Source organism: Salmo trutta, chromosome 34 (genome assembly GCF_901001165.1).
Source record: "Salmo trutta chromosome 34, fSalTru1.1, whole genome shotgun sequence".
In the NCBI taxonomy this organism is placed as follows: Eukaryota; Metazoa; Chordata; class Actinopteri; order Salmoniformes; family Salmonidae; genus Salmo; species Salmo trutta.
In genome coordinates, this window is record NC_042990.1 from 19,359,764 (window position 1) to 19,431,852 (window position 72,089).

A 72,089-nucleotide genomic window follows, 5' to 3' on the forward strand; every position below is an offset into this window, starting at 1 on the left:
CATAGCATTTATGACTATAAACTATTGATACTATGGATGCTGAGGGACTATAGATGCTCGGGGACCATGAATACTGTAGAGACTATGGCGACTGTAGAGACTACAGAGGAACCATTGAAATACATATGACGTGGAAGAGGTTTAGAGCTAGTCTTAGAATATATTTTTTTTGGGGGGGGTTGTATCATTTGATTTACACAACATGCCTACCACTTTGAAGATGCAAAATATTTTTGGGTGAAACAAACAAGAAATAAGACAAAAAGACAGAAAACTTGAGCGTACATAACTATTCATCCCCCTTAAGTCAATACTTTGTAGAGCCAACTTTTGCAGCAATTACAGCTGCAAGTCTCTTGGGGTATGTCTCTATAAGCTTGGCACATCTAGCCACTGGGATTTTTACCCATTCTTCAACGCAAAACTGCTCCAGCTCCTTCAAGTTGGATGGGTTCCGCTTGTGTACAGCAATCTTTAAGTCATACCACAGATTCTCAATTGGATTGAGGTCTGGGCTTTGACTAGGCCATTCCAAGACATTTAAATGTTTCCCCTTAAACCACTCGAGTGTTGCTTTAGCAGTATGCTTTGGGTCATTGTCCAGCTGGAAGGTGAACCTCCATCCCAGTCTCAAATCTCTGGAAGACTGAAACAGGTTTCCCTGATGAATTTCCCTGTATTTAGCGGCATTCATCATTCCTTAAATTCTGACCAGTTTACCAGTCCCTACCAACGAAAAACTCTCTTCACGGCATGGTGCTGCCACCCCCATGCTTCACTGTGGGGATGGTGAGGTGTTGGGTTTTGAGCCAGACATAGCATTTTCCTTGATGGCCAAATAGCTCAATTTTAGTCTCATCTGACCAGAGTACCTTCTTCCTTCTTTTTCTTTAAGCAATGGCTTTTTTTCTGGCAACTCTTCCGTTAAGCCCAGCTCTGTGGAGTGTACGGCTTAAATTGGTCCTATGGACAGATACTCCAATCTCCGCTGTGGAGCTTTGCAGCTCCTTCAGGGTTATCTTTGGTCTCTTTGTTGAATCTCTGATTAATGCCCTCCTTGCCTGGTCCGTGAGTTTTGATGGGCAGCCCTCTCTTGGCAGGTTTGTTATGGTGACATAATTTTTCCATTTTTTGATAATGAATTTCATGGTGCTCCGTGGGATGTTCAAAGTTTATTTTTTTTAACCCAACCCTGATCTGTACTTCTCCACAACTTTGTCCCTGACCTGTTTGGAGAGCTCCTTGGTCTTCATGGTGCCGCTTGCTTTGTGGTGCCCCTTGCTTAGTGGTGTTGCAGACTCTGGAGTCTTTCAGAACAGGTGTATATATACTGAGATAATGTGACAGATCATGTGAAACTTAGATTGCACACATTGGGACTTTATTTAACTAATTATGTGACTTCTGAAGGTAATTGTTTGCACCATATCTTGTTTAGGGGATTTTCTAGCAAAGGGGGTGTATACATATGCACCCATTTCTTGAAACAAGTAATTATGTTCATTTCACTTCACCAATTTGGACTATTTTGTGTATGTCCATTACATGAAATCCAAATAAAAATCTATTTAAATTATAGGTTGTAATGCAACAAAATAGGAAAAACGCCAAGGGGGATGAATACTTTTGCAAAGCACTGTACATATGGTGTATAGAAGGTAACGACATAGAATTGTTGAAGATGCACGTGGGTAATAAGGGAGATTGCCGAGTGTGTTTGGGAATAGTACTAAATGAATGTGTATGTAAAAGTTTTGTGTGGTTGTGTGGAAAGGATATGTTAAGCTGATTGAAATTTGGATAGTAAGCTGATTGATTGAAATTTGGGTGTTAAACTCATTGGAATTTGGATAATAAAAGGATTGATTGACATTTGGATGTTAAGAGATTGAAACGTGGATATTAAGCTGACTGTACAGAGTGAATGAGAGCTGTCAAGGGACTAGCTCCAGTGTGAAAGAGGATTACTGAGTGCGTGAAAGAATGGATACCCCAACCATTCTGAGCTGAGTTTTTAGATCTATAACGTTATCTAGGAGTTCTGTTCACCACCGCCCATCGATCTACAGGTAGTGAGTACTGACAGGAGAAGCCATTGAAAGATATGTGTACCACTCATGCTGCTGCGCTGTGATTGTTGCCGCATTGTGGAGGTGAAAACCTTAATATTTATAATGTTATAAAGGGATTCTGTATGGAGATATGCAAGGAGAAAGTACTATTTCTGAGGATACTGTTAAATAGAACACTAGAGTAAATATTCTAACCCCTGTATGAATAGAACAATTGTGTAGAGGAATTTGTGATGTAGCACAAATGTATAATGGGTCACTAGAGATAAAGTAACATAATATTTGTATAATGGATTATTATGATGATCTGAAAAATAATAATAATATACAGCCTGCACACTCACACGTAGATGTACGTAAGTGGTGAAAAAAGTATTCTGAGGAATGTTCAGAGTGGTCCCTTTATGGATCGTTTGAGAATGGTAAGGTTAAAGCATTGTACAGGACTTGACTTTCCCTTAACCAATAGAACTAATGAATGCTTAGAATATTTCCTCCACCCTGGTAATGCATTTTGAAATAAGCCCATACCCTGTTAACGTTTCTGTATTAATCTACTCAACCGTTTAAAGTGGTAGGTAAAGACTTATTATGGACAGAGCATGTCATCTACTGGGGATTGAGACAGTGCCAACCAAGTAATAAAAATAGATTGGTAATAAAAACATAGAGTAACTTTTTGAAGGTATACTAAAATGAAAACAATGCCAATATAAAGTTATCATGTTTGTTTTGTTTTAAAATTTGCAGTAGGGGGAAAGCAGAATGTTGTTTGCGAGTGATCCGTTTGTATAAGTAATAGATTGAGAAGGTCTTCCTATTGGGAAGAAGGGAGTCCTAGTGAAAGGAAACAAATTATGGAGACTAGTGAAAGTAACAAAGTGAATGGTAATTGGCTTTCAGATAGCAATCCAATAATGCAATATTTTAGTAATTTGAAAGAGTAAGACAGAGGGATTGAGCATTGAGACTGATATTAAATTAGAGGCTGCTCACTCTTCAAGGCCTGGTCCATTGCTCTCGCGTTTAAGTCATCTGTTGTTTGGGTTAGAGATAGCCTTCCTGTGGAACAATAGATAGCCGCCAATACATACTGAACTCAAACAGGCTGTGAGAGACACAGTGGGGAAATTAGGGATAGTTTGTACATAATTGTATGTCAATGCAGCAGGTCAAAGAGATTAAGATTACAAGAGAGTTGTTTACTTTAGAAGGTGCCCACTTCAGCTTTATGGGACACCGCATCATCTGATGTGTCTGAAGTATAAACAATTCTGTATACGCATTGGTTTATTGAGACTTCCTGCCCATGATGCAGTAAACTTGATTAATGATTAACAATTTTTAGGACTGATTAAAATGTAGCACAGCGAAAAACTAAGTACATGTTTATTTTCTTTCTTCCAGGACTGATGGACTTTTTTTCATGTTTATCAATGATTCTGTATCCCTCCCTTTGAAAGGCTTCCTGAGGCAGGTGTCTTAGGAGAGCAGTTAAAAGTGCCCAGATACCGCTGTTAAAACCTCTACTGGATCGGTGTCCCCCCCCGCGGGACGATTGAGCTAACATAGGCTAATGTGATTAGCATGAGGTTGTAAGTAACAATAACATTTCCCAGGACATAGACATAACTGATATGGGCAGAAAGCTTAAATTGTTGTTCATCTAACTGCACTGTCCAATTTACAGAAGCTATTACAGTGAAATAATATCATGCTATTGTTTGAGGAGAGTGCACAGTTATTAACCTCTCTAGGGTATGTGGGACGAAATCGTCCCACCTACGTAACAGCCAGTGGAATCCCGTGGCGCGATATTCAAATACCTTAGAAATGCTACTACTTCAATTTCTCAAACATATGACTATTTTACACCATTTTAAAGACAAGACTCTCCTTAATCTAACCACACTGTCCGATTTCAAAAAGGCTTTACAATGAAAGCAAAACATTAGATTATGTCAGCAGAGTACCCAGCCAGAAATAATCAGACACCCATTTTTCAAGCTAGCATATAATGTCACATAAACCCAAATCACAGCTAAATGCAGCACTAACCTTTGATGATCTTCATCAGATGACACTCCTAGGACATTATGTTATACAATACATGTATGTTTTGTTCAATCAAGTTCATATTTATATCAAAAACCAGCTTTTTACATTAGCATGTGACGATCAGAACTAGCATACCCACCGCAAACTTCCGGTGAATTTACTAAATTACTCACGATAAACGTTCACAAAAAACATAACAATTATTTTAAGAATTATAGATACAGAACTCCTTTATGCAATCGCTATGTCCGATTTTAAAATAGCTTTTTGGCAAAAGCACATTTTGCAATATTCTGAGTAGATAGCTCACCATCACAAGCTAGCTATTTTGACACCCACCAAGTTTGGCGTTCACCAAACTCAGATTTACTATAAGAAAAATTGGATTACCTTTGCTGTTCTTCGTCAGAATGCACTCCCAGGACTTCTACTTCAATAACAAATGTTGGTTTGGTTCAAAATAATCCATAGTTATGTTCAAATATCCTCTGTTTTGTTCGTGCGTTCAAGACACTATCCGAAGGGTAACGAAGGGTGACGCGCCGGCGCATATTGTGACAAAAAAATTCAAAATATTCCATTACCGTACTTCGAAGCATGTCAAACGCTGTTTAAAATCAATTTTTATGCAATTTTTCTCGTAAAAAAGCGATAATATTCCGACCGGGAAACCCTGTTTTCGTTCAAAGACTAAAAATCTAAAATGGACTCTTCTCGTGCACGCGCGCGCCAGTCTCATTGTTCTCAGATCGACCACTTACCAAATGCGCTACTGTTTTTCAGCCATGGCCTGCAAAGTCATCATTCAACGTTCTGCCGCCTTCTGAGAGCCTATGGGAGCCGTAGGAAGTGTCACGTTACAGCAGAGATCCTCAGTTTTCAATAAAGAGAGTGTAGAAGGCCAAGAAATGGTCAGAGAGGGCACTTCCTGTTTGGAATCTTCTCAGGTTTTTGCCTGCCATATGAGTTCTGTTATACTCACAGACACCATTCAAACAGTTTTAGAAACTTTAGGGTGTTTTCTATCCAAATCAAACAATTATATGCATATTCTAGTTTCTGGGCAGTAGTAATAACCAGATTAATTCGGGTACGTTTTTTATCCGGCCGTGCAAATACTGCCCCCTACCCTAGAGAGGTTAACTTGAAAATGTATCACTAAACCAGTTAGGCACATTTGGACAGACTTGATACATTTTGAACAGAAATGCAATGGTTCATTGGATCAGTCTAAAACTTTGCACGTACACTGCTACCATCTAGTGGCCAAAATCGAAATTGTGCCTAAGCTGGAATAATACATTGTGAACTTTCTCTTACATTTCAAAGATGATGAAAAAATATGTATTTTTCTTTGTGTTATCTTTTACCAGATCTAATGTGTTATATTCTCCTACATTAATTTTACATTTTCACATACTTCAAAGTGTTTCCTTTCAAATGGTATCAAGAATATGCATATCCTTGCTTCAGGTCCTGAGCTACAGGCAGTTAGATTTAGGTATGTCATTTTAGGCGAAAATGTATAAAAATGGTCCGATCCTTAAGCGGTTGGGACCTCCCAAATTAAACAAGGCCTGGTCATTTTGTTTGTGTTTACCCTACGATTTTTGCAACACACACGCCAGCACCCACGCAGAACCCACCTGTTAATGAATATTGGTTGGTGGTTAACCTGTCTGGGATAGGGGGTAGTATTTTCACGGCCGGATGAAAAACGTACCCGATTTAAACTGGTTACTACTCTTGCCCAGAAATGAGAATATGCATATTATTTCTAAAACTGTTTGAATGGTGTCTGTGAGTATAACACAACTCATATGGCAGGCAAAAACCTGAGAAGTTTCCAAGCAGGAAGTGGCCTGTCTGCGAATGTGTAGTCCTTCTGTTGCTTCTCTATCAAAACTACAGTATCTGAGCTGTTACGTGACACTTTCTGAGGCTTCCATTGGCTCTCTAAAGCTTTCAGAAACCGGATTGAGGTGTCTCCTGTCTCTGGGCAGATAACAGGAGCACAGTTTGTCAGTGGACTGCCTGGTGACAAAGAGATTGGAGATGCGCGTTCACGAGACCTCGCCATTTTTTCTCTTCCTTTTTGAATGAATACAGCATTGTCCGGTTGGAATATTAACGCTATTTTATGAGAAAAATAGCTTAAAATAGATTTTAAACAGCGTTTGACATGCTTCTAAGTACGGTAATGGAACATTTTGAATTTTGTTGTCTGGAAATGCGTTCGCACGTTACCCTTTGGATAGTGACCTGAATGCACGAACAAAACGGGGGTATTTGGACATAACTATGGATTATTTGGAACAAAAACAACATTTGTTGTGGAAGTAGCAGTCCTGGGAGAGCATTCTGACGAAGAACAGCAAAGGTAATACACTTTTTCTAATAGTAATTCTGAGTTTAGTGAGCCCCGAAGTTGGCAGGTGTCTGAATAGCTAGCCTGTGATAGCTGAGCTATGTACTCAGAATATTGTAAAATGTGCTTTTGCCGAAAAGCTATTTTAAAATCTGACACCGTGATTGCATAAAGGAGTTCTGTATTTATAATTCTTAAAATAATTGTTATGTATTTTGTCAACGTTTATGATGAGTAATTTAGTAAATTCACAGGAAGTTTTGGGTGGGAATGCCAGTTCTGAACATCACATGCTAATGTAAAAAGCTGTTTTTTGATATAAATATGAACTTGATTGAACAAAACATGCATGTATTGTATAACATAATGTCCTAGAAGTGTCATCTGATGAAGATCATCAAAGGTTAGTGCTGCATTTAGCTGTGTTTTGGGTTTTTGTGACATATATGCTTGCTTTGAAAATGGCTGTGTGATTATTTTGGGCTGTGTACTCTCCTAACATAATCTAATGTTTTGTTTTCGCTGTAAAGCCTTTTTGAAATCGGACAATGTGGTTGGATTAAACAACAGTGTTATATATTTACTGTCCCAGGGACAGTTAGTGAAAAACATAGGTCAATGAAACCCGATTGTGGTAAAATAGATATGCAAACAATGGTTAACATTGAGATATTTATTCACCTCTGAATCTACAGATCCCTTGTGTATATGTGTATTTTTGATACTCACTCCCATTAATATAAGTATAACCTTTATTATGATTATAGTTTTACCATACTAATTGGACTGTACAACCCAGAATGAATGGTTTGAAATTATGAAGTGTTTGTTTTTTTTATGTTGATTTCCCTTACTTTAACAGGAGTATCGGATATTTTGTTATAGAAGCTAAAATCTAAATTCTTACATTAAAATAGTATGGTTATTATCACACAAGTGATAAGAGGATGGAATGTAATGGGAATTTTAATGTTTGTGCTTTTCTTATAACTAATATCTGTGTTCTATGCATATGCTGTTCTATAAACCAATTTCTGTGTTCATGCAAGTCAAATCAAATCAAATCAAATCAAATTTATTTATATAGCCCTTCGTACATCAGCTGAAATCTCAAAGTGCTGTACAGAAACCCAGCCTAAAACCCCAAACAGCAAGCAATGCATGTGAAAGAAGCACGGTGGCTGGGAAAAACTCCCTAGGAAAAACTCCTGAGAAAGGCCAAAAACCTAGGAAGAAACCTAGAGAGGAACCAGGCTATGAGGGGTGGCCAGTCCTCTTCTGGCTGTGCCGGGTGGATATTATAACAGAACATGGTCAAGATGTTAAAATGTTCGTAAATGACCAGCATGGTCAAATAATAATAATCATAGTAATTGTCGAGGGTGCAACAAGCACGTCCGGTGAACAGGTCAGGGTTCCGTAGCCGCAGGCAGAAGAGTTGAAACTGGAGCAGCAGCATGGCCAGGTGGACTGGGGACAGCAAGGAGTCATCATGCCAGGTAGTCCTGAGGCATGGTCCTAGGGCTCAGGTCCTCCGAGAGAAAGAAAGAAAGAGAGAAAGAGAGAATTAGAGAGAGCATATTTACATTCACACAGGACACCGGATAAGACAAGAGAATACTCCAGATGTAACAGACTGACCCTAGCCCCCCGACACATAAACTACTGCAGCATAAATACTGGAGGCTGAGACAGGAGGGATCAGAAGACACTGTGGCCCCATCCGATGATACCCCCGGACAGGGCCAAACAGGCAGGATATAACCCCACCCACTTTGCCAAAGCACAGCCCCCACACCACTAGAGGGATATCTACAACCACCAACTTACCGTCCGAAGACAAGGCCGAGTATAGCCCAACCCAAGGGGGGGGCGCCAACCCAGACAGGAAGACCACGTCAGTGGCTCAACCTACTCAAGTGACGCACCCCTCCCATGGACGGCATGGAAGAACACCAGTAAGTCAGTGACTCAGCCCCTGTAAAAGGGTTAGAGGCAGAGAATCCCAGTGGGAAGAGGGGAACCGACAAGGCAGAGACAGCAAGGGCGGTTCGTTGCTCCAGCCTTTCCGTTCACCTTCACACTCCTGGGCCAGACTATACTTAATCATAGGACCTACTGAAGAGATAAGTCTTCAGTAAAGACTTAAAGGTTGAGACTGAGTCTGCGTCTCTCACATGGGTAGGCAGACCATTCCATAAAAATGGAGCTCTATAGGAGAAAGCCCTACCTCCAGCCGTTTGCTTAGAAATTCTAGGGACAATTAGGAGGCCTGCGTCTTGTGACCGTAGCGTACGTGTAGGTATGTACGGCAGGACCAAATCGGAAAGATAGGTAGGAGCAAGCCCATGTAATGCTTTGTAGGTTAGCAGTAAAACCTTGAAATCAGCCCTTGCCTTAACAGGAAGCCAGTGTAGGGAGGCTAGCACTGGAGTAATATGATCAAATTTTTTGGTTCTAGTCAGGATTCTAGCAGCCGTATTTAGCACTAACTGAAGTTTGTTTAGTGCTTTATCCGGGTAGCCGGAAAGTAGAGCATTGCAGTAGTCGAGCCTAGAAGTAACAAAAGCATGGATTAATTTTTCTGCGTCATTTTTGGACAGAAAGTTTCTGATTTTTGCAATGTTACGTAGATGGAAAAAAGCTGTCCTTGAAGCAGTCTTGATATGTTCTTCAAAAGAGAGATCAGGGTCCAGAGTAACGCCGAGGTCCTTCACAGTTTTATTTGAGACGACTGTACAACCATCCAGATTAATTGTCAGATTCAACAGAAGATCTCTTTGTTTCTTGGGACCTAGGACAAGCATCTCTGTTTTGTCCGAGTTTAAAAGTAGAAAATTTGCAGCCATCCACTTCCTTATGTCTGAAACACAGGCTTCTAGCGAGGGCAATTTTGGGGCTTCACCATGTTTCATTGAAATGTACAGCTGTGTGTCGTCCGCATAGCAGTGAAATTTAACATTATGTTTTCGAATGACATCCCCAAGAGGTAAAATATATAGTGAAAACAATAGTGGTCCTAGAACGGAACCTTGAGGAACACTGAAATTTACAATTGATTTGTCAGAGGACGAACCATTCACAGAGACAAACTGATATCTTTCCGACAGATAAGATCTAAACCAGGCCAGAACTTGTCCATGTAGACCAATTTGGGTTTCCAATCTCTCCAAAAGAATGTGGTGATCGATGGTATCAAAAGCGGCACTAAGATCTAGGAGCACGAGGACAGATGCAGAGCCTCGGTCTGACGTCATTAAAAGGTCATTTACCACCTTCACAAGTGCAGTCTCAGTGCTATGATGGGGTCTAAAACCAGACTGAAGCGTTTCGTATACATTGGTTGTCTTCAGGAAGGCAGTGAGTTGCTGCGCAACAACTTTTTCTAAAATTTTTGAGAGGAATGGAAGATTCGATATAGGCCGATAGTTTTTTATAATTTCTGGGTCAAGATTCGGCTTTTTCAAGAGAGGCTTTATTACTGCCACTTTTAGTGAGCTTGGTACACATCCGGTGGATAGAGAGCCGTTTATTATGTTCAACATAGGAGGGCCAAGCACAGGAAGCAGCTCTTTCAGTAGTTTAGTTGGAATAGGGTCCAGTATGCAGCTTGAGGGTTTGGAGGCCATGATTATTTTCATCATTATGTCAAGAGATATAGTACTAAAACACTTTAGTATCTCCCTTGATCCTAGGTCCTGGCAGAGTTGTGCAGACTCAGGACAATGGAGCCCTGGAGGAATACCCAGATTTAAAGAGGAGTCCGTAATTTGCTTTCTAATGATCATGATCTTTTCCTCAAAGAAGTTCATAAATTTATTACTGCTGAAGTGAAAGCCATCCTCCATTTGCGAATGCTGCTTTTTAGTTAGCTTTGCGACAGTGTCAAAAAGAAATGTTGGATTGTTCTTATTTTCCTCAATTAAGTTGGAAAAATAGGATGATCGTGCAGCAGTGAGGGCTCTTCGATACTGCACGGTACTGTCTTTCCAAGCTAGTCGGAAGATTTCCAGTTTAGTGTGGCACCATTTCCGTTCCAATTTTCTGGAAGCTTGCTTCAGAGCTCGTGTATTTTCTGTATACCAGGGAGCTAGTTTCTTATGACAGATGTTTTTAATTTTTAGGGGTGCAACTGCATCTAGGGTATTGCGCAAGGTTAAATTGAGTTCCTCGGTTAGGTGGTTAACTGATTCTTGTCCTCTGACGTCCTTGGGTAGGCAGAGGGAGTCTGGAAGGGCATCAAGGAATCTTTGGGTTGTCTGAGAATTTATAGCACGACTTTTAATCTTCCTTGGTTGGGGTCTGAGCAGATTATTTGTTGCAATTGTAAACGCAATAAAATGGTGGTCCGATAATCCAGGATTATGAGGAAAAACATTAAGATCCACAACATTTATTCCATGGGACAAAACTAGGTCCAGAGTATGACTGTGGCAGTGAGTAGGTCCAGAGACATGTTGGACAAAACCCACTGAGTCGATGATGGCTCCGAAAGCCTTTTGGAGTGGGTCTGTGGACTTTTCCATGTGAATGTTAAAGTCACCAAAAATTAGAATATTATCTGCTATGACTACAAGATCCGATAGGAATTCAAGGAACTCAGTAAGGAACACTGCATATGGCCCAGGAGGCCTGTAAACAGTAGCTATAAAAAGTGATTGAGTAGGCTGCATAGATTTCATGACTAGAAGCTCAAAAGACGAAAACGTCATTGTTTTTTTTTTTGTAAATTGAAATTTGCTATCGTAAATGTTAGCAACACCTCCGCCTTTGCCGGATGCACGGGGGGTATGGTCACTAGTGTAACCAGGGGGTGAGGCCTCATTTAACACAGTAAATTCATCAGGCTTAAGCCATGTTTCAGTCAGGCCAATCACATCAAGATTATGATCAGTGATTAGTTTATTGACTATAACTGCCTTGGAAGTGAGGGATCTAACATTAAGTAACCCAATTTTGAGATGTGAAGTATCACAATCTCTTTCAATAATGGCAGGAATGGAGGTCTTTATACTAGTAAGATTACTGAAGCGAACACCGCCATTTTTAATTTTGCCCAACCTAGATCGAGGCACAGACACGGTCTCAATGGGGAAAGCTGAGCTGACTACGCTAACTGTGCTAGTGGCAGACTCCACTAAGCTGGCAGGCTGGCTAACAGCCTGTTGCCTGGCCTGCACCCTATTTCATTGTGGAGCTAGAGGAGTTAGAGCCCTGTCTATGTTCGTAGATAAGATGAGAGCACCCCTCCAGCTAGAATGGAGTCCGTCACTCCTCAACAGGCCAGGCTTGGTCCTGTTTGTGGGTGAATCCCACAAAGAGGGCCAGTTATCTACAAATTCTATCTTTTGGGAGGGGCAGAAAACAGTTTTCATCCAGCGATTGAGTTGTGAGACTCTGCTGTAGAGCTCATCACTCCCCCTAACTGGGAGGGGGCCAGAGACAATTACTCGATGCCGACACATCTTTCTAGTGTGCAAGTGGCTGACTGAATGAATCCTCACTCTCAGTAGCTGCAATTTGGCAGTATGCCCATGACCTTATTTTGAGAACGAACTAAAGATATCTCAATTTCAAGGTCTCAGCTTAGAGAGAAGAAGCCTCGTGAGGTGTTGGTCTGTCACATGTTATGAACCAGTATTGGTCGGTCACATGAATGAAACAAAATGGTAATGATTAATTAATTATGCTAAATCATGCAAATATATCACCTATATAGTGCACTACTTTTGTGCACTACCCATAGGGTTCTGGTCAAAGTAGGGCCCTATATAGGGTATTGGTTGCCACATAAGATTCAACCTGTGTGAACTCCAAAGGTCCATGAAGCTTATATTACTAATAATGAACTGGACCTCTAAGCCCTGCGGGCAGAAGAGTGTTGTATATTTCCTGAAGGATTTAGTTGTGTGTGAACAAGAGCTTGTATAGCCACTTTACATAGCAGGAAATGAAGGGCCATTATGGAGCCTGGTAAAGTGGAGAGTAATGAGGAGAAGGACTCAGAGAAAAGTAATCAACACAGTAGGAGAGGAATCAATTAAATTATGAAATGAAGAAAGTGAGCGGGAGAGAGAGAGGGGGAGAGGGAAGAAGCGAGTGAGAGAGATAGAGAAACAACTAGCGACACAGAAACGAAAAGAAAGACAAGAAAATCTGTACCTCTGGTATAAAATATTAAGCTTTGAGTCATTTGCATCAATCTAGTGTCCAAATACTGGTACCGTAGCATATCCAGTCTTGTAGCTCCGCTAGCTCTATCAATCTCAAGCTTTGAAACACATGTAGTACATATACAGTGCCTTCGGAAAGTATTCAGAACCCTTGACCTTTTCCACATTTGTTACATTACAGCCTTATTCTAAAATGTATTAAATACATTTAAAAAATCCTCAACAATCTACAAACAATACCACATAATGACAAAGTTAAAACATGCTTGAAGAAATGTTAGAAAATATATTAAAAAACAACAGAAATACTTTATTTACATAAGTATTCATACCCTTTGCTATGAGACTCGAAATTAAGCTCAGGTCCATACTGTTTCTATTGATCATCCTTGAGATGTATCTACAACTTGATTGGAGTCCACCTGTGGTAAATTCAATTGATTGGACATGATTTGGAAAGGTACCTACAGGTCTATATAAGGTCCCACAGTTGACAGTGCATGTCAGAGCAAAAACCAAGCCATGAGGTCGAAAGAATTGTCCGTAGAGCACCGAGACAGGATTGTGTCGAGGCACAGATCTGGGGAAGGGTATCAACACATTTACGCAGCACTGAAGGTCCCCAAGAACACAGTGGCCTCCATCATTCTTAAATGGTCAGGGAGGTGGCCAAGAACCCGACGGTCACTCTGACAGAGCTCTAGAGTTCCTCTGTGGGGTTGGGAGAACCTTCCAGATAGACAACCATCTCTGCAGCACTCCACCAATTAGGCTTTTATGGTAGAGTGGCCAGACGGAAGCCACTCCTCAGTAAGAGGCACATGACGCGCACTCTAAGTTTGCCAAAAGTCACCTAAAGACTCTCAGACCATGAGAAACAACATTCTCTGGTCTGATGAAACCAAGATTGAACTCTTTGACCTGAATGCCAAGTGTCACATCTCGAGGAAACCTGGCACCATCCCTATGGTGAAGCATGGTGGTTGCAGCATCATGCTGTTGAGATGTTTTTCAATGGCATGGACTGGGAGACTAGTCAGGATCGAGGCAAAGATGAACAGAGCAAAGTACAGCAAGATCCTTGATGAAAATGTTTTCCTTTTCCGTTTAATGAAAAATACATTTGGAACAGTTTCTAAAAACCTGTTTTTGCTTTGTCATTATGCGGTATTGTTTGTAGATTGATGAGGGGAAAAAGCAATTGAATCCATTTTACAATAAGGCTGTAATGTAACAAAATGGCAGAAAATATCAAGGGGTCTGAAACTTTCCGAAATCACTGTATGAGACATGTTACAATTCCCACCAAGAGGGTTTACCCTATAGGCTCAATGGTAGGGTGTTGGGGTAGTATTCCACAGGTGATTTTCATCTGAGAAATATCAATGATTATAAAGAACATTAGCAAATGTCAGCTATCTAACGAGGAGCAGTTTTTCAACAAGCATTTTCCATTAAGATGAAAATTGCCACATCAAAACCAGCTGAGGCACCTTTCAATTCCTATTTAGATTATTTTCTCTATGTGCTCGCCAAGCACCAAGCCTAGAAGTACACATCTAGACAAAGGCTAATTCTATCACTAATAGGCCTAGGCCCAGTATTATTTCATTCAAAGTACTGCATTTGGTTATTTATTCAAATAAACTTGCATCATCATGCTATTTTATGTGAACAATATGTTTATCATATGTTCTGTCGCATAGCCTACGATAAGTGTAGATATTAATTGGCTTCTTTTGTTCAGCTGAATAGGCTAAAACAATTATCAGCCAACTATGCACAACTTTGATCTCGACTTATAACTTTGGTTATAAGAAACCACTTGCAGGGCCATGGGGTAACATTAGGCGTTTGGAGAGCGAGACAAATCACTTTGTGCACCTTTTCCACTAACGGCTACAGTCAACACTACACAGACCGATCTTCCTGAGAACCAGACTCCTCTCTTTCAGCTAGACACATGAAGGAACAGTTATTGGATCATCATTTTCTGTGAAATCTAAACAATAGTGAAATAATTTTTGCTTTTCCATTCTTATTTTTTGGGTGGTAAAGGCTGTCATCATTCTGTTAATCAGGATCGACCGTTTGGTGAGACAGACCAACCGACCAACTCGCCCTTTGGCGCGTAAGGATAAGTACACACCTTCCAACCAATAAAACGCCCAGTAGGCGAAACAAAAAGCGCAAGCCGTGCCCTCCTAGCCGACCAGTAGTGTTTGGTGAAGTTTTCAGCACCACGAACCAGAGAACAGCGACAGTCACAGGCGCGCGCGACAATACTATAACCATGGATCCATCCACTGCCCCCGGTGCTGAACTGGCTGATTTCGAGTTGTACTCGGTGATTCCATCCAATGTAACCTACCCGGACGACGAAATGGGGTTCGAGCCCAACGGGGGAAACTACACACATCAGCTCCCGGTTCAGAGCGCCTCCAATATTATAGTAGCCATCTCCATCACGGCGCTCTACTCCGTTATCTGCGTGGTGGGATTGCTCGGGAATGTCCTTGTGATGTACGGGGTGGTGAGGTAAGGGCTATCTACTGCGACTCTACTTAGCCTACTATCATTGGTGACAACTTACTTTTGATATTGTATTCCTATTATTGTCCGTAAGAAAGCTTGTGAATGCATATCCTTTTGGAGAAATGCATGATTGAAAAAGTACTTTTCTCCCAAAAACTTTTAGGCTATAAGGGAATCGTGTATTTCGTATGGAAATTCTGTTTTTTTTATATGACAATATTTGATGTGTGCCTCACCATGTTAGCTAAGCATAACGTCGATTTGTCAAATGCAAGCACTGAAAGTCAATTTTCGGTGACTTGAAGTTGCTAAACTGTATTATACATTTTTTGGCAAAAAAAAATACTAATACTTTGCTTTCGTTCAACGATGATACATTTTTGCTGGTGAAACAGTGAATCAATGTTTACTCGCGCTTGAGAACCAGATGAAAGATATGGAGTCTGGTGGAGGGTGTGCGCGCCTACTAGCTTGCGTGCATGCTTCGGACTCGCTTTCATATTTCACATGCAGTCGTCCTCAGTTCAGCCCGATTCCACATTGCACGCGCGCGCGGACACACACACACACACACACACACACACACACACACAGAGAGAGAGAGAGAGACACACACAGCATATGGCTAGAGAGCTGGGCCAGGTCAAGCAGGGAGTCTCTTTTACCTCCATCTCTAGCTGGTAAGTATGACGGCTTTCTTTCGTTTGATTTGGTTGGAAGTGAAAGGATTATACTTAAAATAATCCTCAAATTTGGCAAAATTTAAAACATATTTTATTTTAAATGCTCCAACTTTTACAGACATTAAGATCAACAGGATTCCAATTGCAATTACTGCCATTATAATTGGCTATTCCCGATCTGCACCCTCCCTTAATTGAAATAGTTTTGATGTCAGTGATGGGGTTACTGTTTACGATGACCTTACCATGCTGAGTGTATCCTTAAGGAGTATAATTATGCCCACATCACTAAAATGCTTGAACCACTGCACCACAGTCGACTCCCTCTGACATGTTTAAAGACATGGCAGGCCATGGCCAAACTTTGGGGACTGAACCCTCACAGTGTATACTAAACTGAACCGTATTAGTCTACTAAACTGTCTGGCATTATAAGACAGTGAGTGTCAAGTCTAGTAAACTGGATGTCCAGTCTAATGCATTTACTTCCTCTGATGTCTACTAATAGCTTTATTGCCCACTGCAGTCAGACATTATAAAACAGTGACCAGTCTAGTAGCTCTGAATCCACTAATAGTTTTAGGGTTGTAGTAAATTTGGATTTGTTTTATTTAATTCAATTCCAACAATGAATTTGAATTGAATTGGCTACATCCCACAGGAAGCAACATTTGAATTGAAGGAAGTAGAATTGGATTAAAACCAATTAAAACCAATTAACTGAGATGTGAAACATGAGTCTTATTCATTTAAAAAATATTTTATCAAAAGTTTATGCCACTTATTAAAGCAAAGAATAGACATACCATTTAAAATGTTAATTAGATTATAACTCAAAGATGCCAAGCAGTATTTTTCTTTGCTGTGAGATGTTAGATTGTTCCCTTCCATACTGCAGTGTTAAATCTAATGGATTCTGGGATTTTTCTTTTTTTCTAACGTTTAGAACACTAATGGAATTATGGATAATTATAGAAAACCCACAACACAATTGTAGAATATTTCCAGACCACTATAATTATTTACAATTATTTTACGAGAATGAGTTTTGCAAATGAAAATGTTCAACCTTATGTTATGCGGAGTGGAACAGGGGAACCCAAGAGCAGACTCAGATGAGGAAACTGAGATGAAGTAACCAAGGTATTTATTGAAACACAGGGGGAAGATGGAGTGCAGGCCAGGGGAAGATCAGATGGGTTGCAGGGAACCAGATGCGGAGGCTGAGGCTGGAGCGAGAGGGGTTTGTACAGGGTAAGCAGGTCCGGAGGAGAATCCAAGGGAGTAGTAAAGTGGGGAATCCAGGACAGAGTAGCAGGATGACGAGACGTGGAACTGTAGACAGGGACACAGTCAGAGCGGGCGGAACTGTAGTGAAGAGGAAAAGAGCGCAAGGCAAAGAAAACAGGCACAACAGGCTCTAACAGTAACAAACGGCTAGAAGCATAGACTGACTGAGCAGAGATTACGATCTGGCAGCGTGGAAGTGGCAGGGTATTTGTATTTGTAGAGGTCTTGATTACGGAACAGGTTGCAGCTGGTCGGGATCTGCTTTGACTCCAGCACACCTGTCTCCGCCCATACAATCATACACACACACACACACAGAGAGAGAGTGTATTTTGTCCCCCCACACCAAATGCGATCACGACACGCAGGTTAAAATATCAAAACAAACTCTGAACCACCACATTCATTTGGGGACAGGTCGAAAAGCATTAAACATTTATGGCAATTTAACTAGCTAGCTTGCACTTGCTAGCTAATTTGTCCTATTTAGCTAGCTTGTTGTTGCTAGCTAATTTGTCCTGGGATATAAAGTTGAGTTGTTTTTTTTACCTGAAATGCACAAGGTCCTCTACTCCGACAATTAATCCACACAGGAAACGGTCAACCACATTGTTTCTAGTCATCTCTCCTTCTTCTAGGCTTTTTCTTCTCTTGACTTTATATTGCGATTGGAAGCTTTCATAAATTAGGTACATTGCCACCACTGAGCTCGTTCATCTTTCAGTCACCCACGTGGGTATAACCAATAAGGAGATGGCACCTGGGTACCTGCTTCTATAAACCAATGAGGAGATGGGAGAGGCAGGACTTGCAGCGCGATCTCCGTCAAAAATAGAACTGACCTCTATTTTAGCCCTTGGCAACGCAGACGCTCGTTGGTGCGTGCGAGCAGTGTGGGTGCAATAATTTAATAATATAGATTTCTAACTTTATTTTGCAATGCTTGCACAAGCGACGCGAGCGGTGTAGTCAGCCTGTCAGTTATTTAGCAGACGCTCTTAAGTGCCTTGCTCAAGAGCACACAACCTTTCGGTTACTGGCCCAATGCTCTTAACCGCTAGGCTGCCTGGCGCCCCTATTTAGCCTCAACTTTGCAATAAAACACCCAGGGTTGACATACTCATCTAGATTAAATTTGAATAAAAATATAATTTATACTCTTGTTGTTTACAATATTTCTATTTCAAATTCCTACATCACCCAATGACTTATCCCTAACACTGCAATGTTGAACCATAATGACACCAGGTACTAGGCAGTCTACTTCCTGGTATCCCTTCCATAATGACACCAGGTACTAGGTGGTCTACTTTCTGGTTTCCTTTCCATAATGACACAAGGTACAAGGCGGTCTACTTCCTGGTATCCCTTCCATAATGGCACCAGGTACTAAGAAGTCTACTTCTTGGCATCCCTTCCATAAGACACCAGGTACTAGGCAATCTACTTCTTGGCATCCCTTCCATCCATCCCGTCCACCCCTGTCATTCTTAGCACCCCAGCTCTGGTTAGTGTGGTGGTACGGTGTGGTGGTACGGATGGGTTCACTCCATAGAGGATTTCTTGGCGAGCGTTCTCATCAATCTGGACACTGATGTTCTGTAAGACCCTCTGAAAGGCCACTGTGGTGATGAAGCCTTTACCATCTTTGTCAAACGTTTGGAACTGTTTTGTGTACTTTGCCACTTCCTGTGCACCCAGTGTGATCTCTAGGGTCCCGGTCAGCTGCACAGAGCGGAACCTGTAACCCATCTCAAGGTACAGGAACTTCTTAGCAGCTTCCAGATCCTCAGTCCTCTTTTCTTCACCACTAGTCCAACATCTTACCTCATCAGCAGCCTACACTTTGAGGAAACCCAGCCGTGTACGTACAGGCATACTCCTTAATGGCATACCTCACCTCACTCTCAATGTAATGGAATTCAGAGACCAGTCTCTTCCCTACGGTGGGCCACCTCTTCCCAGTGACCTGTGCCATCTTGGCCACTTCGAATGCTTTCCCCGTACATCGCTGCCAGGTGCTGAGCAACCTCGTTCTCCAGGCCGTAGTCCTGCACCAGTCGAATGTACGAGGTGGGGGTCCAGTCTTGGCCCCCCTCGAGCATCAGGCCCACTGTCTTACTCGGCCCACCCCCAGCCTGTGGCATGCAACCGCTGCGTCCAGGGTCTCCAACGCCATGGAACAGTATGTTGACAAAATCAAATAAATTGTATTTGTCACATACGCCAAATACAACAGGTGTAGACATTACAGTGAAATGCTTACTTACAAGCCTTTAACCAATGATGCAGTTTTAAGAAAATACCTAAAAAATACAAATTAAGTAACATAAGAAAAACAAATAATTAAAGAGCAGCAGTGAATAACAATAGCAGGGCTATATACAGGAGGTACCGGTACAGAGTCAATGTGCGGGGGCACCGGTGTCAAGGTAATTATGTACATGCAGGTAGGGTTGTTAAAGTGGCTATGCATAGATAATAACGGAGAGTAGTAGCAGTGTGGGGGGTGCAAATAGTCTGGGTAGCCATTTGATTAGCTATTCAGGAGTCTTATTTTTTTTAACCTTTATTTAACTAGGCAAGTAAGATAACAAATTCTTATTTTCATATTTTTACCTTGTCAGCTTGGGGATTTGATCTTGCTATCTTGCGGTTACTAGTCCAACACTCTAACCACTAGGCTACCTGCCGCCCCGTATGGTTTGGGGGTAGAATCTGTTTAGAAGCCCCTTGGACCTAGACTTGGTGCTCCGGTACCGCTTGCCGTGCGGTAGCAGAGAGAACAGTCTATGACTAGGGTGGCTGGAGTCTTTTACGATTTTTAGGGCCTTCCTCTGACACCGCCTGGTATAGAGGTCCTGGATGGCAGGAAGCTTGGCCCCAGTGATGTACTGGGCCGTAAGCACTACCCTCTGCCATACCAGGCAGTGATGCAACCCGTCAGGATGCTCTCGATGGTGCAGCTGTAAACTCTTTTGAGGATCTGAGGACCCATGCCAAATCTTTTCAGTCTCCTGAGGGGGAATAGGTTTTGTCGTACCCTCTTTACGACTGTCTTGGTGTGCTTGGACCATGTTAGTTTGTTGTTGATGCGGACGCTAAGGAACTTGAAGCTCTCAACCTGCTCTACTACAGCTCCGTTGATGAGAATGGGGGCATGCCCAGTCCTCTGTTTCCTGTAGTCCACAATCATCTCCTTTGTCTTGATTACATTGAGGGAGAGGTTGTTGTCCTTGCACCACATGTTCAGGTCTCTGACCTCCTCCCTATAGGCTGTCTCATCGTTGTCAGTGATCAGGCCTACCACTGTTGTGTCATCAGCAAACTTTATGATGGTGTTGGAGTTGTGCCTGGTAGTGCAGTCATGACTGAACAGGAAGCACAGGAGGGGACTGAGCACACACCCCTGAGGGGCCCCTGTGTTGAGGATCAGTGTGGCGGATGTGTTGTTACCTACCCTTACCACCTGGGGGCGGCCCGTCGGGAAGTCCAGGATCCAGTTGCAGAGGGAGCTGTTTAGTCACAGGGTCCTTAGCTTAGTGAGGAGTTTTGAGGGCACTATGGTGTTGAACGTTGAGCTGTAGTCAATGAATAGCATTCTTACATAGGTGTTTTGTCCAGGTGGGAAGGGCAGGGTGGAGTGCAATAGAGATTGCATCATCTGTGGATCTGTTGGTGCGGTATGCAAATTGTAGTGGGTCTAGGGTTTCTGAGATAATGGTGTTGTTGTGAGCCAAGACCAGCCTTTCAAAGCATTTCATGGCTACAGATGTGAAAGCTATGGGTCGGTAGTCATTTAGGCAGGTTACCTTAGCCTGTTGAGGACAGACGTTCCGCTAGCGGAACCCCGTTCCGCCTGCGGAACCCCTAGCCAACAGCCAATGGCATCGCACGGCGCGAAATACAAAACCAACTAAAATACCACAATTCAATTTTCTCAAACAATCAACTATTTTACACCATTTTAAAGATAAGACTCTCGTTAATAATCTAACCACATTGTCCAATTTTAAAAAGGCTTTACAGCGAAAGCAAAACATTAGATTATGTTAGGAGAGTACCCTGCCAAAAATAATCACACAGCCATTTTCCAAGCAAGCATATATGACACATCAACCCAAACCACAGCTAAATGCAGCACTAACCTTTGATGATCTTCATCAGATGACACTCCTAGGACATTATGTTATACAATACATGCATGTTTTGTTCAATGAGGTTCATATTTATATCAAAAACCAGCTTTTTACATTAGCATGTGTTGTTCAGAACTAGCATACCCACCGCAAACTTCCGGTGAATTTACTAAATTACTCATCATAAACGTTGACAAAATACATAACAATTATTTTAAGAATTATAGATACAGAACTCCTTTATGCAATCGCGGTGTCAGATTTTAAAATAGCTTTTCGGCGAAAGCACATTTTGCAATATTCTGAGTACATAGCTCGGCCATCACGGCTAGCTATTTTGACACCCACCAAGTATGGGACAACCTAAACTCAGAATTACTATTAGAAAAATTAGATTACCTTTGCTGTTCTTCGTCAGAATGCATTCCCAGGACTTCTACTTCAACAACAAATGTTGTTTTGCTTCCAAATAATCCATAGTTATATTTAAATAGCTCCGTTTTGTTCGTGCGTTCAGGTCACTATCCGAAGGGTGACGCGCGAGCGCATTTCGTGACAAAAAATTTCTAAATATTCCATTACCGTACTTAGAAGCATGTCAAACGCTGTTTAAAATAAATGTTTATGCTAATTTTCTCGTAAAATAGCAATAATATTCCAACCGGGCAACGTTGTATTCATTCAAATGCTGAAAGAAAAAAATGGAGTAGTCTCGTGACCGCGCATCTCCAGTGTCACTGTCCCCAGGCTGACCACTCACAAATTCTGCTGCTGTTCTTCGCCCAGAGACAGCAGACACCCCATTCCACTTTCTGGCGGCTTTAGAGAGCCAATGGAAGCCTTAGAAAATGTCATGTTACAGCACAGATGCTGTATTTTCGATAGAGATGCAACAGAAGGACAACAAATGGTCAGACAGGGCACTTCCCATATAGAATCTTCTCAGGTTTTTGCCTGCCATATGAGTTCTGTTACACTCACAGACACCATTCAAACAGTTTTAGAAACTTTAGAGTGTTTTCTATCCAAATCGACTAATTATATGCATTTTCTAGTTTCTGGGCAGGAGTAGTAACCAGATTAAATTGGGTACATTTTTTATCCGGCCGTGAAAATACTGCCCCCTATCACAGAGAAAATAGTGTTCTTGGGCACAGTTACTATGGTGGTCTGCTTGAAACACGTTGGTATTACAGACTCAGACAGGGAGCGGTTGAAAATGTCAGTGAAGACACTTGCCAGTTGGTCAGCGCATACTCGGAGTACACGTCCTGGTAATCCATCTGGCCCAGAGGCCTTGTGAATGTTGACCTGTTTAATCTCTCTAGGCTAGATGGGACGCTACCGTCCCACCTGACCAACATCCAGTGAAAGTGCAGGGCGCCAAAATCAAACTACAGAATTGTAAATATTTAACATTCTTGAAAATACACGTGCAATATGTCAAAATAAAGCTTAACTTCTTGTTAATCAGCCAAGGTGCCAGATTTCAAAAAGGCTTTAGGGCGAAAGCATACCATGCGATTACCTGAGGACAGCACCCCATCAAACAAACACATGAGAATCATATTCAACCCGCCAGGCGTGACACAAAACTCAGAAATAACGATATAATTAATGCCTTACCTTTGAAGATCTTCTTCTGTTGGCACTCCAAAATGTCCCATAAACATCACAAATGGTCCTTTTGTTCGATAATGTCATTTTTTATATCCATAAAAACTCAGTTTAGCTGGCGCACATCAGTCAATAATCCACTCAGTTTCCCTCCATCAAAATACATACAAAATGAATCCCACACGTTACTAATAAACTTTTCCAAACAAGTCAAACAACATTTGTAATCAATCCTTAGGTATCCTAATACGCAAATAAACCATCAAATATAAGACGGAGAATCGTTACTGGAGATTACTGGAGATAAACTACAAATAACACACGCTTTCCTCCACACGCTTGGAATCACTAAAGCCAAAATGGGAGCCACCTAGAAAAACTACAATTTCCGGGTCATTTTTCTAAGAACCAGCCTGAAACTCTTTCTAAAGACTGTTGACATCTAGTGGAAGTCCCAGGAACTGCAATTTGGGAGGACTTGGGCTTATAATTAAAGTTCAAGCCATTGAAAACAGTGGTAGGCTGAATTTGTTTTTTGGGATGGTTTGTCCTCGGATGTTTGCCTGCCATATCAGTTCTGTTATACTCACAGACATAATTTTAACAGTTTTAGAAACTTTAGAGTGTTTTCTATCCATTCTATATATGCAAATCCTAGCTTCTGGGCCTGAGAAACAGGAAGTTTACTTTGGGCACGCTTTTCATCCGGACGTGAAAATACTGCCCCCTATCCCAAAGAAGTTAAAGGTCTTACACACATTGGCTGTGGAGAGTGTGATCACACAATCTTCCGGAACAGTTGATGCTCTCATGTATGTTTTAGTGTTACTTTCCTTGAAGCAAGCATAGAAGTTATTTAGCTCATCTTGTAGGCTCGTGTCACTGGGCAGCTCTCAGCTGTGCTTCCCTCTGTAGTCTGTAATAGTTTGCAAGCTCTGCCACATCCTACTAGCGTCAGAGCTGATGTAGTACGATTCGATCTTAGTCCTGTATTGACACTTTGCCTGTTTGATGGTTCGTCGGAAGGCATAGCGGGATTTCTTACAGGCTTCCGGGTTAGTGTCCCGCTCCTTGAAAGCGGCAGCATTCACCTTTAGGTCAGTGTGAATGTTGCCTGTAATACATGGCTTCTGTTTGGGGTATGTACGTACAGTCACCGTGGGGACGACATCATCGATGCACTTATTGATAAAGCCAGTGACAGATGTGGTGTACTCCTCAATGCCATCGGAAGAATCCCGGAACATATTCCAGTCTGTGCTAGCAAAACAGTCCTGTAGTTTAGCATCTGCTTCATTTGACTATTTTTTTATAGACCGAGTCACTGGTGCTTCCTGCTTAAATGTTTGCTTGTAAGCACGAATCAGGAGGACATGGTCAGATTTATGGTCAGATTTGCCAAATGGAGGGCGAGGGAAAGCTTTGTATGCGTCTCTGTGTGTGGAGTATAGGTGGTCTAGAATTATTTTACCTCTGGTTGCACATTTAACATACTGATAGAAATTCGGTAAACCTCATTTCAGTTTCCCTGCATTAAAGTCACCGGCCACTAGAAACGCCGCCTCTGGATGAGTGTTTTCCTGTTTGCTTATGGCGGAATACAGCTCATTTAGTGCGGTTTTAGTTCCATCCTCGCTCTGTGGTGGTATATAGACAGCTACAAAAAAAACAGATGAAAACTCTCTGAGTAAATAGTGAGGTCTGCAGCTTATCATAAGATACTCCACCTCAGGTGAGCAAATCTTTGAGACTTCCTTAAATATCATGCACCAACTGTTGTTTACATAAATGCATAGGCCCCCGACCCGTGTCTTACCAGAGGCTGCTGTTCTGTCTTGCTGATAGAGTGTATAACCCGCCAACTCTATGTTCTTAATGTCATCGTTCATCCACGACTCGGTGAAGCATAAATATTACAGTTTTTAATGTCCCGTTGGTAGGATATACGTGCTTTCAGTTCGTCCCATTTATTTTCTAGCGATTGAATGTTAGCTAGCAGAACGGAGGGCAAGGGCAGATTAACCACCCGTCGCCTGGTCCTCACAAGGCACCCTGATCTTTTGCCTCGGAATCGCCGTTTCCTTCTCCAGCGAATCACGGGGATCGGGGCCTGGTCGGGTGTCAACAATATATCCCTCATGTCCGACTCATTGAAGAAAAACTCTGTTCAGTTTGAGGTGAGCAATCGCTGTTCTGATGTTTAGAAGCTCTTTTCAGTCATAGGAGACGGTAGCAGCAACATTATGTACAAAACAAGTTACGAACAACGCAAAAAACAAACAAGATAGCATGATTGGTTGAGGGCCGATAAGGCGGCAGCCCTACCCACCTGCAATGGTGACCAGGCCACTGTGGATCCTGCAGATGGATTGACTGTCTTTAGAGTTGGGCTCAATGACCAGATGGCGGATACCAATCCACACTGCCAGGATGTCTCCTCTCCTCTCGTCTCCTCTCTACATCAGGGCTGAGGTACAGTAGTTGCGGACTTCCTACACCATCCTCTCTGGGGATGGTGTAGGCAGTGACGTCAGTGGGCGCGTCCGTCATCCCGGTGATGGTCATCATCTCCCAGGGCAGGAAGAAGATGACACGGCCGTCACTGGTTGCCGGGTCCAGGAGACCCATCATGTCAGGACTGTAATAACCAGGGATGACTATGTGAACCCCAGCACTGGGCTGACAGATTTTAGCATTCTTCCCGTCATCCATTTTCCTCAGAGAGTCAGTAAACAGTCCAGTGGAGTTGATGACACATTTGGCTCTGAAGTCAAATACATTTCCTGTGATAACGTCCCTGCATCATGCCCCACAGATCTTCCCCTTGCCCATCTCGGCACTTGTCTTCTTCAGCAGGTGGACCACCTCTGTGTAATGTAGTTAGCGATTGCAGCAGTGTGTCTGGCTACTGTCAGGGCAATCTGCATTGTTATGCTGTCCATCATAGTAGACAATGGCTCCCACCAGCTTGTCTTTCTTCAGCATGGGGAAGAGTTCCAGGGCCTTGTTTTTACTGAGGACATAGCTACTCTTCAGACACTGGCCTCCAGCCACCTGGTCTTACATCTTTATACTAGCTCAGGAGTATGGCAGCTGCTACCATTTGAAAACATGGAACATAATGGGTAGTGGGGCGATGAGGGACGATGTCTAGCAGGTTGGAGCGCTCATGGAGAGCATCTTTCACCATCATGTACTGTTCATAATCGAATTTAATAATGGCCTTTTGGAGGTAGCATACTCCGTGGCTGAGCTTGGTGCACCAGCTGCTGGTCCCCAATGAGTAATCATTCCTCTCCACCAGGGCAGAGATCATGGAACGGGCAGTCCTTCCCCGGGAGGAAGAGCAGCTCTGTCTTGCCGAGGTTCAGCTTGAGGTGGTGATCCGTCATCCACACTGATATGTCTGCCAGACATGCAGAGATGCGATTTGCCACCTGGTTATCAGAAGGGGGAAAGGAGAAGATTAATTGTGTGTCGTCTGCGTAGAAATGATAGGAGAGACCATGTGAGGATATGACAGAGCCAAGTGACTTGGTGTATAGCGAGAATAGGAGAGGGCCTAGAACAGAGCCCTGGGGGACACCAGTGGTGAGAGCACGTGGTGCGGAGACGGATTCTCGCCACGCCACCTGGTAGGAGCGACCTGTCAGGTAGGACGCAATCCAAAGCGTGGGCCGCGCCGGAGATGCCCAGCTCGGAGAGGGTGGAGAGGAGGATCTGTTGGTTCACAGTATCAAAGGCAGCAGATAGGTCTAGAAGGATGAGAGCAGAGGAGAGAGAGTTAGCTTTAGCAGTGCGGAGAGCCTCCGTGACACAGAGAAGAGCAGTCTCAGTTGAATGCCCAGTCTTGAAACCTGACTTATTAGGATCAAGAAGGTAATTCTGAGAGAGATAGCAGGAGAGCTGGCCAAGGACGGCACGTTCAAGAGTTTTGGAGAGAAAAGAAAGAAGGGATACTGGTCTGTAGTTGTTGACATCGGAGGGATCGAGTGTAGGTTTTTTCAGAAGGGGTGCAACTCTCGCTCTCTTGAAGACGGAAGGGACGTAGCCAGCGGTCAAGGATGAGTTGATGAGCGAGGTGAGGTAGGGGAGAAGGTCTCCGGAAATGGTCTGGAGAAGAGAAGAGGGGATAGGGTCAAGTGTGCAGGTTGTTGGGTGGCCGGCCGTCACAAGACGCGAGATTTCATCTGGAGAGAGAGGGGAGAAAGAGGTCAAAGCACAGGGTAGGGCAGTGTGAGCAGGACCAGCGGTGTCGTTTGACTTAGCAAACGAGGATCGGATGTCGTCAACCTTCTTTTCAAAATGGTTGACGAAGTCATCCGCAGAGAGGGAGGAGGGGGGGAGGGGGAGGAGGATTCAGGAGTGAGGAGAAGGTAGCAAAGAGCTTCCTAGGGTTAGAGGCAGATGCTTGGAATTTAGAGTGGTAGAAAGTGGCTTTAGCAGCAGAGACAGAAGAGGAAAATGTAGAGAGGAGGGAGTGAAAGGATGCCAGGTCCGCAGGGAGGCGAGTTTTCCTCCATTTCCGCTCGGCTGCCCGGAGCCCTGTTCTGTGAGCTCGCAGTGAGTCGTCGAGCCACGGAGCAGGAGGGGAGGACCGAGCCGGCCTGGAGGATAGGGGACAGAGAAAATCAAAGGATGCAGAAAGGGAGGAGAGGAGGGTTGAGGAGGCAGAATCAGGAGATAGGTTGGAGAAGGTTTGAGCAGAGGGAAGAGATGATAGGATGGACGAGGAGAGAGTAGCGGGAGAGAGAGAGCGAAGGTTGGGACGGCGCAATACCATCCGAGTAGGGGCAGAGTGAGAAGTGTTGGATGAGAGCGAGAGGGAAAAGGATACAAGGTAGTGGTCGGAGACTTGGAGGGGAGTTGCAATGAGATTAGTGGAAGAACAGCATCTAGTAAAGATGAGGTCAAGCGTATTGCCTGCCTTGTGAGTAGGGGGGAAGGTGAGAGGGTGAGGTCAAAAGAGGAGAGGAGTGGAAAGAAGGAGGCAGAGAGGAATGAGTCAAAGGTAGACGTGGGGAGGTTAAAGTCACCCAGAACTGTGAGAGGTGAGCCATCCTCAGGAAAGGAACTTATCAAGGCGTCAAGCTCATTGATGAACTCTCCAAGGGAACCTGGAGGGCGATAAATGATAAGGATGTTAAGCTTGAAAGGGCTGGTAACTGTGACAGCATGGAATTCAAATGAGGAGATAGACAGATGGGTCAGGGGAGAAAGAGAGAATGTCCACTTGGGAGAGATGAGGATTCCAGTGCCACCACCCCGCTGGCTCGATGCTCTAGGGGTATGCGAGAACACGTGGGCAGACGAGGAGAGAGCAGTAGGAGTAGCAGTTTTATCTGTGGTAATCCATGTTTCCGTCAGCGCCAGGAAGTCTAGGGACTGGAGGGTAGCATAGGCTGAGATGAATTCAGCCTTGTTGTCCAGAGGCTGCCGGAGACCTGGAACTCCACGTGGGTCGTGCGCGCTGGGACCACCAGGTTAGAGTGGCAGCGGCCACGCGGTGTGAAGCGTTTGTATGGCCTGTGCAGAGGGGAGAGAACAGGGATAGACAGACACATAGTTGACAAGCTACAGAAGAGGCTACGCTAATGCAAAGGAGATTGGAATGACAAGTGGACTACACGTCTCGAATGTTCAGAAAGTTAAGCTTACGTTGCAAAGAATCTTATTGACTAAAATGACGAAAATGATACAGTACTGCTGGCTGGTGGAGTAGGCTAGCTAGCAGTGGCTGCGTTGTTGACTTTGTTTGAACGTGTAGCTGGCTAGGTAACCTCGATAGTTTCAGTACTACACCTTGTCATGATACAAAAGCAACTTTGTAGCTAGCTAACATAACACTAATCAAGACGTTCCTTTGTAATGTATTTAGTTTCTACAATGCTGCTCGTCGGTAATAGTTGGCTAGGTTTGGAAGAATGGCGTCGCGGGGGACGGAAATAGCTGGCTAGCTAACCTCGATAATTACTAAACTACACAATTATCAAGCTATGACAAAGACAACTATGTAGCTAGCTAGCTAACACTGCACTAGTCAAATCGTTCCGTTGTAATGTATTAGTATCTACAGCGCTGCTAGTCAGTAACGGTTGGCTAGCTATGTATAGTTCAATGGAGCTTGATGGTAAGAGCCAGTAGGCTACCATCAGTATGAACCTTTCTCTCTGGTTGTCAGGAAAAATATACATCTAATGGCCTCTTCTGCTGTCTACTGTCAGATAATGAAAGGGGTTTTCATGACAAAGGACATTAGTTGGTGTCACAGGCGTCGAAAGGGACAGACCAAAACGCAGCGGGTATAGTGGTCATCTTCTTTTATTACTTAATAAAGTGAACACTTAAACGATAAATAATAAACCGACAATCAACAGTTCTGCAAGGTAATACAGACTATGCAGAAAGCAACCACCCACAAAAACACAGGAAAAAACAGGCTGCCTAAGTATGGCTTCCAATCAGAGACAAGGAAAGACACCTGCCTCTGATTGGAAGCCATACCTGGCCACACATAGAAAAAGAAACATAGAAATAGAAAACTAGAACCAAAAAAACCCAAAACACACAAAACAAACACACCCTGCCATACCCTGACCATACTACAATTACAAATTACCCCTTTACTGGTCAGGACGTGACAGTTGGTTTCTCCCAGAGCCATATATTAAGAGAGTTCGGCCAGGTTTTAGAACGGACGCCATGTTTATAATGCATGCCCAATACATTGCGTCTTTATTCTCAAAGTGTTGGCAATGTAACAATATGAGAGCGCCTCCAACAGTTCCCTATGAAATGACCTGCTGTAAACAAGCAAAACAGAGCATGCCATCGAGCCACAACCACTTTAATGCCTTCCGTCTTCTGCATTCAGCATTCTTCTTCTTCTTCGCACATGGCCTGATGTTACTATGACAACCACCCCAGAATGTAAGGAGACAGAAAAAAAAGAGAGAGAAAGAGTGAAGGGAGAGAGAACGAGGAAAATAGCAAAAAAACAGAGACAGACAGACAGAGAGATAAAAAGTGAGAGAAAGAGAAAGAGAGAGAGAGAGAAACAGACAAATTTAGTATTTTATTAGGATCCCCATCAGCTGTTACTGAAGCAGCAGCTACTCTTCCTGGGGTCCACACAAAAACATAAAGCATGACATAATACATAACATCATTAGACAAGAACAGATCAAGGACTGAACTACACACATTTAAAATGGATAGGAAGAGTGTGGAGAAAGCGGTGACGTTGAGTTAGGTTCGATGCATTCTAATTGTCTGGAGCACAGGAAATAAAACATTGACTAGTGGAGTAAAACGAGTGTCTTAGACACCACAGTGAGTTGCTATTGTTCATTCACTGTGAATCGTGATTGGCATTGAATATCCGTTTTTAAAAGCACAGCATAGTGAGCAATTCAGCTATTTATGAGTGCACAGTATATCCCCTCCCTCCGTTCTAGAGAGCTGTTGACTGTATCCATCTGGCTTTCCAGGCAGGCTAAATCACATACTCAAAGTATTTGAAAGAAAACTAATACTATCTGAACACAGGTGTAGCCTGCTCCAGATTGAGAGCTACCTGGTGTGGATGTGAAGGTTATTTTCTAGTATCCACGCTAGCATCACTTATAATGCATGCCCAATACATTGCTTCATTCTGAGTGGTATTCTAGTGTGGATATTGGAACAGAGCTGAAGAAGAGTCCTCTGTGATTACTGACTAAGGGGACTGAGGGGAGAGCTGAAAGCTGGAGCTGACAACACCACTGCAGTGGATCATCCATCTAACACAGCCCAGGTCAGCAGCACTCCTCTTTATTTGACAGTCAGCCATCCAAGTCACTCACACACACACACACACACACACACACACACACACACACACACACACAGAAGTAGTATGAGTGTAGAGATGATTGTACCCAATGTACTATGCTATGACTTACGTCTTACAGTTTTTAACAATCACTAACATCCTTTTGTCCAATCTGTAGTAACATTTTCAAAATGCTAAACACAATTAGCCGTCTGTTGTGGACCATACCATTACAGTTTTTTCCAACTGCTTACACACAAAATCTTTTCATGTCACACGATTTTTGAAACCTCTCACTCAAAGTGCAAACTACACACCAAATATCCAAAACCATAAGCTATTTCTCAGCCTTTGACTCAGTTGTCAATTGCATAAAACACTTTTTTCAAAACACTACACACAATTCTCTACCTAAAACACAAAAATCTAACAGGAAGTGACTTGCTTTCCTTTTCCAAACACAACCAATCAAAATGCTACACTTATTCACCAGGTCACACACACAATAGGACAGAGGGCAATTACCAATGTTCCTGGACAGCGTGGGGGTAATATAACTATGTGTGCTGCCATCACTCAAAACGGGGTCCTCCATCACAATGCCACACTGGGTCCGTACAACACCAGCCATGTGCTTACTTTTCTGGATGCAATTTACACATAAAATGCTTACATTTTCTTTACATACAAGCTTACCCTATACCTAAATTATGGATCTTTATTTTCTTATTTACAAATGCTTGCACACAGCATGCTAGAAATGAAGACCTAATGTTCAAAACCTTAAATATAGTATAAAGTAGAGGTCGACCGATTAATCGAAATGGCCGATTAATTAGGGCCGATTTCAAGTTTTCATAACAATCGGTAATCGGCATTTTTGGACACCGATTATGGCCGATTACATTGCACTCCATGAGGAGACTGCGTGGCAGGCTGACTACCTGTTATGCGAGTGCAGCAAGGAGCCAAGGTAAGTTGCTAGCTAGCATTAAACTTATCTTATAAAAACAATCAATCTTAACATAATCACTAGTTAACTACACATGGTTCATGATATTACTAGTTTATCTAGCTTGTCCTGCGTTGCATATAATCGATGCGGTGCCTGTTAATTTATCATCGAATCACAGCTTACTTCGCCAAACGGGTGATGATTTAATAAGCGCATTCGCGAAAAAAGCACTGTCCTTGCACCAAAGTGTACCTAACCATAAACATCAATGCCTTTCTTAAAATCAATACACAAGTATATATTTTTAAACCTGCATATTTAGTTAATATTGCCTGCTAACATGAATTTCTTTTAACTAGGGAAATTGTGTCAGTTCTCTTGCGTTCTGTGCAAGCAGAGTCAGGGTATATGCAGCAGTTTGGGCTGCCTGGCTCGTTGCGAACTGTGTGAAGACCATTTCTTCCTAACAAAGACCGTAATTAATTTGCCAGAATTGTACATAATTATGACATAACATTGACGGTTGTGCAATGTAACAGCAATATTTAGACTTAGGGATGCCACCCATTAGATAAAATACGGAACGGTTCTGTATTTCACTGAAAGAATAAACATTTTGTTTTCGAAAAGATAGTTTCCAGATTTGACCATATTAATGACCTAAGGCTCGTATTTCTGTGTGTTATTATATTATAATTAAGTCTATGATTTGATATTTGATAGAGCAATGTGACTGAGCAGTGGTAGGCAGTAGCAGGCTCAACAAGCATTCATTCAAAACAGAACTTTCCTGCATTTGCCAGCAGCTCTTTGCTGTGCTTCAAGCATTGCGCTGTTTATGACTTCAAGCCTGTCAACTGCCAACATTAGGCTGGCAATACTATAAGTGCCTATAAGAACATCCAATAGTCAAAGGTATATGAAATACAAATGGTATAGAGAGAAATAATCATATAATAACTACAACCTAAAACGTCTTACCTGGGAATATTGAAGACTCATGTTAAAAGGAACCACCAGCTTTCATATGTTCTCATGTTCTGAGCAAGGAACTTAAACGTTAGCTTTTTTACATGACAAATATTGCACTTTTACTTTCTTCTCCAACACTTTGTTTTTGCATTATTTAAACCAAATTGAACATGTTTCATTATTTATTTGAGACTAAATTGATTTTATTGAGGTATAATATTAAGTTAAAATAAAAGTGTTCATTCAGTATTATTGTAATTGTCATTATTACAGGAGTAGTTGGACCAGGGAGAGGAGTAGTTGGACCAGGGAGAGGAGTAGCTGGACCAGGGAGTGGAGTAGTTGCACCAGGGAGAGGAGTAGCTGGACCAGGCAGAGGAGTAGCTGGACCAGGGAGAAGAGTAGCTGAACCAGGCATAGGAATAGTTGGACCAGGCAGAGGAGTAGCTGAACCAGGCAGAGAAGTATCTGAACCAGGCAGAGGAATAGTTGGACCAGGCAGAGGAATAGTTGGACCAGGCAGAGGAGTAGCTGGACCAGGCAGAGGAGTAGCTGGACCAGGCAGAGGAATAGTTGGACCAGGCAGAGGAGTAGCTGGACCAGGCAGAGGAGTAGCTGGACCAGGGAGAGGATTAGCTGGACCAGGCAGAGGAGTAGTTGGACCAGGCAGAGGAGTAGTTGGACCAGGGAGAGGATTAGCTGGACCAGACAGAGGAGTAGTTGGACCAGGACAATGGAAAGGAGAGGTAGGGGGAGAGGAGTAAGAATGTGTGGTGATGTTCAAAGGAGAGTAAGAGCTGTTGTCACTGATGAAATAAGAGCCACCACCACGGACCATGTGATAAACCATGGTCTATCGCTGAGAGATGCTAGTGAAAGAGTCCAGCCTAATCTCAGACGGTCAACCGTGGCTTTCATTATACAGAATTTTCAACAAACCAACAGGTATGTAATACATTTCACAAGGGCTTCTTCTATCATTACTGTTGCTATGTCCCACAGTAACTGTAGGCCACCAGACCCAATGCAAATACATATGTTGTTTGTTGTTCCTCTAAAGGACGCAATGTCTTCCTCCGGAGGAAAGCTCCTCAGTGAAGACCAAGAGCATGCCATTGTAGGATTGGTCATTGCTGACAATGCAGTAAAACTGAGAGAAATTCAGACCAGAATTGTGAAGGACAACCTGGTATTCAACAATGTGGAAGCATCAGCCTGACTACCATTGCTTGGACTCTGACCAAACACAGAGTTGGAATGAAACAGTTGTACACAGTTCCTTTTGAAAGGAACAGTGAGCGGGTCAAGGAACTCCGGCACCAATACGTCCAGGTATGATGTCTATCCAATATGTCTTGTTCTATAGTGAGTTTTACACTATGCTACTCTACATGTAAACATGGGTTACAGTACATACAGTAGGACATACTGAAAAGCATTTACACATACTGTGTTTGATTTCTTTCAGAGAGTCAAGGAGTTGGAGGCTAATCAAAACCCACATAAAATCATTTATGTAGACAAGGCAGTTTTAATTAAAAACGTCTTAGGGCTAGGCCCCTTTTTTCTCAATTTCCGCCTGAATGATGTGCCCAAAGTAAACTGCTTGTTGCTCAGGCCCTGAAGCCAGGATATGCATATAATTGGTCCCATTGGAAATAAAACACTTTGAAGTTGGTAGAAATGTTAAAATAATGTAGGAGAATATAACACAATAGATATGGTAGGAGAAAATCTCAACGAAAACCAACCAGAATGTTTATTTTTTACAGCCGATTATCTTACAATGGAAAGTATTTGGGCATACTGAATTCTAGCTCCCAGCATGCAATTCCTATAGCTTCCACAGGGTGTCAGCAGTCTATGCTCAAGGTTTCAGGCTTGTAACTTCAAAAACGAATAAGAAATATCAGTTTTAGTACAGGGACACAGTCTTGGAAATGTGTGTATATGCACGAGCGATGAAGACAGAACGCACCTGCTAAAATCGGTTTTCTATTGAACATACTTTCCATAAGAAGTATTATAGTTTGATTACATTATAGAGTATCTGAGGAGTAAATTGAAACGTATTTTGACTTGTTGAAACAAAGTTTAGGGATAGATTTTTGGATTCCTTTCTCTGCCTGTTGAACGAGTGGATTACTCAAATCGATGGCGCCAACTAAACAGACTTCTTGGGATATAAAGAAGGATTTTATCTAACAAAATGACACTACATGTTATAGCTGGGATCCTTTGGATGACAAATCAGAGGAAGATTTTCAAAAAGTAAGTGAATATTTAATCGCAATTTGTGAATTTATAAAAACTGTGCCGGTGGAAAAATATTTTGATGTGGGGCGCCATCCTCAAACAATCTCATGGCATGCTTTCGCTGTAATGGCTACTGTATATCGGACAGTGCAGTTAGATTAACAAGAACTTAAGCTTTCAACCAATATAAGACACTTGTATGTACCTAAATGTTTAATATCCATAATTTTTATGATTATTTATTTGAATTCCGCGCCCTCCAGTTTCACCGGAAGTTGTCCCACTAGAGGGACGTCTAGCACTAACCATGGCAAGAACACCCGTCAGGGGGAAGAAACATAATCAGGAAAAGGATCACCGTTGATATACCAGGTCAGAGAGGAGCAAATATCACAATGTGTGCTGCAATCTCGAGTGCTGGTTTGTTCCTGCAGAAATGTCAGATTGATCCCTACAACAAGCTTTTGTTTTTAGATAACCTCCACCAACAACTGGTGCCAGAAGCAGAAAGGGTAAAGGTGGGGGGGAACATGAGGACATTTGTGAATGCATGGGACAATGTAGCATTCCACCATTCACATGCAATCACAAACTGGTTTGCAGCCCATCCAAGAATGGTTTCCCTTTTCCTCCCCCCCTACGCACCTTTCCTCAACCCCATTGAGGAATGCTTTTCTGCCTGGAGACGGAAAGTGTATGATCATCGGCCACATGACCAAATGTCCCTCCTGGATGCAATGGATGCCGGCTGCTGACACATCTCAGCTGAAGACTGCCAGGGGTGGATAAGACATGCCAAGCATTTCTATCCAAGGTGCATAGCGAGAGACGACATAAGATGTGATGTGGACGAGAACGTGGCCAAATGCAGAAGATTGTATAGATTAGACCAGGACTGTGCATTTTTGTGTTTTTTCCCTTCTGTGCTTTTTTTTACTGTAATTTTGTTTTATTTTAACACATTTGGAACCAAGGCCATGTATGTTGGATTTGTTGTTGATCAAGGCAGCAATTTCATGTTGCTAATAAAGCTTTTACTGCAGAAATTCTGTCACTTACTATTTTTTTCTACTGTACATTCTATGAAGTAAAGATGACTCATTCACTTTTAGATAGTATTGTCGTGTCTTTGGCTATGCCGGATTAAGTGATATGACATGCTAATCTATAAAATGATTTCTCTGTAATTAATATTACCTGATTAAGCTAATCATGTAAATGTAATTAACTAGAAAGTCGGGGCACCACGGAAGAACATTTATAGAGCTGTTATCTTCCGAATTAACTCTTAAAATACTTAGTAATATTTTACATCGATAGCAGTCAATATTAACCCTTATCTTATTTTCAGTCTCATAATGAAAGTTGTAAATTCTTGGTTATCTTCACGAACCCTGGCTAACAAGTTGAATCAGCAATACCAAATTGGGTTTAATTATTTATTTACTAAATACCTAAACTTATCACACAGAATTACAAATACACCGAATACAAATGATGTCATACATGACGGCTGGTTACACAAAGGAAAGGGGGTTGGGCTTGAATGAAAGAGCGGGAAGATTTAGGAACCACAAACAGCAGCTATGCTATCGTAAATACATTATCTTATGCATTCTAAATTACCGCCCATTTGGAAAAGGAAAATGCAATAAATATTTACTCTGAGCTGCGCTTCGGTAGATTGGTCGTAGATGCTGGCCGGGTTGGCCAACAGATCTTCCTGTACTCGGAACAATGTCTCTGGTGGTAAATTGGATACGTGGTGGTATCTTCGTCCATCTGTTAGACTGGATCCGTTGTCCGTCCTTTCCTAGACCACGTCGACAGCGGCCGCTGCTAACTCAACGGCTAGGAAGTATCACTTCTGTAGTGAATAAGCTCAAAGTTCATACCAGTTCATACCATAGCTCACGCCAAGGTTGGCTTAGTTCTGTTCTTGACATGTGTGTCCTTCTAACGTAGAGGCTGCAGACCTCACGTACTGGAACAACCTGGTTATCTTTTCGTCAAAGGCTTATATAGTGGAGAGGGGGGAAGGATGTGTTTCATCGTTTATAACCCCTCCTCTTCACAGGGGTGGGCCACTGATCAAGCAGGGCACTTTCCTTATGAAAACCCAAATCTCTCATTTGGAAGCTAAAATTACATTTAATCTCCTAACAAACAATTTCAATATCAAACATTTCAATTGCATAACAATTCCATGTGACTCTGATAACTAGAGGGTGTATACTTTCCCAGGTACAGTTTATGTTGTCCTGTCATCAGTCATAATGTCACAGATAACAATGAACTGACATACATACTCATTACGTTATCAAGCATATTTCCAACTGGTTTTATTACCAAAATATGGTTCCTTTCCCCATTTGTTTGATGTTCCCAGACTCTCTATATTTAACAGGACAGCAGTCCTTCAGTAGGGTCAGTAAGAGAGGGGAAGGGCGAAAGGTATTTATGGGGGGGGTCATAAACCTTACCCACAGGCCAACGTCATGACAGTATGTTGCCAAAAATGCACACATTCAACACTCAACCAAAAAATGTGGAGTGGTTTACAGTAAAAAGAAACTGAATTGTGAAAAACTATGGATTGAATTTTGTCTGTTGTATGCAGGTAGAACTGAAACATGAAAAGTAATGCAGTTTTTGTAATGCATCAACTGTTAGTATTTTGAAAGCCATTGTGCTGTGATTGACTATATGTTCCTCTTGGATAGAAAACATGTGCTAGTGTTTTGACAGAAGGATTAGATATTAAGTCAGGTTTGGCGTGTTTTGATAGAATGTATGTAGAGAATGTTTTTTGCATTTTGAAATGTAGACTTGGTATTTAATGAACAAAATGTGATTTTGAGCAGAAATGAACTATTTGGCTAATTGTGTGATGTAGGTGTGTTGCTGTGTTAAGAGTTTAGAAAAAGTATCTTAAGTATAGGTACGTGCTTGTTAGCAATTGTTAATAATTGTAGTGGCTAATGTTACGAATGTGTGGGGGTGCAGTTGATAAAATGTCTTGCTTGAGTCGTGTAGCTGGGGTACTACAGTAGGTGGTGTGCTTGGTTTATCCACACGTAGGGCATTAGTAGAGCTGTCTCAGAGGGAAAGCTCTCTCCAAAACTAGGGAGAATTATCCCATAAACTTGAGTAAGATTACCTTCAAACTCCATAAACTGACATCGTATAACTCTGATTAGGTCGAAATCCTTTCTTTGGAGAAGTGTTTACTCAAACACACAAAGATGATCAATTCCAGCCTGAAATATTGTACCCAGTGGAGTGGAAGCTTTATTGGGGTGTTTTTTAGGATGGGTGTGAGTCAACACCAGCTCCCGTGTCTTACTGCATGTCTCCTCTCTTACACGGTAGTGTGCGTGTGTTCTACTTCTGTCCCGACAGCTTGAAGAACACAGCGAGAGCTCTGGGATGAGTAGTGTGTGTTTGGTCAGGGAGGCGGTGGGAAGCGATGAGGGGTAGAGGGCACTGCCGCAGAGTATGGAGAAAACAGTGGGGGAGAAATGATGACAGATCAGACTTCCTGCTGCAAATACAAATTGTTACACCTTTCCAATATTCAAGTCATTTGAAACATATTCAAGCTATAAGGCCTTATGAACATAGAAAGTTGGTTGCAGTTTATGTGCCTCAACTGTTCAATTTTGTAAATGCTGTCACGCTCTGACCTAGGAGAGCTGTGTTTTCTCTGTTTAGTTAGGTCAGGGTGTGATAGGTGGGTGGGCATTCTATGTTTTTGTTTTCTATGTTTTGGTCAGGTATGGTTTCCAATCAGAGGCAGCTGTCTATCGTTGTCTCTGATTGGAAGCCATACTTAGGCAGCCTGTTTTCCTGTGTTGGTGTGGGTAATTGTTTTCCGTTTTGTTAGTATACCTGACGGAACTGGTGGCTGTCGTTTTGTTGTTTTGTTTAAGTGTTTTCATTAAAGTAAAGTATGAGCACTCTACACGCTGCGCCTTGGTCCCCTTTATACGACCCTCGTTACAGAACTACCCACCATGATTGGATCAAGCGGCATGCCCAGGCCGAAATGGACACCTGGTCACATAAGGAGTGGACGGAAAGGAGAAAATGGACTTGGGGCCAGGTAATAGAGAGATATCGGAGCCTACCGGGGAAGAATGAGAGGCAGCCCCAAACAATTTTTTGGGGGGGCACACGGGTAGTTTGTCTGGGCCAGGGGTGAGACCTGAGCCAACTCCCCATGCTTATTGTGGTGAGCATGTGCCTGCCTCTCGCACTCTCTCTCCAGTGCGCCTCCATAGCCCAGTGCGTCCTGTGCCTGCTCCTCGCGCTCTCCCTCCAGTGCGCCTCCATAGTCCAGTAAGTCCTGTGCCTGCTCCTCGCACTCTCCCTCCAGTTCGCCTCCATAGCCCAGTACGGCCGGTGCCTGCTTTGAGCACTCGGACCTCAGTGCGTCTCCGCAGTCCGGTGAGACCTGTTCCAGCTCCACGAATAAAGCCTCCAGTGATAATCGATGGTCCGAAGCCTGTAGAGATGATCCATGGCACGAAGCCTCTAGTGATGATCCATGGCCCGGAGCCTGTAGGGATGTTCCATGGTACGAAGCCTCCAGAGGTAATCCATGGACCGGAGCCTGTAGAGATAATCCTTGGCAAAAAGCCTGTAGGGATAAACCATGGCCCAAAGCCTGTAGGAATAATCCATGGCACCTGTAGAGATAATCCAGGGTACAAAGCCTCCAGTGATGATCCATGGCATGGAACCTGTAGAGATGATCCATGGCATGGAGCCAGCAGCAACGGTCACTAGTCCGGAACCTATAATGACGCTTCCCAGTCCGGAGCCTCCAGCGACGCTCCTCAGTCCGGAGCCCCCAGCGACACTCCTCAGTCCGAAGCCCCCGGCGACGCTCCTCAGTCCGGAGCCCCCAGCGACGCTCCTCAGTCCGGAGCCCCCAGCGACGCTCCTCAATCCGGAGCATCCAGCGACGCTCCTCAGTCCGGAGCCCCCAGCGACGCTCCTCAGTCCGGAGCATCCAGCGACGCTCCTCAGTCCGGAGCCTCCAGCGACGCTCCCCAGTCCAGAGCCTCCAGCGACGTTAGTATACCTGACGGAACTGTTGGCTGTCGTTTTGTTGTTTTGTTTAAGTGTTTTCATTAAAGTAAAGTATGAGCACTCTACATGCTGCGCCTTGGTCCCCTTTATACGACCCTCGTTACAAATACGTCTTTACTGGTAACCAGAATGTGTTATATGGCTACAATTTGATTGTTTGAAGTGTGCTTTTATGATTGCTTACTAAAAAGCTATTGTTTACCTTCTATATTTCTAAATACATAATGTCTATTTGTTTGGCTACCACTCAGATCATGTTTTGGCCCTCCAATCCCCTGGTCTAAATGCAAATGTCTCCAATTCGTAGTAAACTGGCTGATTGAAACACCCTCACAACAGAGAATGTCTACAAGCAGTGTGACTAACTAGGGTTCGAGTCTGCGTCTCCAATGAACCACACGACTCTGTTAGCCTTCTGAGCTAAACCCTCGGTAATAAGTCATGAAGCAAACACAACTCTTCCTCAACTCATCTGAGGCAAGGTTAGTTATCAAGCAAGAATGGTTCACTATACCACTTCCGTTACAGTAGCAAGATATATTTTCATGTTGTGCTGCCTTTTAAACTGTCTGAAAGTTACAGACTGTGGACTGGAGCCCAGCGAACATGGTCAATATTGGGACGGGTGATTAGCTAGTGGTGACAGACTGTGATCAATGACTCTGGGTGTACGTGCCTAACATACAAACGATGCCTGTGGTCAGATGAAGCTCTGATCAATAAAACAGTAATCAATTTTCACCAGCGTCAAGAGAAGGAAGCGTTCCATCTCCATCCCGTTTCTCCTGGAACCAAGGCCACTGACTGACATTTTTAAAATCACCCTCTGTTCCCTGCAGCAGTGAATCTAACACACGCATGCACGCACACACACACACACACACACACACACACTACCACACACACACACAGCCCTCTGTAGCCTTCAGCAGTGATTCTAAGGATCTGCCTCCTCCATATGTTGGTTACTCTCTAGTTTTTTGGGGTTATTAATGATATTATAAAAAATGTCACATTACTTTTCACAATGCAAATTGTTTATAATAATAATAATAATAATAATAGGCCTTTTGTCAGGAATCCCGCTTCCTGAGTCTGTTTTCTGCCTGAGCTGACTGTTTTTTGTTTTGGAGTCTGTTTCCTGAGGTTCCTGAACGCACCCTGTCTGGTTGCCAGGCGACGAAGCTAGGCGGGAGAACTCTTGATTACCCGCACCTGCATCTCATCAGCCATCTGCACACCTGGTCCTGATCATCACCTCTTCTCTTCATAAGCCCTGACCTGACATCCATTCCCTGCCGGATCGTTAGCAATGGACAGTATGTTGTGTCAGTGTATCAGCCTCATGTTACCAGAGTTAGTTTTGTTGTTCTGTACTTTTTGCTGGTTACTCACCCCCATTTACTCTGTCTACAGTCATCCTCCCAGAACATTCAACTCCCTTGCATGGCCGTTGGTGGTTTCAGTGACATCATTGGATCTGCCTATTCACTCTCATCAACTCACCTCCGCTGCTGCTCCGTCTCCTGGATTATTCTATTTTCACCTCGAGACTGTAAATAAACACTCACCTTCATTTTACTCACCTTGTCCTGGTCTGCTTCTGGGTTCAGCTTTAGAGAATCGTGACAGAACGATCCGGCCAGAAATGAACCCAGCGGACCTGGACTCCGTTCGCCATGCCATTCCCCATCAGGAGAAGATGTTGGGACAACACAGCATGGCGCTACAGGAGATCGCGCTTTCGGTTCAGAACTTTTCTGCTAGTCTGACGAGTATCCAGGCTCAGCTCAGTTTGCCAGGAGATAATCAACCACCTACTTCACCCCTCTCACCTGTCGCTTCTGGAGATGTTCCCTTCCGTGAGCCCAAGGTTGCGACGCCAGATAAGTACGAAGGGGATTTGGGAAGATGCCCTTCGTTTCTTATGCAGTGTGGGCTAGTGTTTGATCTGCAGCCCCACTCTTACGCCACAGACAAGGCTAGGATAGCTTTTGTTATTGCACTGCTGCGTGGAAGAGCTCTGGAGTGGTCTTCAGCCATATGGGAACGACAGGACACCTGCATAGTGTCATACCAGGAATACACGGCAGAGCTGAGGAAGCTTTTTGACCCTCCTGTCCGAGGTAAGAACGCAGCTAAGCGTTTGTTCTCTCTTCGCCAAGGAGCTCGCAGTGTGGCAGAATTTGTTATTGAATTCAGGACATTGGCTGTGGAGAGTGGGTGGAATGAGGAATCACTGCAAGCGTTTTTTTACCAGGTGTTGTCGGAGCAACTCAAGGACTAGTTGATCTCCTATCCTGAGCCTAGTGACCGGGACAGTCTAGTAGCATTAGCGATTCGGGTGGATAAAAGAATCCGAGAGAGGAGGGAGAAGCAATGGGGCACGTCCCATCAATCAGCTACTCGGTTACCATTCGGTCAGGAAGTGGACCGGAACGAGTCGATCATTATTCATCTCACGGGATGAGTGGAGGGGTCCTGCTTCCAGATCCTGAACCCATGCAAGTGGGGCGGCACGGGTTAACCAAGGAGGAGCGCCAACGTAGACGTGAGACCAACAGCTGCCTCTACTGTGGTAGCTCGGGACATTACATCTCCGCTTGTTCCCAGCGCCCGTTAAACTGCTCGGCTCGCTAAGTTTGGGAGGTCTTTTAGCAAGTCAGTTTCAACCTCTCAATAGTTCTGTTAGACCCCTTTTTCCTGCTACACTCATGAACAAGACTCAGAGTTTAGCGATTAATGCATTTATCGACTCAGGTGCAGATGGCAGCTTTATAGATGCGGACTTGGTGGGACAGCTGGGGCTTTCCAAGGAGAAGTTACCGGAAGCCATTGAAGCAACCACTCTGGATGGCAGTAGTCTGGCACGTATCACTATGAGGACTGAACCGGTTAAGATGTTGTTGTCAGGGAATCATTCAAAGGTTATCTCCTTCTTCATTCTGATTTCTCCCCATGTTCCTCTGGTTCTTGGATACCCCTGGCTGAGAGAACACAATCCCACATTCAATTGGGTGACTGGCAAGGTAACTAGTTGGAGCACTGAATGTCATGCTAACTGCCTGACGACGGCCTATTCCCATTCTGTTCCCAGTCAGGTCAGATATTCTAACCCCCCAGATTTGTCCCTGGTTCCTGAAACATATCACGAACTCGGTGATGTGTTTAGTAAGCAGAAGGCTCTGTCACTTCCTCCCCACCGACCTTATGATTGTTCCATTAACCTGTTCCCTGGAGCTGCCTATCCCAAGGGACGGTTATACAGTATCTCTCGACCTGAACGGGTAGCTTTGGAGACCTACATAAAGGAGTCTCTAGCTGCTGGTCTCATTCGTCCCTCGTCATCACCCCTGGGGCAGGATTCTTTTTTGTGAGTAAGAAGGATGGCTCTCTTCGACCTTGTATTGATTATCGGGGGTTGAATGATATTACGGTCAAGAACCAGTATCCCCTACCATTGGTGAGCTCAGCTTTCGATTCCTTACAGGGTGCTACGGTGTTCACTAAGCTAGATCTACGCAATGCGTCACATCTGATCCGGATCAGAGAGGGGGACGAGTGGTTGACTGGTTTCAATACACCGATGGGTCATTTCGAGTATCTGGTGATGCCGTTTGGATTGACCAATGCTCCAGCACTGTTCCAGAGCATGGTTAATGACGTCTTGAAAGATATGATCAGTTTGTTTGTGTTCGTTTACCTGGATGACATTTTGATCTTCTCTAAGGAGCCTTCCAACCACGTCCAGCATGTCAAGCAGGTTCTGCAGCGATTGTTGGAGAACCGCCTGTTTGTGAAGGCCGAAAAGTGTGAATTTCACGCCCACACTACATCCTTCCTCGGGTACATCATCTCCCGGGGAGAGATTAAGATGAATCAAGAGAAGGTTAGGGCAGTTCTGGATTGGGACCACCCCGATACGAGATTGCAGCTCCAGAGGTTTCTGGGGTTTGCGAATTTCTATCGTAGATTTATCCGTGACTACAGTCGTGTGGCCGCTCCATTAACTGCCCTGACTTCTAGCACCAGGACCTTCAGTTGGAATCCTGAGGCAGACCGAGCATTTCTGGAATTGAAGAGTCGATTCACCAACGCCCCGATTGTCTCTCAAGCTGATGCTGCTCGGCAGTTTGTCGTGGAAGTGGACGCGTCTGATGTGGGGGTTGGCGCCATCCGGTCCCAGCGAAGCTCCACTGACGGTAAACTCCATCCCTGCGCCTTCTACTCTCGTCGTCTTTCGTCTGCGGAGAGGAATTACGATGTGGGTAACCGGGAGCTTCTCGCGGTGAAACTGGCCTTGGATGAGTGGCATCACTGGTTGGAGGGAGCTGAGCAACCGTTTTATTGTCTGGACTGACCACAAGAATCTTGCTTTCGTGCAATCGGCTAGACGTCTCAACTCGCGTCAGGCCAGGTGGGCTTTGTTTTTTGGACGCTTGAATTTTTCCCTGACGTTCCGACCTGGGTCTAAGAACATCCTTGTCCTGGATGTTCTCCAAGACGGAGGAGAGTGGGGCCAAGACTGAGACGATTCTTCCCCAGAACTTCGTTGCGGGAACAGTCACATGGAGGATTGAGGAGGAGGTTCTGGCGGCCCTTCGGACGCAGCCCGGTCCGGGTAACGGTCCACCCGGTCGGTTGTTTGTGCCTGAGTCTGTCCGTTCTGCCGTCCTCCAATGGTCCCACGCCAGAAAGATGGCTTGTCACCCGGGGGTGGCTCGGACGATGGCGTTACTACGCAGACAATTTTGCTGGCCTGACATGGGAGAAGATACCCGGAGGTTTGTTGCTGCATGCCCAGTATGTGCACAGAATAAAAGTGCCAATCGGGCCAGCGCTGGACTTCTTCACCCCCTACCTATTCCCCGGCGACCATGGTCGCATCTGGCCCTGGACTTTGTCACTGGATTGCCCTCTTCTGATGGGAACACGGTCATTCTGACTATTGTGGACAGATTCAGCAAGTTCGCCCACTTTGTACCCATCTCCAAGCTTCCCTCTGCCTCTGAGACATCCGAGATCCTCGTTAGGGAGGTTTTCAGGGTCCACGGGTTGCCCAGTGACATAGTTTCCGACCGTGGTCCTCAGTTTACCTCTGCTGTCTGGAAATCCTTCTTTTTGGCCATTGGAGCTACTGTCAGTCTCACATCTGGATTTCACCCCCAATCTAATGGTCAGGTGGAGAGAGCCAACCAGAAGATGGAATCCACGCTGCGCTGCCTTGTCTCCTCCAACCCCGCCTCTTGGGCCTCTCAGTTGCCATGGGTCGAGTATGCCCACAATACTCTCCCTACATCTGCTACTGGGATGTCTCCCTTCCAGTGCCTGTACGGTTACCAACCTCCCTTGTTTCCTTCTCAGGAGAAGGATCTCTCGGTACCCTCGGTCCAGACCCACATTCGTTGTTGCCACCAGACCTGGCATCGGGACAGAAAGGCTCTCCTTAGAGTTTCTGACCGTTATCAGCTCCAGGCGAATCGTCGCCGGATTCAAGCCCCCCGCTTATGCCATCGGAGATAAGGTATGGTTGGCTACACGGGGTCTTCCTCTGCGGACTGAGTCGAAGAAACTGTCACCGAAGTTCATTGGTCCGTTTGTGGTGGAGAGTGATCAATCCTGTTGTGGTTCGACTCAAGTTGCCTAAAACGCTCAGAGTCCACCCCACCTTTCATGTCTCCTGCCTCAAGCCTGTGCACCTCAGTCCTCTGCTACCTCCTCCTCCTCCTCGGATGATCGGAGGTGGTCCAGTCTACATGGTGCGCCGCATCATGGATTCCAGACGGCGGGGTCGGGGTTTCCAGTATCTCGTGGACTGGGAGGGGTATGGTCCTGAGGAGAGGAGTTGGATTCCTCGGCGTCAGATCCTTGATGCCCTCCTTCGTGACTTCTACCGCCTCCATCCTGGCGCTCCGGGTTGTCCGCCCGGTGGCGTTCGTCGGAGGGGGGGGTACTGTCAGGAATCCCGCTTCCTGAGTCTGTTTTCTGCCTGAGCTGACTATTTGTTTTTTGTTTTGGAGTCTGTTTCCTGAGGTTCCTGAAAGCACCCTGTCTGGTTGCCAGGCGACGAAGCTAGGCGGGAGAACTCTTGATTACCCGCACCTGCATCTCATCAGCCATCTGCACACCTGGTCCTGATCATCACCTCTTCTCTTCATAAGCCCTGACCTGACATCCATTCCCTGCTGGATCGTTAGCAGTGAACAGTATGTTGTGTCAGCGTATCAGCCTCGTGTTACCAGAGTTAGTTTTGTTGTTCTGTACTTTTTGCTGGTTACTCACCCCCGTTTACTCTGTCTACAGTCATCCTCCCGGAACATTCAACTCCCTTGCATGGCCGTTGGTGGTTTCAGTGACATCATTGGATCTGCCTATTCACTCTCATCAACTCACCTCCGCTGCTGCTCCGTCTCCTGGATTATTCTATTTTCACCTCGAGACTGTAAATAAATACTCACCTTCATTTTACTCACCTTGTCCTGGTCTGCTTCTGGGTTCAGCTTTAGAGAATCGTGACACCTTTAATCATTCAATGATAAAATGTAGTCTAAATTTGTCCGCCAAGATATTTTATGTAAAATAAATGTCATGACTCTGCAAATGGTGGTCCTCAAGATGTTTTGACGGTGATTTGGTGGTCCACAGAATGGAAATGGTTGTGAACCGCTGCTCTAGGGACACAGCAATGACAGCTACAGAGCTACAATCCCCAATTAGACAGGGGTCTATGATACTATCAGAGTTAATGTTTCTCGTTGTGAACAGCATGATTTAATACGATGTTGGAACAAATATCCCACTTTTTTTTTCAAGCTTCCAACAGGGAGGATGGACATACAAAACTACCCCTATAAACTTCTGACATTAGCTAACTACTACAGGTCCAGAACCAGTTAAAAGGATAGCATTAACAGAGTGGGCACTGTGGGCAAATTTCAAAGCTAATCTTCTCCCTCTTCTGTGGTTAATGCATGCACAGCTGTCATCAACATAGCACGTTGTGATGAATCCTGCCTTGATGCTGTAACCTGCTGAGAAAATGCTTCGGGTTGGCAGCTGCACCCCCGTAAAAATATCCAAGCCAGTTCCCTGAACTGACCGTACTGTACAGTGCTGTACAGAACACCGTATCCTTTTACCATCCTGCCAGTACTGGTGTGTTTCAGCTCCTGTGTGTGACACTGTGCATATGACATCATGGCTCTTCCCCCCACCACCCACGTCTTCTCTCCTTCTCTAGCCACTTCATCAACATCCACCCACAGAGCCCAGAGGCCACCCACTCGATGCGTCTCTCGTCGCATCTCCGTCTCTGTGTGTGCAAGAGTGTGTGTCTGTGTGTGTGCATCATGTGTAAGCCCTGGCTCCTGTAACATTGGCTCAAGGCTGATGGAAGTAGGCCATGGTTTGGACAGTTAACACCAGAAGGGACTTGGTGGTGAAGGAGATGTGTGTGTGGAGGGTGTAGTGTAGGAGTGTAGTCCCGATCACGCCAGCTTAGGGCTGGCGATGATGATTCTACATATGCAGAGAGAGAACCCATCCAAGGGGTATAACAACTGCCTCTGATTCACTATTGTTTTATAAATATGATAAATATGAGACAGTGCTGACAGTGGAGCTAGGAAGCACAGACGGATTCATAGATTAAGTTATGCTGAATCAAAGGGTTCTAACAGACAGAGAAAGAAACCTCCCATCAAGAACAGTATAAATGTCTGTATCCTGCTATATTCTGCCTCAGAACACATCTGAGCACCAGAAACTCCAGGCAATAGTTTTACTCTGGCTCTGACTTGCACTTATATCCTACTGCAATTTGCGTATTGCTGCGCTTATAATATGAAGAAATAGCCTCTCTGTTGCATTAGCCTCATTGATTAAAAAATAATTGATGTGAGTGGTTATATTAATTTGGGATCTATCGCATCCCACAACTGTCCCAGAGTACGTATGGAATATTGATTTCTCGCACAGAATGACAAGTTGACTAATAGGTTAGGTAACTTAATGTACCTTGGGGCATAGCAGATTGACATACCTGTAGGCTAGTGCTTTTGCTGTTCGTCAGGCATACTCATCTTGTTGGCTGGCGAAAACTAAATCTAGACAGTTCTAAGATCTTCAATATGCACCTCAGAATTTAGTAAGAAGAACAAGTGCAGCTGCATCCCCGGTGTGTCTGTCTTCACTTGTAGCCTACTGTGGAGCTGAGATGCCTGTGAGAAGGACCCAATCACGTGACGACGGGCATTGGCTAATAAGAATTCAGATATCTCCCATGATTGACAGGTCTTTCAGCCATACGTCATGCAATAGATCGCCCTCCACCTGATCAATAGAAATATGTTATTACAGTGAGGGAAAAAAGTATTTGATCCCCTGCTGATTTTGTACGCTTGCCCACTGACAAAGAAATGCTCAGTCTATAATTTTAATGGTAGGTTTATTTGAACAGTGAGAGACAGAATAACAACAACAAAAATCCAGAAAAACAGATGTCAAAAATGTTATAAATTGATTTGCATTTTAATGAGGGAAATAAGTATTTGACCCACTCTCAATCAGAAAGATTTCTGGCTCCCAGGTGTCTTTTATACAGGTACGGAGCTGAGATTAGGAGCACACTCTTAAAGGGAGTGCTCCTAATCTCAGTTTGTTACCTGTATAAAAGACACTTGTCCACAGAAGCAATAAATCAATCAGATTCCAAACTCTCCACCATGGCCAAGACCAAAGAGCTCTCCAAGGATGTCAGGGATAAGATTATAGACCTACTCAAGGCTGGAATGGGCTACAAGACCATCGCCAAGCAGCTTGGTGAGAAGGTGACAACAGTTGGTGCGATTATTCGCAAATGGAAGAAACACAAAATAACTTTCAATCTCCCTCGGCCTGGGGCTCCATGCAAGATCTTGCCTCATGGAGTTGCAATGATCATGAGAACGGTGAGGAATCAGCCCAAAACTACACGGGGGGATCTTGTCAATGATCTCAAGGCAGCTGGGACCATAGTCACCAAGAAAACTATTGGTAACACACTACGCCGTGAAGGACTGAAATCCTGCAGCGCCCGCAATCAAATCAAATCAAATCAAATTTATTTATATAGCCCTTCGTACATCAGCTGAAATCTCAAAGTGCTGTACAGAAACCCAGCCTAAAACCCCAAACAGCAAGCAATGCATGTGAAAGAAGCACGGTGGCTGGGAAAAACTCCCTAGGAAAAACTCCTGAGAAAGGCCAAAAACCTAGGAAGAAACCTAGAGAGGAACCAGGCTATGAGGGGTGGCCAGTCCTCTTCTGGCTGTGCCGGGTGGATATTATAACAGAACATGGTCAAGATGTTAAAATGTTCGTAAATGACCAGCATGGTCAAATAATAATAATCATTGTAATTGTCGAGGGTGCAACAAGCACGTCCGGTGAACAGGTCAGGGTTCCGTAGCCGCAGGCAGAACAGTTGAAACTGGAGCAGCAGCATGGCCAGGTGGACTGGGGACAGCAAGGAGTCATCATGCCAGGTAGTCCTAGGGCTCAGGTCCTCCGAGAGAAAGAAAGAAAGAAAGAGAGAATTAGAGAGAGCATATTTACATTCACACAGGACACCGGATAAGACAAGAGAATACTCCAGATGTAACAGACTGACCCTAGCCCCCCGACACATAAACTACTGCAGCATAAATACTGGAGGCTGAGACAGGAGGGATCAGAAGACACTGTGGCCCCATCCGATGATACCCCCGGACAGGGCCAAACAGGCAGGATATAACCCCACCCACTTTGCCAAAGCACAGCCCCCACACCACTAGAGGGATATCTACAACCACCAACTTACCGTCCGAAGACAAGGCCGAGTATAGCCCACAAAGATGTCCGCCACGGCACAACCCAAGGGGGGGGCGCCAACCCAGACAGGAAGACCACGTCAGTGGCTCAACCTACTCAAGTGACGCACCCCTCCCATGGACGGCATGGAAGAACACCAGTAAGTCAGTGACTCAGCCCCTGTAAAAGGGTTAGAGGCAGAGAATCCCAGTGGGAAGAGGGGAACCGACAAGGCAGAGACAGCAAGGGCGGTTCGTTGCTCCAGCCTTTCCGTTCACCTTCACACTCCTGGGCCAGACTATACTTAATCATAGGACCTACTGAAGAGATAAGTCTTCAGTAAAGACTTAAAGGTTGAGACTGAGTCTGCGTCTCTCACATGGGTAGGCAGACCATTCCATAAAAATGGAGCTCTATAGGAGAAAGCCCTACCTCCAGCCGTTTGCTTAGAAATTCTAGGGACAATTAGGAGGCCTGCGTCTTGTGACCGTAGCGTACGTGTAGGTATGTATGGCAGGACCAAATCGGAAAGATAGGTAGGAGCAAGCCCATGTAATGCTTTGTAGGTTAGCAGTAAAACCTTGAAATCAGCCCTTGCCTTAACAGGAAGCCAGTGTAGGGAAGCTAGCACTGGAGTAATATGATCAAATTTTTTGGTTCTAGTCAGGATTCTAGCAGCCGTATTTAGCACTAACTGAAGTTTGTTTAGTGCTTTATCCGGGTAGCCGGAAAGTAGAGCATTGCAGTAGTCGAGCCTAGAAGTAACAAAAGCATGGATTAATTTTTCTGCGTCATTTTTGGACAGAAAGTTTCTGATTTTTGCAATGTTACGTAGATGGAAAAAAGCTGTCCTTGAAGCAGTCTTGATATGTTCTTCAAAAGAGAGATCAGGGTCCAGAGTAACGCCGAGGTCCTTCACAGTTTTATTTGAGACGACTGTACAACCATCCAGATTAATTGTCAGATTCAACAGAAGATCTCTTTGTTTCTTGGGACCTAGGACAAGCATCTCTGTTTTGTCCGAGTTTAAAAGTAGAAAATTTGCAGCCATCCACTTCCTTATGTCTGAAACACAGGCTTCTAGCGAGGGCAATTTTGGGGCTTCACCATGTTTCATTGAAATGTACAGCTGTGTGTCGTCCGCATAGCAGTGAAATTTAACATTATGTTTTCGAATGACATCCCCAAGAGGTAAAATATATAGTGAAAACAATAGTGGTCCTAGAACGGAACCTTGAGGAACACCGAAATTTACAATTGATTTGTCAGAGGACGAACCATTCACAGAGACAAACTGATATCTTTCCGACAGATAAGATCTAAACCAGGCCAGAACTTGTCCATGTAGACCAATTTGGGTTTCCAATCTCTCCAAAAGAATGTGGTGATCGATGGTATCAAAAGCGGCACTAAGATCTAGGAGCATGAGGACAGATGCAGAGCCTCGGTCTGACGTCATTAAAAGGTCATTTACCACCTTCACAAGTGCAGTCTCAGTGCTATGATGGGGTCTAAAACCAGACTGAAGCGTTTCGTATACATTGTTTGTCTTCAGGAAGGCAGTGAGTTGCTGCGCAACAACTTTTTCTAAAATTTTTGAGAGGAATGGAAGATTCGATATAGGCCGATAGTTTTTTATAATTTCTGGGTCAAGATTCGGCTTTTTCAAGAGAGGCTTTATTACTGCCACTTTTAGTGAGCTTGGTACACATCCGGTGGATAGAGAGCCGTTTATTATGTTCAACATAGGAGGGCCAAGCACAGGAAGCAGCTCTTTCAGTAGTTTAGTTGGAATAGGGTCCAGTATGCAGCTTGAGGGTTTGGAGGCCATGATTATTTTCATCATTGTGTCAAGAGATATAGTACTAAAACACTTTAGTATCTCCCTTGAGCCAAGGTCCTGGCAGAGTTGTGCAGACTCTGGACAATGAAGCCCTGGAGGAATACCCAGATTTAAAGAGGAGTCCGTAGTTTGCTTTCTAATGATCATGATCTTTTCCTCCAAAAAGTTCATAAATTTATTACTGCTGAAGTGAAAGCCATCCTCCATTTGCGAATGCTGCTTTTTAGTTAGCTTTGCGACAGTGTCAAAAAGAAATTTCAGATTATTCTTATTTTCCTCAATTAAGTTGGAAAAATAGGATGATCGTGCAGCAGTGAGGGCTCTTCGATACTGCACGGTACTGTCTTTCCAAGCTAGTCGGAAGACTTCCAGTTTAGTGTGGCGCCATTTCCGTTCCAATTTTCTGGAAGCTTGCTTCAGAGCTCGTGTATTTTCTGTATACCAGGGAGCTAGTTTCTTATGACAGATGTTTTTAATTTTTAGGGGTGCAACTGCATCTAGGGTATTGCGCAAGGTTGAATTGAGTTCCTCGGTTAGGTGGTTAACTGATTCTTGTCCTCTGACGTCCTTGGGTAGGCAGAGGGAGTCTGGAAGGGCATCAAGGAATCTTTGGGTTGTCTGAGAATTTATAGCACGACTTTTAATCTTCCTTGGTTGGGGTCTGAGCAGATTATTTGTTGCAATTGTAAACGCAATAAAATGGTGGTCCGATAATCCAGGATTATGAGGAAAAACATTAAGATCCACAACATTTATTCCATGGGACAAAACTAGGTCCAGAGTATGACTGTGGCAGTGAGTAGGTCCAGAGACATGTTGGACAAAACCCACTGAGTCGATGATGGCTCCGAAAGCCTTTTGGAGTGGGTCTGTGGACTTTTCCATGTGAATGTTAAAGTCACCAAAAATTAGAATATTATCTGCTATGACTACAAGATCCGATAGGAATTCAGGGAACTCAGTAAGGAACACTGCATATGGCCCAGGAGGCCTGTAAACAGTAGCTATAAAAAGTGATTGAGTAGGCTGCATAGATTTCATGACTAGAAGCTCAAAAGACGAAAACGTCATTGTTTTTTTTTTTGTAAATTGAAATTTGCTATCGTAAATGTTAGCAACACCTCCGCCTTTGCCGGATGCACGGGGGGTTTGGTCACTAGTGTAACCAGGGGGTGAGGCCTCATTTAACACAGTAAATTCATCAGGCTTAAGCCATGTTTCAGTCAGGCCAATCACATCAAGATTATGATCAGTGATTAGTTCATTGACTATAACTGCCTTGGAAGTGAGGGATCTAACCCAATTTTGAGATGTGAAGTATCACAATCTCTTTCAATAATGGCAGGAATGGAGGAGGTCTTTATACTAGTAAGATTACTGAAGCGAACACCGCCATTTTTAATTTTGCCCAACCAAGATCGAGGCACAGACACGGTTTCAATGGGGAAAGCTGAGCTGACTACGCTAACTGTGCTAGTGGCAGACTCCACTAAGCTGGCAGGCTGGCTAACAGCCTGTTGCCTGGCCTGCACCCTATTTCATTGTGGAGCTAGAGGAGTTAGAGCCCTGTCTATGTTCGTAGATAAGATGAGAGCACCCCTCCAGCTAGGATGGAGTCCGTCACTCCTCAGCAGGCCAGGCTTGGTCCTGTTTGTGGGTGAATCCCAGAAAGAGGGCCAGTTATCTACAAATTCTATCTTTTGGGAGGGGCAGAAAACAGTTTTCATCCAGCGATTGAGTTGTGAGACTCTGCTGTAGAGCTCATCACTCCCCCTAACTGGGAGGGGGCAATGTCCCCTGCTCAAGAAAGCAAATATACATGCCCGTCTGAAGTTTGCCACTGAACATCAGAATGATTCAGAGGACAACTGGGTGAAAGTGTTGTGGTCAGATGAGACCAAATTGGAGCTCTTGTTTGGAGGAGGAGGAATGCTGCCTATGACCCCAAGAACACCATCCCCACCATCAAAGGGGACAGGACAACTTCTCTGCATCAAAGGGACGATGGACGGGGCCATGTACCGTCAAATCTTGGGTGAGAACCTCCTTCCCTCAGCCAGGGCATTGAAAATGGGTCGTGGATGGGTATTCCAGCATGACAATGACCCAAAACACACGGCCAAGGCAACAAAGGAGTGGCTCAAGAAGAAGCACATTAAGGTCCTGGAGTGGCCTAGCCAGTCTCCAGACCTTAATCCCATAGAAAATCTGTGGAGGGAGCTGAAGGTTCGAGTTGCCAAACGTCAGCCTCAAAACCTTAATGACTTGGAGAAGATCTGCAAAGGGGAGTGGACAAAATACCTCCTGAGATGTGTGCAAACCTGGTGGCCAATTACAAGAAACGTCTGACCTCTGTGATTGCCAACAAGGGTTTTTCCACCAAGTACTAAATCATGTTTTGCAGAGGGGTCAAATACTTATTTCCCTCATTAAAATGCAAATCAATTTATAATATTTTTGACATGCATTTTTCTGGATTTTTTGTTGTTATTCTGTCTCTCACTGTTCAAATAAATTATAGACTGATAATTTCTTTGTCAGTGGGCAAACGTACAAAATCAGCAGGGGATCAAATACTTTTTTCCCTCACTGTATGTCTCGGGGAACTGAGATGATATGTATGCAATAGGCCATTTTGATTGTCTCAGTTCATCGCTCCATGATATTAGGCAGAATAAGGACAGTGAAGAGACTTTTGTGTGCAAGAGGAGCACAACGAAAGATAAATCCACCCCAGCTGAGAGCTCAGAGCTCTGTCTTACCATACCACATATTGATTAGTTCATTAACTACAGGGAGAATTCATTACAGAAAGGAGGACATTTATCAAATTCCAACTCCAAAACCAATTGTGATTAAATCGCAACCCTCCCCTGATCGAGATCGAGGACTAGAGCCTCCAGTTGTCTGGTAATTAGATGCGTGTGTCTATATGTGCATTGGCATGCGTTTCTGTGTGACTTGATGAGACGTATTTTGACTGAAATGAATAGCAGGTCAAGTGCAGAGTCAGCAGGGTTTAACACTTCTGTGGGAGCCGAAGGAGCAGAAGAGAAAACAGCAAATGACCAGCAGCTCTCAGCAGCAGGCACTCGATAGCCCTGCCCCTTCTCACCCCTAACCCACCATTAATCTCATACGCAAATGGGATGCCTAAACATGGGATGGTCATCACAATTCTGGCTCTAGGTCTCTTTGCTGACTTCCATTATAGCACCAGTCCCCAGAGGGAATTGGCTGGTAGTGTTTATGCAGTATGAGCTGTAAGTGCACGGACTGTTAATACATGTTATCGACCAAGGAGAGGAAAATCAACAGGCTACAATGTATTTATTACTGGGCAACAGGGAACAGTAAGGTTTGGAGCTTACAGTCACTGTCAACAACTGACCAACGCCCAGAGCTGATTTCCATATTCCAGTAAATGTTGTTTACTTCATTCTGAGTGTTTGGTTTAATTTTGTTGTCCTTTTGGTGTTTGAAAGGCAATAGCTTTGATGGTGAACACACACATCTGGACCATTGACTAAATTGACTTAATTTATCCACAAAGCCGTGCAGCGGAGTGCAAAAATCTAATCGACAAGCACTGTGCTCTTTTAGGCAAACCAATGACAACACTAGTGTAGTCTGTACCTCTACAGCCTTTTACATACAGACCCATGGGCTATGACTAACAGAATACTGTTTTGAAGACAAAGTCAGTTAAGATAGAATATACAGTTGAAGTCGGAAGTTTACATACACCTTAGCCAAAAACATTTAAACTCAGTTTTTCACAATTCCTGACGTTTAATCCTACTAAACATTCCCTGTCTTAGGTCAGTTAGGATCACCCCTTTATTTTAAGAATGTGAAATGTCAGAATAATAGTAGAGAGGATGATTTATTTCAGCTTTTATTTCTTTCATCACATTCCTAGTGGGTCAGAAGTTTACATCAACTCAATTAGTATTTGGTAGCATTGCCTTCAAATTGTTTAACTTGGGTCAAACGTTACAGGTAGCCTTCCACAAGCTTCCCACAATAAGTTGGGTGAATTTTGGCCCATTCCTCCTGACAGAGCTGGTGTAACTGAGTCAGGTTTGTAGGCCTCCTTGCTTGCACACGCTTTTAAGTTGTGCCCACACATTTTCTATAGGATTGAGGTCAGGGCTTTGTGATGGCCACTCCAATACCTTGACTTTGTTGTCCTTAAGCCATTTTGCCACAACTTTGGAAGTATGCTTGGGGTGATTGTCTATTTGGAAGACCCATTTGTGACCTAGCTTTAACTTCCTGACTCATGTCTTGAGATGTTGCTTCAATATATCAACATAATCTTCCTGCCATCTATTTTGTGAAGTGCACCAGTCCCTCCTGCAGCAAAGCACCCTGACAACATGCTGCTGCCACCCCCGTGCTTCACGGTTGGGATGGTGTTCTTCAGCTTGCAAGCCTCCCCCTTTTTCATCCAAACATAACGATGGTCATTATGGCCAAACAGTTCTATTTTTGTTTCATCAGATCAGAGGACATTTCTCAAAAAGTACAATCTTTGTCCCCATGTGCAGTTGCAAACCGTAGTGTGCGTTTTTTATGGCAGTTTTGGAGTAGTGGCTTCTTCCTCGCTGAGCGGCCAGTCAGGAGGTTAAAGCTTGGTCGCAAATGGGTCTTCCAAATAGACAAGGTATTGGAGTGGCCATCACAAAGCCCTGACTGCAATCCTATAGAAAATGTGTGGGCAGAACTTAAAAAGCGTGTGCAAGCAAGGAGGCCTACAAACCTGACTCAGTTACACCAGCTCTGAGGAATGGGCCAAAATTCACCCAACTTATTGTGGGAAGCTTTTGGAAGGCTACCTGAAACGTTTGACCCAAGTTAAACAATTTAAAGGCAATGCTGCCAAATACTAATTGAGTGTATGTAAACTAATGACCCACTGGGAATATAAAAGAAGTAAAAGCTGAAATAAATCATTCTCTCTACTATTATTCTGACATTTCACATTCTTAAAATAAGTGGTGATCCTAACTGACCTAAGACAGGGAATTTTTACTAGGAGTTTAAATGTATTTGGCTAAGGTGTATGTAAACTTATGACTTCAGTTGTATATTGTGCCTTCAGAGAGTTGCTGTCCCCATTAAGCCAATATCTCTGTAACTAGTGAGTCAACCAACATGCTCTTGAGAAGGTCTAATTAATAAACGCTAAAGAACACTTATCTGTGGGGGAGTTACGGAAATTCTAAATTGGTCTTTTTTAGTGGAATAGAAGAAAAAAAATATCAGAAGTAGTTATGATCTAATACAGATCCATAGTGGGAAATATTATCAGGAAAATGTTCATCTTTAAACAGTGATCATGATCTGATCATGACAATGCTTTAGAAAAACTATACACTGAATTATGTGGTTAGAGCTACTTGTAGCTCAGTAATGCTTTAATCTTTAATCACTCATTCAGATAGAAATAGAAATGTTTCCGAAAACAATTAGAATAGCATGTTTTGCTGTTGAGATCAATTATCTTTACTCATCTTCGAAGAAACCAACAGATGCTTTTATAGCAACATCTACTTAACTAATTTCTCTGCCTCTGTCCACAGATACACCAAGATGAAGACATCCACCAACATCTACATCTTTAATCTGGCTCTAGCGGACGCCCTAGCCACCAGCACACTGCCCTTCCAGAGCGCCAAGTACCTGATGGGGACCTGGGCGTTCGGAGAGGTCCTCTGTAAGGTGGTCATCGCCATCGACTACTACAACATGTTCACCAGCATCTTCACCCTGACCATGATGTCTGTGGACCGCTACATCGCTGTGTGCCACCCAGGTAAAGGGAGAGAAGCATTCCACATGGCACCCTATTCCCTTTATAGTGCACTACTTTTAACCAGAGCCTCCCTAGGCTCTGGTTAAAAGTAGCGCACTTAGTTGGGAATAGGGTGCCATTTGGAATGCATCCAGATCAACTCCTATCCTCTCGCGTAAATAAATGAAAGGGTGCTTAGAACCAATAATCCACCACATAAAAATTAAAAAAGGCCAGCAGTCGCTGTAATATATGTTGCAATTGAACCGTAATTTTCTGTGTCACCCAGTGAGAGCCCTGGAGTTCAGGACGCCTGCCAAGGGTAAGATCATCAACGTTCTGATCTGGGTTCTGTCCTCTGCCATTGGAGTGCCCATCATGGTCATGGCTGTGACCAAAACGACAGACAGTGGTGAGACAGCATCGTTAAACTAGCAAGCACGTTTCTTTACACTTCTTTCAAAGGATTTCTTGTATAGCCTCACCCATGTTGGAGTTTTCATCATTTGAAACTCAACATGTTTTGGGGAATATTTCTGTTAAATTCTTTGTTTTTTAATCTCATTAAATAAGGGGATAAATCCCTCTTACTACAAAAATGTACAGTATATTAAATCTTTGGTCAACATATAAATGATCTCTATAACATAAACCTACTACAGTCTTCTCTCTAGAACTGTCTGTTTTTTAATCCCATTAAATAAGGGGATAAGTCTCTCTTCCTGCAAATTTACAGCATGTTAAATCTTTGGTCAAAACCGCTCTCTCCGCCTCTTCACCCCTCTCTCCGCCCCTTCACCCCTCTCTTCCTAGGTCAGACTATGTGCACGCTGAAGTTCCCCGACCCTGACTGGTACTGGGACACGGTCACGAAGATCTGTGTGTTCATCTTTGCCTTCATCGTCCCTGTCATGGTCATCACCATCTGCTATGGTCTGATGATACTGCGTCTGCGCAGTGTCCGCCTGCTCTCCGGCTCTAAGGAGAAGGATCGCAACATGCGCCGCATCACCCGCATGGTCCTCGTGATCGTCGCGGCCTTCATCATCTGCTGGACACCCATCCACATCTTCATCATCATCAAGACCCTGGTGGAGATCAACTCTAGGTAAGAATTTATGTTTTGTGTACTTTTATTTTCTTGTTAATTTTACTGTGTGCTTGTATTGCTTTTTTATTAATCTTGCTTATTTTATTAGGTCAAATTACTTGGAAAAAGGGCATAAAATAAAATTTATTATACATAATTTATCATTGCTTATTATTAACAGGAACCCCTACGTGAAAGCCAGTTGGCACCTCTGCATTGCGCTGGGCTACATGAACAGTAGTCTCAACCCCGTTCTCTACGCTTTCCTGGACGAGAACTTCAAGAGGTGCTTCCGGGACTTCTGCCTGCCGTGCCGGACCCGCGTGGAACGCAACTCTCTCAACACGGGTCGGAATGCCAACAGGGAACCCGTGTCAGTCTGCGCTCCGATTGCAGCTGGGAAGGAAAGGAAGCCTGTATGACTAGGCATGGACCAGATCCCTTGTGGTTCTGGTTCTCAATCCAGGAGGGCCCAGCAAGACTTGCAGTCTGAGGTCACCCAGATCTCTACAACAGAGTTCTGACAGGATAAACAATGATTTAGTGAGACTCACAGAGTTGTCAGTAAAGAGGGACCCAAACCACACCATAGGTTTTTTTTTGACCACATCATTGATATTCCTCCCAGTGAGATTTAGGAATGTTCTTTATTGTTGCTCGGAAGGAGACAGATTCAATGTTTCACCATAAATCATTTCCCGCTATCCAGAGACAATCTGTGACGGTGCCAGGGCTTTTTGAGTAGCGCATTTCTGGTTTGTGACAAATGGATGTCTGGCTGCAGAGAGAATACACAGGATGTTGTCAAGGACAGTGGTCCAAAGAGTGCCACATGGTTTCATCAAATAGTCATCCTTGTTTCTGACTGATGACAAGCTGCACAAATATGGGACTGGGGATGTTTTTAAAATATAGGCAACAGGGTAAGGGAAACCACCAAATGAGTAGATACAGTGCATTCGGCAACTATTCAGACCCCTTTTCTACATTTTGTTATGTTACTGCCTTATTCTAAAATGTATTCAATTACAGCCTCAAGTCTTCTTGGGTATGACACTACAAGCTTGGCACATCTGTATTTGGGAAGTTTCTCCCCTTCTTCTCTACAGATCCTCTCAAGCTCTGTCAGGTTGGATGGGGAGCGTCACTGCACAGATATTTTCAGGTCTCTCCAGAGATGTTTGATTGGGTTTAAGTCCGGACTCTGGCTGGGCCACTCAATGACATTCAGAGACTTGCCCCAAAGCCAGTCCTGCATTGTCTTGGCTGTGTGGTTAGGGTCATTGTCCTGATGGAAGGTGAACCTTCACCGCAGTCTGAGGTTCTGAGCCCTCTTGAGCAGTTTTTCATCAAGGATCTCTCTATGCTTTGCTCCGTTGATCTTTCCCTTAATCCTGACTAGTCTCCCAGTCCCTGCTGCTGAAAAACATCCCGACAGCATGATGCTGCCACCACCATATTTCACCGTAGGGATGTTGCCAGGTTTCCTCGAGATGTGACGCTTGGCATTCAGGCCAAAGAGTTACATTTTGGTTTCATCAGACCAGAGAATCTTGTTTCTCATGGTCTGAGAGTTCTTTAGGTGTCTTTCGGAAACTCCAAGCTGGCTGTCATGTGCCTTTTACTGAGGGGTGGCTTCCGTCTGGCCACTCTACCATAAAGGCCTGATTGGTGGAGTGCTGCAGAGATGGTTGTCCTTCTGGAAGGTTCTCCCATGTCCACAGAGGAACTCTGGACCTCTGCCAGAGTGAGCATCGGGTTATTGTTCAACTCCCTGACCAAGGCCCTTCTCCCCTAATTGCTCAGTTTGGCCGGGCGGCCAGCCAGCTCTAAGAATAGTCTTGATTGTTCCAAACATCTTCCATTTAAGAATGATGGAGGCCACTCTGTTCTTGTGGACCTCCAATGCTGCAAACATTTTTTGGTACCCTTCCCCAGATCATTGCCTCAACACAATCCTGTCTCGGAGCTCAACGGACAATTCCTTTGACCTCATAGCTTAGATTTTTCTCTGACATGCACTGTCAACTGTGTGACCTTATACAAACAGGTGTGTGCCTTTCCAAATGATGTCCAATCAACTGAATTTACCACAAGTGGACTCCAATAAAGTTGTAAAAACATCTCAGTGATGATCAATGGAAAGGGTCTGGATACAAAGGGTCTGAATACTTATGTAAATAGGTTTTTCGTTTTTTTAATTTGAATACATTTGCAAAAATATCAAAAAACCTGTTTTCACTTTGTCATTTTGGGGTAGTGTGTGTAGATTGATGAGGACAAAAAAAATATTTGTATACATTTTAGAAAAAGGCTGTAACAAAATGTGGAAAGGTCAAGGGGTCTGAATACTTTCCGAATGCATTGCATGTGGACATCTGAAATATGGACTTTTGGCCCTGGAGGGGGAAGAGAAAACACCCAAAACAGTTCAGTGAAAATGACAGTTACAGCTAACGGACTTGGCAAAGATTCCAAATACTAAACAGTGGTCGATTTGTATCTCATGTACCAGAAACTGCATCATCCATCTTGAAGTAGTGAGAATAGAAAAGGACAGACTTTAGTTTGGGTACAATACACTGAGTGTGTGATGTCAATGCTCCTCACAGTAGCCTTGTGCTTTGACAAACTGAGAAAGTGGAGAAGCATGAATGTTCAACCTTGGTTGATCTTCTTTCTATTCCCTGGGAAGCAAGCACCTGTAAACTAACATTGATGAGGAACTTAAAGATTGCTGAGGCATGTTCTAAGCACACTTAACTCTACTTCCATGGAGTCAAACTAAGATCTAGTGGGAAAAACCAAACATTATTTTCCACTTTCCCATCTACTTCAAAACAAAAGGAAAAACAATTACATTTCACATGCTACGGAAGAAGAAGAAACTACAGATTATTTTTGACAGGTTGGATGATGGATGAAAGCATACTTTAGTGCAAAGCACTAGGGCACGAGACACATAAACAAAATGGGAAAATGGGGCTGATAGCTATGTGATTCTGTAGCCAACATTATTTTTTTATACTATATACTGTAAATAAAAACATTGCTTAGAGAATTCCCTACTGACTGAAAATACGCTCCGACACCGCCGTTGTTGTCAAAGTGAGATAATGTTAGAACACTCAATATTTTATATTTTATGACATTCGCAACATGGAACATTTCTACATCGAAATCTACCACAGAGCTCTGTACCTGCTTGTGCCCTATAGCTGAGAATCCAGGAGGGTTCAAACTACTGTACCATAACATTTCCTTTCCAACGACACCTTGGCTGTCGGCTCCAAGCCTACTTTCATGGGTAGGTTTTATCGGTTGGAGCAGAGAGGTAGAAGGGACCACTGAGAGGAATAATTAAATAGTCATAGACCACTGATTGAGGTTGGAGGAGCAGACAGAAGACGCTGCGACCGCATAGTCCAATCTTGATCTACACTCTTTGTGAATGCATTACTACTCTGATGACAACAACAACAACTGCAGAACACTCACTGTGGACAGCAAAACAACTTTAAACTGGAAGAGTATGGCGGCTTGTGAAACCGAAACCACAAACCTCTTGAGAATCACTGAGCATTTATATAGCTGAACCAAGTGAGATTCGAATAGGACTCACTATCTGTGTTACTGTGTAATTGGAGAAAAACATTGTGTCATTTGTCAAATAAAATCTATGGAAGATTAAACTATGCTTAAATAAGGATGCATTGAAACGGCATCTATTCTCTATATAGTGCATTACTTTTGAACACACAGCAGGTCCATTCTGCTCTGGTCAAAAGTACACTCTTAGAAAAAAGGTGATATCTAAAACCTAAAAGGGTTCTTTGGCTGTCCCCAAAGGAGAATCCTTTAAATAACCTTTTTTGGTTCCAGATAGAATCTTTTTGGTTCCAGGTAGAACCATTTTCAGTACCATGTCGAACCCTTTCCAAGAGGGTTCTACATATGGAACCCAAACGGGTTCTACCTGTAACCGAAAGGGTTCTCCTACGGGGACAGTCAAGGAACCCTTTTGGAACCCTTTTTTTATAAGACTGTAGTGCACTATAGGGAATAGGGAGCAATTTGGCACGCAGGCTCTATGAAACTGTGCAGTTGGAGAGAAACATTGTGTCATCTGTCTAGATAAATCTATGGCAGATTAGAGAGACTTAACTATGGCATTAAGTCATGATAAAATTCCAAAAATAGATGATCGCAGCGCTCAATTAAACTTTGAGGGCATCAATCAATGATAGCCATTAAGTTCAAAATCAGTCTTCGTATTTCATAGGCTATAATTTGAGTTTATTATCGGGTATACATTCTCCTGGTAACCTTGCAAAAAATCAATGCTGATGAAATATCCAGCCTGTAAATCCTGCCATAGATTGCATCCCACATGGCACCCTATTCCCTACATAGTGTACTACATTTGACCAAGTAGTGCACTATGCAGGATTAGGGGACCATTTCAGACGCAGTTATAGTTTTGAATGACCTTGAACACGATGCTATGTCACGAACCACTGTGACAAACCCCAAAATGATGACGAAAGTTTTGTGAATCATTTTGACAAATGATACTAGCTAGCACAGACTAAAAAAGAAAATATAACATAATTACTGGTTATGTCGATTTCATTCTTACATATTTCTAATGATATGTATCTGTATGTCTGTGGATATACTGAAGTCAGAAGGATACAACAGCTGCCAAAACAAAAGTCAGTTCAAAACTAAAATCACTTAACATGACTTTGTAGTATACAAAACATTAAGAACACCTGCTCTTTCCATGACATAGACTGCCCAGGTGAATCCAGGTGAAAGCTATGATCCCTTATTGTTGATAAACCCACTTCAATCAGTGTAAATGAAGGGGAGGAGACAGGTTAAAGAAGGATTTTTAAGCCTTGAGACAATTGAGACATGGATTGTGTATGTGTGCCATTCAGAGGGTGAATGGGCAAGACAAAAGATTTAAGTGCCTTTGAACGGGGTATGGTAGTAGGTGCTAGGCGCACCGGTTTGAGTGTGTCAAGAACTGCAACACTGCTGGGTTTTTCACACTCAACAGTTTCCCGTGTGCATCAAGAATGGTCCACCACTCAAAGGACATCCAGCCAATGTGACAACTGTGAGAAGCATTGGAGTCAAAATGGGCCAGCATCCCAGTGGAACGCTTTTGACACCTTGTAGAGACAAATTGAGGCTGTTCTGAGGTCAAAAGTTCACCCTCTTTTTCAGTTATAGGTGAAACAACTGGTGTATGTGATTCTGTATGCTTTCTTTATGATAACTTTATGATATTTTCATAGTGATATTTGATCACATAGTCTACTGCTGAGGCTAGCCCTAAATGCTAAAAAAATAAGAAAGAAACTGATTCAGTTCGACTTAAATTGTACAAATGTAATTATTAACTGAGACTATTTTATTCCTGGTCTTATTTGCAGTATATTTCCTGGCAGTGAGTAAAAATGCTTCAGCACTAAGAACACAGACTACTGAATTATTTACAGCTGAATCAATTTCTGCTTTATGTTCTCTTCGCTTTTGTCAGTATTCCTGAGACCCACCTTATATGTGATTCTAAAATCATGTTTTACGTGGTAGCAACAAAGGAAGATAGTGTATTAAAATGTGAACAGCCTACACATCGTTATGTATTACAGATATGATATTGACATGTTGACATGCATTAGCTTTGCAAACAAGCACAAATCTACCGGGTAGAGATATTTAAGTACTTTTCTACCGTGTAACAATGTTCACACCTTCTGTAAATGAACTGTACATGGCAATATAATGGCCATCCAAGTATGGTTTTAACACCCTTTAATACACCGTGGGACCATAATGGTAAAGAGTACAGTACATCACACTGAAAAAAGCGTGCTAATGTCATAAAATAGAAAATGGCCACTGTTGCTAATAGCCTACTATAGCCTACTATAGCCTTCTTGCCTCTGAGTGTCTGCTATGGAATAATGGATGTTATTTTGATTAAGGCTAACTCCTGCATCATTTTTCTCGAATCTCGCTGTCAATAGCTGCAGTATTGTACCTTTGAGTACTCTCTTTATGTGAATCACTCTTTGTGTTGAATCTCCTATCTTCTTTGTTCACAATCTATCGTTCATGTTTTTTATACTTATATTTTGGTAACACTTTATATAATAGTTAATCTACAGATGTTCAACAAACTATCTGTAGACAATCAGCAGCATTTCAACAGCTTGTCTTTTGCTTACAGATTGACTATCTAATCCAAACAAAGTGTTTCCTATACTTTTTCTATCACTCTTCTTCTGCCGTGCTTTGGATATTGCAGTTAGCTCATTTTTTCATGAATTAATATAAATTGATATGGAACTCCTTTAAAAACGATAAAATATTGGAACGTTTCTGTAACATTAATTAAAAAAAAGATGTATGTTTGCTTGTATTCAATGTATTGCCAGAGACTGTAAGGTATTTGTGCTATTCATACTTGAGTCCATCATGGTTAACCTTGCAGTGGTCATGCAGTAATCCTTATAGTTTATAGTTTAAGATAGATGAGCATCTATTGTAAAATGCATTGATGAACGAACAGCAAGCCAAGATGTTTTACAAGAAGCCTGTCTCGGATTATTGATAAAAAAAAACAGAAATCAATAAAATGAACATGGTAGCAAATTATGTGTCCCAATTTGTAAAAACCATGGAATGATTTGTAGAGCCAATGGTGTCTCACACCCATTCACATTATATTATGTTTTTTCTTGTGTCCCTCAATTTTCTATGATATGTTATGTTCTCCATTTTGTATGCTGTGTTACATCCTCCATTTTCTATGATATGTTACGAATGGTCTGGTGGCGGAATATAGGAAGTACAGTATCATACATCTTAGTGGTCGTACAGTTTCATACGCCTTGTTGCGTTAGCATTTGTGGCTAGCATTAGCTAGGTAAGGGGTTAGGGTCAGGGGTGTACTATGTCTAGTTTGAGGAACTGTGGATGGATAGCTAAACTATTAGTTGCTGTCCTCACTGTACATTGTAACAGTCAAAAGCCGAAAACAGAAAAACAAAGACCGATAACATTTTATTTGGATAGTCCATCTGTAGATGCATTTCAACTAACTATCTAGTATCCCTAACCCTAGCTCGAACCCTAACATTAACCTTTATCCTAACCCTTAACTTAATTAACCCTTACCCTAAACCTTATTCTAAACCTAACCATAACCCTAACTTTAGCAAGCAGTTGCTTATCAACAGATCGTTTGTTGGTAGTATGTTGGTAGCAGAGCAAATGGATAATCTGGACTATCCAAATCAAGTGTGAACCAAAGACCTTCCCTACATAATTCATTTTGAACCAATAAGTCTTTGGAATTCACTTAAATGGGCAGTGAAGTCAAAATAATGATCATTTATGTATATATATGATATATATATATATAAATATATATATTTATATTTCCACACTGTGAGGTTGAAATAACAGTCTGAATTTATGAAAAATGCCCTTTTATTGTAAGAGCTTTTTTTTTTTAAAAACCTGTTCAGGTGGGATGGAGTTTGTGGCCCACAGCATGACATCACAACCTGATCTGATTATTCTGAACAATGACCAGTCACCTTTTATTTGCAAATGTATCTTCCTACTTTGAAGGGGTAGGCTAGAGTGTAGACAATCCTGTTCGCCAATCAGAGCTGTGTATGTAAATATATTTCAATTTCAAATCACATGTATTTATAAGATGTCAGCAGATGTCACAAAGTGTTTATACAGAAACCCAGCCTAAAACCCCAAACAGCAAGCAATGTAGATGTAGAAGCACGTTGGCTAGGAAAAACTCCCTAGAAAGGCAGAAACGTAGGCTCTGAGGGGTGGCCAGTCCTCTTCTGGCTGTGCCGGTGGAGATTTAAAAAGTACATGGCCATTAAGGCCAGATTGTTCTTCAAGATGTTCAAATGTTCATAGATGACCAGCAAGGTAAATATTAATCACAGTGGTTGAGAGGGTGCACGAGGTCAGCACCTCAGCACCTCAGGAGAAAATGTCAATTGGCTTTCGTAACCAAGCATTCAGAGGTCGAGAGAGAGAGAGAGAGAGAGAGAGAGAGAGAGAGAGAGTCGAAAACAGCAGATCCGAGACAAGATAGCACGTCTGTTGAACAGGTCAGTTTTCCATAGCCGCAGGCAAAACAGCAAAAACTGGATCAGCATCACGACCAGGTGGACTGGGGTTAGCAACGAGTTATCAAGCCAGGTAGTCCTGAGGCATGGTCCCAGGGCTCAGGTCCTCCGAGAGAGAGGGAGAGATGGGAGAATTAAAGGCAGCATACTTAAGTTCACACAGGACACCAAATAAGACAGGAGAATTTGACCAGATAGGACAGACTGAGCCTAGCCCCCCGGCAGATAGACTATTGCAGAACAGATACTGGAGGCTGAGACAGGGAGGGGTCGGGGGACACTGTGGCCCTGTCCAACGATATCCCAGGACAGGTCCAACCAGGCAGGATATAACACCACCCACTTGGTCAAAGCACAGCTCCCACACTACTAGAGGGATATCAAAAGACCACTAACTTACTACCCTGAAACAAGGCAGGGTAAAGCCCACAAAGTTCTCCTCCACCGCACGAGTGGGCACAAAACCATACAAGAAGGTCACGTCAGTGACTCATCCCACTCAAGTCGAGTACAGCTTAAAAAAGCCTGGCATGACGTGACGCACCACTCCTAGGGACGGCATTGAACAACATTAGTAAGCCAGTGACTCAGCCCCGTAATAGGGTCAGAGGCAGAGAATCCCAATGGAGAGAGGGGAGCCGGTCAGGGAGATACAGTAAGGGTGGTTTGTCACTCCAGTGCCTTGCTGTTCACATTCACACCCCTGGGACTGACTACACCCAATCATAGGACAAACGGAAGAGATGAGTCTTCAGTAAAACTTAAAGGTTGAGACCAAGTCTGCGTCTCTCACATGGATAGGCAGACCATTCCATAGAAATGGAGCTCTATGGGAGAAATCCCTGCCTCCAGATGTTTGTTTAGAAATTATAGGGTCAAGAAGGAGGCCTGCGTCTTGTGACTGTAGCGTACATGTAGGTATGTATGGCAGAACCAAATCAGAGAGATAAGTAGTAACAAGTCCATGGAATGCTTTTTAGGTTAGCAGTAAAAATGTTAAATCAGCAATAGCCTTCACAGGAAGCCAGGGTAGAGAGGCTAGCACTGGAGTAATATGATCAAATGTTTTGTTTCTAGTCAAGATTTTAGCACTAACTGAAGTTTATTTAGTGCTTTATTGGGTAGCCAGAGAGTAGAGCATTGTAGTAGTTTAATCTAGAAATTACAAAATCATGGATTCATTTTTCTGCATATTTTGGACAAAAATTTTCAGATTTTTGCAATGTTATGAAGATGTTAAAACGCTGCGCTTGAAATATTCTTGACATGTTCGTCAAATGAGAGATCAGTGTCCGGAAAAACGCAGAGGTCCTTCACATTTTTTTTGAGGCCACCGTACAACCACCGATATTCATTGTCAGATCAAACAGCAGATCTCTTTGTTTCTTGAGACCTAGAACTAGCATCTCTGTTTTGTCCGAGTTTAAGAGGAAAACATTTTCCGCCATCGACTTCGTTATGTCTGAAACACAGGCTTCCAGGGAGGGCAATTTTGGGGCTTCACCATGTTTCATCGAAATGTACAGCTGTGTGTCATCCGCATAGCAGTGCAAGTCAACATTGTGTTTCCAAATGACATCACTAAGAGGTAGAATATATAGTGAAAACAATACTGGTCCTAAAATGGAACTTTGAGGAACACCGGAATGTACAAATGATTTGTCAGAAGACAAACCATCCACAGAGATGAACTGAGATCGACGCAAGACCAATTAGGGTTTCCAATCTCTCAAAAAGAATATGGTGATCGATGGTGTCAAAGGCAGCACTAAGGTCTAGGAGCCCAAGGACAGATGCAGAGCCTTGGTCTGACACCATTAAAAGGTAATTTACCACCTTCATGAGTGCAGTCTCAGTACTATGATGTGGTCTAAAACCAGACTGGAGCATTTCATATACATTATTTGTCTTCAGGAAGGCAGTGTGTTGCTGCGCAACAGCTTTTAAAAAGAATTTTGAGAGGAATGGGAGATTCGATTTAGGCCGTTAGTTTTGAAAATGTTCCTGGTCAAGGTTTGCCTTTTTCATGAGAGGCATTATTTCTGCCACTTTAAGTGAGTTTGGTACTGTCACGATTGTCTAGGACCGATGTGGTAATGGCCCGATGTGGTACTAAATGCGGTTTTCCACTCGTCTCCATCTCGGATACGCACCAGGTTATATGCGCTCCTGAGATCTAATTTCGTGAAGAAGCGCGCCCCGTGAAATGACTCCACTGCCGTAGCAATGAGAGGTAGCGGGTAACTGAAACCCACTGTGATAGCATTTAGACCTCTATAGTCAATGCACGGGCGCAGACCTCCCTCCTTCTTCTTCACAAAAAAAAAACTCGAGGAGACGGGGGACTTAGATGGCCGAATGTATCCCTGTCTCAAGGACTCAGTGACGTATGTATCCATAGCCACTGTCTCCTCCTGAGACAGAGGATACACGTGACTCCTAGGAAGAACCGCGTCGGCCTGGAGGTTTATCGCACAATCCCCTCGTCGATGGGGTGGTAATAGAGTCGCCTTCGTCTTACTGAAGGCGATAGCCAAATCGGCATACTCTGAGGGAATGTGCACGGTGGAGACTTGGTCTGGACTCTCCACCGTAGTCGCACCGATGGAAACTCCTATGCACCTACCTGAGCACTCCCTCGACCACCCCGTAAGAGCCCTCTGTCTCCACGAAATCTGAGGGTTGTGCGTGGCTAGCCAGGGGATTCCCAGTACCACTGGAAACGCTGGGGAGTCAATGAGGAACAGGCTGATACGCTCCTCATGACCCCCCCACGTCTGCATCACCAGTGGCACTGTGACCTCCCCTACTTGGCCTGACCCTAGCGGTCGACTATCTAGGGCGTGCACGGGGAAGGGGTGGTCCAGCTGAACCAGGGGAATCCCTAACCTCTTCGCTAACCCGGGTGAGCTCAGGGTAGTCGCCCCGAGCCGAGTCTGGGCCATCCCAGACCGCATTGGCCCATTCTAGGGCTCGACCCGTGAGACAGGAGACGAGGACGCTCACCCTCTCTTCGTCGGAGGGGGGGGGGGCGGACGGTCGCCAGGTATAGTTCCAATTGGAGCAAGAACCCCTTGCACCCAGCGGCCGTCCCATCGAACTCCCGGGGAGGAGTAATCCGGATACCACCGGCGCCCGCTTCAGGGGGTGTGTGTAGGGGCGCAGGGTGAGGGACCGGAGCTGGTCCAGCTGGGGAAGCACCTCTCTCCCAGTTCTCCAACCGGGCCAACACCTGGTCCATGGCCGAGCCTAGGCGGTGGAGGAGGCTGGCGTGTTGAGAGACCTGCTCAGCCATGGACGGCGCTTCTGCTCCTGCTGACTCCATTTTTGGTGCGGGATTCTGTCACGATTGTCTAGGACCAGTGGAGATGTGAAATCAGGAGCAGGAGACAGAGGGCCGGAGCAACTGAGTTTTAATAATAAATAAAAGATGCAATAGCCGTTGGGCACAGGGCGCGTGGCGAAGTCCGCCAGGAGAAAACACTTTTCCCAAAAAAATAAGCGCACTGGAAAACAAACAGCGCGCGGGGCGCAGCCCGGCAATATAATGTATACTTAATCGGATATAATTACAACTGTCCTGAGTGAACAAATGAACAATCCCGCACGAGAACCCCAACTGAAAATACACACTAAATAACCACTAATGACAAACACTAAACAGGTGCGGGATAGACAGACAAAACCAAAAGACACAGAAACAACGATCGGTGGCAGCTAATAGGCCGGCGACGACGACCGGCGAGCGCCGCCCGACCGAGGAGGGGCGCCACCTTCGTTAGATACTGTGACAGTACCCCTCCCCTGACGCGCGGCTCCAGCCGTGCGCCGACGCCGGCCTCGGGGACGGCCCGGAGGGCGAGGCGCCGGCCGATCCGGACGGCGACGGTGGAATTCTTGTAGCATCGGTGGATCTAGAATGTCCGCCGCCGGAACCCAGCACCTCTCCTCCGGACCGTACCCCTCCCAGTCCACGAGGTACTGCAGGCCCCCTACCCGACGTTGGGAGTCCAGGATGGTTCGGACTGTGTACGCCGGGGCCCCCCCGATGTCCAGGGGGGGCGGGGGGACCTCCAGCACCTCATCGTCCTGCAGTGGACCAGCTACCACCGGCCTGAGGAGAGACACATGAAACGAGGGGTTAATGCGGTAATATGAAGGGAGTTGTAACCTGTAACACACCTCGTTTATCCTCCTCAGGACTTTGAACGGCCCCACAAACCGCGGACCCAGCTTCCGGCAGGGCAGGCGGAGGGGCAGGTTCCGCGTCGAGAGCCAGACTCTGTCCCCCGGATTATACACGGGGGCGTCACTGCGGTGGCGGTCAGCGCTCTCCTTGTGTCGTTCACCAGCCCTCCTTAGGCACTCCTGGACACCATTCCAGGTCTCCTGAGAGCGCTTCACCCATGCCTCCACCGCAGGAGCCTCCATCTGGCTCTGTTGCCATGGCACCAGGACCGGCTGATACCCCAAGACCACCTGGAAGGGTGACAGGTTGGTAGAGGAGTGGCGCTGAGAGTTCTGGGCCATCTCGGCCCATGGCACGAACTGCGCCCACTCCCCTGGCCGGTCCTGGCAATATGACCGCAGAAACCTGCCCACATCCTGGTTGATGCGTTCTACCTGCCCATTACTCTCGGGGTGGAAACCCGAGGTCAGGCTGACTGAGACCCCCAGCCTCTCCATAAACGATCTCCACACCCTGGACGTGAACTGGGGACCCCGATCAGATACGATGTCCTCGGGCACCCCATAGTGCCAGAAGACATGGGTGAACAGGGCCTCCGCGGTCTGCAGGGCCGTAGGAAGACCGGGCAAAGGGAGCAGACGGCAGGACTTAGAGAACCTGTCCACAACGACCAGGATCGCCGTATTCCCGTGGGACGGCGGGAGATCCGTGAGGAAATCCACCTAGAGGTGAGACCAAGGCCGCTGCGGAACAGGGAGGGGCTGTAATTTCCCTCAAGGCAGGTGTCTAGGAGCCTTGCACTGAGCGCATACCGAACAGGAAGAGACATAACGCCGAACATCCTCAGCCAAGGTGGGCCACCAGTACCTTCCCTTCAGGCCCCGCACTGTCCGTTCCACCCCAGGATGACCCGAGGAGGGTAGAGTGTGGGACCATCGGATCAGTCGATCGCGAACACCAAGCGGAACGTATTTCAGGCCCACGGGACACTGCGGTGGAGTGGGTTCTGACCGACCCGCCCGCTCGATGTCCGCATCCACCTCCCATACCACCGGTGCCACCAGACAGGAGGCGGGAAGTATGGGAGTAGGATCGATGGTCCGCTCCTCGGTGTCGTAGAGACGCGAC

The 72,089-nt window shown here is 44.1% G+C and overlaps 1 protein-coding gene and 1 pseudogene across 1 annotated transcript; one reads left to right on the forward strand and one right to left on the reverse strand.

Moving 5' to 3' along the window:
• Positions 1–14,654: 14,654 nt before the first annotated feature.
• On the forward strand, positions 14,655–59,603 carry LOC115173752 (delta-type opioid receptor). Its single transcript, XM_029732117.1, has 5 exons — positions 14,655–15,209; positions 57,288–57,520; positions 57,789–57,911; positions 58,313–58,607; positions 58,771–59,603. The coding sequence occupies exons 1-5, from the start codon at positions 14,965–14,967 to the stop codon at positions 59,009–59,011; spliced, it is 1,137 nt and encodes a 378-aa protein (XP_029587977.1). The 5' UTR covers positions 14,655–14,964; the 3' UTR covers positions 59,012–59,603.
• Positions 18,623–26,251, reverse strand: LOC115173956 (glycerol-3-phosphate dehydrogenase, mitochondrial-like; annotated as a pseudogene).
• Positions 59,604–72,089: the final 12,486 nt, after the last annotated feature.

Coding starts and splice junctions, on each gene's coding strand:
- LOC115173752 (XM_029732117.1), top strand. CDS start 14,965: ATGGATCCATCCACTGCCCCCGGTGCTGAACTGGCTGATTTCGAGTTG. Junction 57,521..57,788: donor CATCGCTGTGTGCCACCCAG/GTAAAGGGAGAG, acceptor TGTGTCACCCAG/TGAGAGCCCTGGAGTTCAGG. Junction 57,912..58,312: donor GACCAAAACGACAGACAGTG/GTGAGACAGCAT, acceptor CTCTCTTCCTAG/GTCAGACTATGTGCACGCTG.